This window comes from Diadema antillarum, unplaced genomic scaffold (assembly GCF_040938485.1).
Source record: "Diadema antillarum isolate AM-2024a unplaced genomic scaffold, OU_Dant_1.0 seq00000766_RagTag, whole genome shotgun sequence".
NCBI classification, from domain to species: Eukaryota; Metazoa; Echinodermata; class Echinoidea; order Diadematoida; family Diadematidae; genus Diadema; species Diadema antillarum.
Window position 1 is genome coordinate 961,676 of NW_027271656.1, and position 72,089 is coordinate 1,033,764.

The 72,089-nt window shown below is 39.2% G+C and overlaps 1 protein-coding gene across 1 annotated transcript; it reads left to right on the top strand.

Moving 5' to 3' along the window:
- Positions 1–611: 611 nt before the first annotated feature.
- Positions 612–40,349, top strand: LOC139738731 (xaa-Pro aminopeptidase 1-like). The gene is made up of 21 exons (XM_071649372.1): positions 612–742; positions 2,555–2,707; positions 3,330–3,393; positions 4,173–4,277; positions 5,500–5,540; positions 6,781–6,832; positions 7,423–7,569; positions 10,959–11,054; positions 13,323–13,404; positions 14,555–14,693; positions 16,834–16,878; positions 17,525–17,611; positions 20,654–20,704; positions 21,365–21,423; positions 26,482–26,631; positions 28,646–28,706; positions 29,828–29,897; positions 33,061–33,240; positions 33,866–33,942; positions 38,483–38,581; positions 39,535–40,349. Exons 2-21 carry the CDS (start codon positions 2,597–2,599, stop codon positions 39,652–39,654), a joined length of 1,836 nt encoding a protein of 611 aa, XP_071505473.1. The 5' UTR covers positions 612–742; positions 2,555–2,596; the 3' UTR covers positions 39,655–40,349.
- The last annotated feature ends 31,740 nt before the right edge of the window (positions 40,350–72,089 follow it).

Consider the following 72,089-nt stretch of genomic DNA (forward strand, 5'->3'; position numbering starts at 1 on the left):
ATAATGTTGTAAATGAACAGAGTGATTTTTGTTTAAAACTGATGTATTTGTTGAGAGGGTGGTATAAAAACAGTATAGATAATCCCTTTTATTGGGAACTTTAGATATGATTAACGGTACATTGGTCTAGATAAAGACTAAGCGCACCGCGTGACAGCTGTGGACATCATAACCCTTTGAATATTCCCTTCGCTGCCTTGCATAAAGACTAAATGGCACCGCGTTTACAACAGAACACCTGTGGACATACAGAAGGCAGTGCTCTTCTTTGTATAGCGGTTTAGTTTCGATTCAGAAGTATAGGGATATAAAAACGAGACCAAATTGGTTAAAAATTCATTTATTATGACTAAACTACTCATTTGGAAATGCTATCATAGCTTGATAAGCATATCTATGTCCGACAAACAAAATGACACCAAAAAGGTTTTGCCACCTCGGGTGGTACCAACAACCCATTTTTCGGCTCTTGGCCCATGGACTATAAGCGTGTGTACACCCAAGGCCACGAATCCACCACCATCGCGCATCACGCAGCACCCCACCCCCTCCTCCCCTCCCAGGGGCCCCACCGTACCACCACCGCGCGTGATGTACACACCGTGTGTGGTGTACGTGTGTGGACTTTTGTTTTGTGGACATTATAGCCGCATCCATCCGTCAAACAGCAGAAAACTGTGTACAAGGGAAGGCCAGTAACTAGATTCCAGGAACAAATGCAGTTCATTTCTTTCAAACCTCAGTAAGTTACGAGCTTTTACCCACGCTCGGAAAGATTTTATTGTTATCTCAAGTTTGATCATAGGCTGAAAGTAGAAGTTAAAGTTAAAGTTTCGTTTGGAGCATTTGAACGGTCCCACATACTTGTTTGTGTGTTACCGTTTGACTCTTCCATCTCACTTTCTAATTAAAGCGAAAATGCGCAAGTCAAGTTAAATTACCCCCAACGAAATCCTAAGTGTGAAGATGTGAAGTGTGCTGGGCCCATGTCTATTTCTTGTCTACATCAATGACATACCAGAACTGCTCACCTCCAGTGTCGGGCTTTTCGCAGATGACACAACGACGTATGATTTAGTTACTAGACTAATTCTACTGACTACTCCATCCAAGCAACCAGGAGGCCATCCAGCAGAACTTGGATAAACTGGTCGAATGGGAAAAGAAATGGGACATGCTATTCCACCCTCAAAAGTGTGTTGCCCCTGTCTGTTACCTGTAAAAGGAAGCCACTGCAGACAGAATATAAGCTCCATGGACACACGCTTGATAACATTATGTCATTAACAACGGGAATAACCATCACATCAGATTTGAATTGGTCAGAACATATCCACACAATCTGTGCTAAAGCTATAAGACTCTTGGCTTTATCCAACGCAACCTCAGGATCTCATCGAGGAGGATTAAAGAAGATGCATTCAAGACCTACGTTCGTCCTATTATTGAATATGGCCACACTACACTATCTGGGACCCATATACCCAACAGTTGATCAGGATGCTTGAGGCCGTGCAGAGACGGGCAGCACGTTTTGTAATGCAGCGCTACCACAATACATCCAGTGCAACAGCAATGCTAGAGGAGCTGCAGTGGCCCTCTCTTGCAGACCGTCGCCGAATTGCACACCTGGCAATGCTGTACATTACAAGATAATGCATGATCTTGCACATGTCGAAATGATCAAAGAACAACTTTCAACCACTCCCTACACGTCCAAGAAGAACTCACAGCCATCAATACCTGGTCCCACCCAGCAGAACTCTCTATCACCAAAACTCCTTCTTACCAAGAACCGTCAAAGACCGGAACAGATTACGCCAGGATGTGGTTGAGGCCAATACTATCGACACATTTGTGTCACGAGCCTCAGCCCAGGAGTAGTTCTTCTTCAGCTATGTAATGCTTACTGATGGCTTACATTTTATTTCTTTATTTTTCTGTTTTGCTCTTCATTTAGATCTAGATTCATTGTAGAGTCGAGAGAGCTCGAGAGGTTGTTGATGGGCAGGATGGGTGGGTATGAAATGTTGAGTTTTAAATTACTCACTTATCACAGTATATTAGTTTGTAAACTTACCAACCAATTTGAATTCATTCATGGTTGAAGATCATTCACATTCACACTGCTAATGCTACTGAGTGGTGTGTGCACATTAGCGAAACTATGAGCACAGATAGTCTCTAGCGATTTGCCATGCCAATCAGTTTTCTTATCATCCAAATTCCAAGTCCTCTCTGCCATCTTCTTCATTTTGTTCTTTCTTTAAGTTTAGCTGTCCTTAATCTTAGATTGTTTTTCATCATCGTTTCTTGTTTTCCTCCTTTCTTTCCTTCATATTATTCTCCTGTTGCTTGTAGATTTTCTCCTCAATGTTTCTGTTCTCGTTGCACTTCTTCTGTACCATCCTTCTTCTTGTTCTTGTGTGTGTGTGTTTTGTTGGTGTCTGTGCAAAATAGATGAGTTTGCCAAAGGGCAGTTTGAATTTATTGTACTGCCATAACAAATGATCATTATCATTTTGTTTTCTTGATTTTTTTATGGCATATGAAGGTGTGTATGCTCATGAATTGAAGCGGAGAGAAAAGTGTGACGATGGCGAAGAACACAACGCTAATTTTGGACAAGCTTCGGAGCCTGATGAAGAGCTCTCAGTACGGGGGTCCAATCCAGGCATACATCATACCATCATGTGATGCTCATCAGGTGAGAGTTTTACATCACCAAGTTTTCCCTCTGCATAAATGTACTGTAAATGTGGAAAATTTTCACAGTACATTGATTTTTGTGTATTTTGCGTGACTTTTTGATTGAAATATTGACGTTGATGGAAATAGAAGTGAGTGCTCTCAACCTACCTCCTCAAGAAATCATGCTTTGTATTCCTACATGGTACATTCATTCATGAACAAGAAGCTGCAGCCATAATATCGCTCTTGATTATTGTATGAATTTCACTACCAGGTGTTGATCAGGTGGTCATGATTATTTTAGAGCATCAAGTGAGAATCTGTGGAAAGTGAAATGGAACAAATGTCTTTTATGAGCAAAACTTGCCTCCTCAAGAACTCATAAAATCTTGATTGGAAGGTCTGTTTCTAAAAACACGCTTAAATGCATACAATGTGCTAAACTAGTGGTACTGTTGTATTACATTTTGTAAGCATGTTTGTGTTTAAGTCAATTATGTAGACCTTCATACATGTACGCAGTGTTATATTTCAACCCTTTGCATGCAAAGTCTTATTATGTCCCCTCAAATGTGCAATGTGCCAATCAGTGAGTGATGGATGACGGGAGACTTTATGTGAAATGATTTGACCTGTAGAATGAATACATAGCTGCCTGTGACTGCAGACGACCATATGTTACTGGTTTCACAGGGTCAAGTGGTGAGTATTCTGCCATTTCTTTCTGGTAATGTTACAGTTTGTAAACTTGTTTTCACTCTCTGCACATTCAGCGCAAAGCTACCAATCATATGTGAAGGACTTTAATCCCTTAGTTTGCTGAACAAACCAATTGATATTAAAAAGGAAAACAATAGAATTAGAGGGCCTTCTTGAATCTCAGCTCCATATGAGAATCAAACTTGTTATGACAAAGCATGATCAAAATCAGGTGAAATTTCCACACCAAAATACTAAAGTTCAAACAAGAATTGACTTAGAAAGTTTTGGCAACCATGTACAAAAGTGGCAAAGTTTAAGGAGAGTAGAGATCGTGTTCGAGTTGCGCAGAATCAGACATTATCAAGAGTGATAGAGTGTTTCAAATATATGTTTTCAAAGGACTATTTTTTTTTTGGCTGTACTATCATATAGATGAAAACTTGTTATGGTGCCAAGACAAGTTAACAGTGTAACACTGCATTCAAATTTATAAAGCAGTAAAATTTTAGATAAGAATATGAGAATGAAAAAAAAAAGAGGAAAATTCAATTAGAGGGGAGTGTTTCGCACTTGCAGCATACAACACCTATTCTTCTTCATACATGGTATCAACTCAAGTTGACAAATAAAAGTTATATTTTCTATGTAAAACCTCATTCAGACCAGGTAGATATTACTGGCATTCCTGCTACATACCTATTTAAAACAGACATGCATACAAACTTGTTTGGTGTAAAGTGGAAACTCAAATTCTCAAATTTTTGTCTTGGTGTGTTCAGGAACTGCTATCGTGACAGAAAATGAGGCTGCCATGTGGACAGACGGTCGCTACTTCCTTCAAGCCGCTAAACAGTTGGATCATAACTGGAAGCTGATGAAGATGGGTAAAATGCATGATAGTAAAATTGTGTAATATTAAACTAAATACCTCCCATTTCATACTATGTAGATATACAAATGAAGTACTTCATATTATCTGAATGCCTTGTCATCCATCATTAAATGTCTACTCTTAAATCATATCTTTGTAGTTGAGTCATATGGCAAAAAAAGAAAAAAAAGAAAAAGAAATACGAGGGAAAACAAAAAAGCACATTCCGTGAGGATATAGAAGTGATTATGAATACTGATTGTAAAATGAATGTTATTGTAATGCGATATGTAGGATATTGTTAATATTGCTTGATCATTCATGGTGGAATCGCAAATTTCATATATTTGTTAATATGGGTAATTTTTTATATTATTCTTATGTGATAAGTAACTGTCATTTATCTGTTGCTATTGATTTAATGCAATGAAAGCTGGAGCAAGAATCTTGTCATGCTTGATAGATGACATTTCACTATTCAGATGTGTTTGAAATCAAGTCTGATGCTAAGACTATAGAGCCCATCTACATTCATGAGTTTAGCTGTTTTTACATAGATCTATAAAGGTCATATCCCACAATTTACACACTGAGTCCAAAGTACACATGTGGAGAATAGATTGTCAACACAGGTGTCTGTTGATGACATACTGACAGAGCTCTTGAATAATCATATTTTGTACAAATTCTGTAAGTTGAAGGTCTCAGTAGCGTTTATGGCTAACTCATTAAACAAGATGAAAAGCAAACAAACAGACAGAAAAAAATAAACTTTACTTGCAGAGCCATATCTCTCAGCATTGTGATCTTCAAAAGTCATACTTTTTGTACTTGTGCTCTTTATTTGTCTAGCCAATTGTTTCAGTGCAGAGCAGACATGTCTTATCAGTTCAATCAGCCTATAGCTCATCATGTAGTGGCACTACCAGATGGATTTTTGTGAACGATTATCATAAATGACATGCCAAAGCAAAAAAAGTATAATTTCCAAAAGCTATATCTGTATTTTTTTGTTAATTCTTAATATTCCCTTACTACAGAAAAGTTGGAAATGCGTGATCTCACTTTTCAGCTGCTGTCCATTTGCGAGATACCCTTGTTACAAATCTGTTGTGCTTAGATTTGAGCCATTAGTTTCAAAGTAACCAAAAAAAAAAAAAGTTAGTAGTACTTGCCTTGCTTTTTACTCTGTTTTTGGATTCTTTTCTTGTATCCTCTTTTTTGTACCCCTTTAGGACTGCCAGATACTCCATCACAAGAGACTTGGCTTGGAGAGGTAGGTGCATCTTTGTGTGGTGGTTTTAAATGCTTTAACCTGTTGAGGACGGGCTGATTTTGCTCAAGACTCATTTCCCATGGACACCTGCCTGAGTATACTCGCGATTAGTTTTCAACAGGTTAAAGGGATGGTACAGTTTCGGTTGAGATGGGGCTTCAGGTTTCCAACGAGTTTTGATGGGGATGAAAGAGAAATCTCTTATGAAATATGAAAGAGCGAATAATTCTTAGAGGAATTCAAAGTTTATTTGCTGAAAATCGCTTTTGAAGTAGTTGAGATATTCAAATTAATGTGATCGTGATAAAAGGTGGGACCCACCGTCTATTAGGATCGCTTTGTTTTACTTTTTTTTTCGCAGCCATTTCAAAACCGATTTTTATCATACGAACTTAGAATTCCTCTTAGAAGTATATTGTCACTGGGGCCACAAGACCTCGTATCTACAAAATGTCAAATGTTCAGGAGAGCCAAAAAACATGGCGGTCAAAGCACTATATCGAATGGGATAGTCTTTCCTTTGGCATGCCGTGGTGGCTTCATTTTTGGAGTAAGATAGTTGGGATTTGGACAGGACATCACTTAACCCATTACTTGACTATTAATCAAAAAAAGCCATTTTTACCAAAATTGCAGATACAAGGTCTTGTCACCCCAGCGACGATATGCTCTTTAAAATTTCATAAAGTGGTTTCTAAGTATTTCACAGATAGTTAAAAACTGAATCCTCACCTCAACCGTTACTATACTATCCCTTTAAGATACAAACTTTTGTCAGTGATAGAACACTGAAGGAGATGAAGAGGACGAAAAGACAAAAACGAAGCAGAGGAAGAAGGAAATTCAAGGGTACTCAAAAATTGGATTTAAAATATTGAGTTGTGGGATTTTGAAATTTCACACAATTTTAGAAATCAGAAATGTTTGTCAAAGCCTTGTATGCAAATTATGTGAGGTGATGATGTCCTCACTTTGCAAACCTCTAATTGACCTGAACACAATTCTTAAACTAAAAATCGCTTTAAAAAAAATGAAATTGACAAGAATATTCTGTGTTCTTCTGATCTTCTGACTTCTTATTGCAGTGTTGTAATGATATAGCAATGATGATTTATTATGGGGGCAGAGGTTGTCATTGCTGAATTTTGTATAACAAATTTTGTTTAGAAGATTTAAGCAACATATCTGTAGGAAGTGTTGTTAGTGTCATCAGTGTTTATTTTCAATGTCATACCACTAGGTGCTTCCATCAGGGTCAAAGGTCGGTGTTGATCCCTTCCTGTTTAGATGGGGTGAGTATCAACCTAACATTTTTCTTTCTCCCTCCCTCTCAACCTCACAGTACTTATTCTATTGATTTTGAACAATATCACTTCATTATTTTTTTTTTTTTACATATCGAGTTCTATTTGTTACACCCAACATACTATACAGTGAGTGGATTAAAAGAAGCGTGCATTGCAAATGTACTGAACCTCAATGATCAAAGAAAGAAAGAAAAAAAAAAAAAAGAAAAGAAAAAAAAAAGAACTTGAGAGAACAATCAGAGGCTACATCCACTTATAGTACTCCTTGACATGGTGTTACAGGAGGTCACAATGTTTGACCTATACTATTCAAGTACCGGGTACCGAATTCCTGTTGTGGACAAATCATGAAGAAAAAAAAAAATATGATGAATTTAAGGAATTTGTGGTTCCCTGCTACAAATAAGTGTTATCTTTAAAGGCGATGAAGAATTACAAAGTTAGACAACAAAAACAATCAATCAGTCACATAGAACAAAAACTGTAGCCAAACACCTCAAAATTGATAGGTGTTGTTATATTGCCAATGTAATATACCATGTTATACCCCCATGCAATATATCATTCTCCTGTAGAGTCCTGGAAGAGCTTTGTGTCTCATCTCAATGATGCCGGTCACTCTCTGGTGCCAATACAACCAAACCTGGTGGACCTGGTGTGGGGCGACGAGAGGCCACACCCCCCAAAGAACGAGGTCAAAGTTCATGAACTCTCATATGCAGGTAGGATACCAAAAAACGTAGGACAAAATTTGTTGTGATATGAAATATAGCAAGTTTTAAAAACATTTTTTACAAAAATTTTCAAAAGGAAATTGCTGTCAGGTAGCTGCAATAATACTGTATAAGCTTTTATTTTTGCGAATGAGGAGATCATGGAAATTTTTGCGAGATGTTGTTTTCGCGAATAGACACCAATGTTAACATAAGTTCACTATTACCTTAGCGCGTCATGATATTTTCGTGTGTTGTTAAATTCGCGGTCCAAAAGTGATTCGTGAAATCTGTGAAAATTAAACCTTCGCGAAAATAACGGCTTATACAGTAGTAGATTTCATGATAAAGGGGCCCCTTTCCTCTCAGAATAAGGTCAAAGTTTATGAAGTCAGATGAGCACGTACTGTGGGATGCAGGTAGACTTGCATGAACAAAATAAGATGCAACAAAAATCAGTACTTGACAGATGTATGCACGACAGCTAAAATAATGATACCACCATTTCTGATACCACATAATACTTCTGTGTCATCAGGGATAATGATAACTCAATATACAGAGCAAAAAGAGCTTATACCGTAATAAGCTTTCATGAACTAAAAACTGTATGTTGTCTGTTTTATCATCTGTGTGCTGCTGGTAATATTTATATAAATTTGTGCTTCATATTGTTGCCTCATAAAGCCACAGTGGCCTGAATTCACGAAGGTGGTACAATTGAAACCATGGTTTAAACCACGGACAATTTGTATGGAGTGCCAAGTGTCGCATGGCCTATTTCGTTACGAAATCAGTCATTTCGTCGACCAAATGACAACATTGCGTTGACAAAATGATCATTTGTTAATGAAGTGAACATTTCGTCAACGAAATGACTGATTTCGTAATGAAATTAGGCCATGCGACACTTGGCACTCCATACAAATTGTCCATGGTTTAAACCATGGTTTCAAGCGTACCACTTTCGTGAATTCAGGCCTTTGTATCATGATAATGAGTATAACACTGAAAGAACATATTGCCAATGGTGATTGTTGACAAGTTCACCCGCTTGTCTCATGGAAAGTGAAGAGATAAGTTTACTGCATGTGCAAGTTAACTATTGAAAGTAGTAAAGTCAAAACATACATTGTACAGAACCCTACACTTAATGTCCGTTGGACAGTAGGACAAGAATGTTACATTATCAAGGCATATTGTAAGAGTGGATATTTTCGCATGACTAATTTTCGTGCTTGGCCAGGTGTTTTTAATTCCGTGGAATCAAGACGCCAAGTACAGGAACATATGGCAAGCAAAAATATTCGCACTAGTTTCTGGTTGCGTGAAATGCGCGAAAATTTCAACACCGCAAAATTCCACTTTTACAGTAGTGTTTCCTGTGTGTTTCATGAAGTTACAACTTTGGTCTGCATGTAATGGCATATCTGAATGTGTCAAGGATATGAAATCACAGCCTTTCAACAGCCCTTCCTCTCATAAAGCATAAATTCAAATGACCATGTAAAATTGTGTGGTGATTTTTTTTTTTTCAATATAGCCTCGGTCTTTTGTTTGTGTATTCCACATTCAAGCAGTGCCAAAGAACAATAATTACTGGCATGCAATTAATCAGTCGAAAAACAAGTACGTTCACTGGTTCATGTTAAATTGTTGAGAGTAGCAGCATGGTTTCTTGATTATTAATGTCATAATCACAGTATCTCTATACCAGCAGAGCTAGTGGTACCTCACAGATGTTGCCAGCACACACAGGAAATTTAACCTCATTACACTATATTAAAATACACCTACCCTACGCATTTAAAGATTGCTAGTTGTAGTGGTTCTCAGTGACATAATTTCCATTATATCTTGAAAAAGAGTGCTTGGGCAGTGAATGGAACCATGCTGATTGTCAACTAGTTTTCTTGTGCTACCCAATATGCCAGTAAAATGTGATCTATTCTCAGAAAATAATTTAACAGACTGTGCCTGTAGGTTTTCTTTAAAAGTAAAACTTTTAAAACTTTTAATGTTACCCAATATGTGACCCTGCACCTCAAAACAAACAAAAAGTCGCCAGACATGAATTTTTAGTTAAGACCATATTCTGAAAGAGCAGACTTTAAGCTTTAAAATGATGTATAACTCAAATCAAATGGACTCTCCTAACCTATCTAAATATTGGAAAGAAAGCACAAACTCAGGAAAAGTGTGAACTGAGAAAAGAGGCTCTGAAGTACAGTGTCTATTCAAGCGCTTAATCTTTACCAAACCGTGCTGGCTGCGCGATGAATGGGACAAAAAACAGGCAGTAAACCACCAGAGTAACAACAATGAAGGGATTATCAAATTAAACTGAAATTAAGCATGCCTCATTAACACATTCTGTCCATAATAAATGCCAACTTTCAAAGCAGTAGCACTATCCTTTCGAAAGTTATTAGAGTTGAAAGTGAAGAGTGTGGACAAGGTTTTTCAGAAGTGAAAAAGGGATTCTAAAGACACACCTAATCACACTATTCTACAAAAAATGTTCGAGATAAACTGCTAAAAAAACACACTTTCCTGCCCGTTTTATGACAACCAAATTTTAGCATAATGTAAAAGAAGACCCGCTCTTTCAGAAAATATGAAAAAGTCAAGTTCGGCTAGGTTGACCCATTTCACTTATTTTCAGTCCTCACGCAAAATCAGTGTGTGCGACTTTATGTTCGTTTTGAGGTGCACGGTCACATATAATATGCCAATAAAATGTGATCTATTCTTAGGAAGTTATTTAACAGACTGTACCTGTGGGGTTTTTTTTAAAGGTAAAACTTTTAAAACTTTTAGTCTTACCCAATATGCCAGTAAAATGTGATCTATTCTTAGGAAATTATTTAACAGACTGTACCTGTAGGTTTTTTTTTAAAGCAAAACTTTTAAAACTTTTTACTGAAAAAAAATCTTTAAAAGTTCTCCATTCTGTTGGTTTACCTACGTTCTGTTTGTCAAAGTTGCACGAATGTGCGGTGCAGTATCACTAAAGCTTATGACTGTACACTACAACTTTCTTATTGCTTCTGAAAATGAGTATCTCATATAACATGTACGGAGATGGAAGTGCAGTCAACCAACCTTGCCCAAATGGAATCTATTTGAACTGAAGAAATAGCTTTAACGTAGAGAAAATTCAACTTATGACAGATTAAAATCAATAGAACTTAAAGAGAAGAGATTTTGAAAAAAAACCTTCGACTTAGGCCATTATTTGACTTACGCAAGATCGACTTAAGCAAGGTTGACTGTATAATACATCACAAAGTCAGAAACAGAAGCAAACGTGAATTTATAGAAAAAAAAAAAGAACCCAACAATGTCAACTACAATAACAACCCAATGGTAGCAATGATATGACCTTTAACCTCCAGGTGAGAGTTCAGCTGCAAAGGTTAGCCATATGAGGCTCAAGATGGCGGAGGCCCGTGTGGGAAATCTGATCATCACTGCACTAGATGAGATTGCCTGTAAGTAGCCTCTGTTCTGCCTCTTTGTTGTGGGATCAGTGTTACATGGAATACAAATTCTGTCAGGTGTACTGTATACACCATATCTTTCTGTTCATTTTTTGTAAATTCTGCAAATTGAGTGCTATTTGCAAATATAACACCACATGAATGAATCCGCTCCTGAAATGGTGGGCAACGGTGTGTATACAGTATCTTATTCTGTAATGGATGCAAAATCTTAAATGATTCCTGTGGAATGGAGAGCATTGCTAAAAGTGGATATCAGTTGTCAGTGGATTGTTAACGCTCTCCATAGCTCAACATGTGTGTCATGGAAAGAAACCCAACGCCAGTCAGATGAAAGTAGTACATGTATCTTCTGAAATCTCATCATAATCATTTACAAATTTCAAATCAATTTGACATTTTCATTTATGTTTGGTCCGTGGCAAAAAGGTCAGTGCATATACAAGTGTTGCATTCTTCCATTGGTAGTGAACATCTATATGATGTTGTAATGAGAAGCATTGTGCAGTCATGTTATTCCAGATTACTTCCTTGTTAGTGCCTTTTTTTTCTTTCAAACTCTTTCCATCTCTTTCAAATGTTCAAAAACGTTGGATCAGAATAAAGAAATAGTGGCTACAAGGTGTTTCATAGCATACACAGTGGAAGTGAATTGTCTATAAAATGCTTGTTTGTCAATTTTGATTGTAGGATTAATGATTTTGTTCCTTTTTCTTTGCAAAAAACTACCATCAAAATAAAGTAAAACAAAACAAAACAAAACAAAAAGCCAAGTCATATTTCTTCAAAACATTTTGAAAACTCTTCATGGGATATACTGATCACCACCAAAAGTATAATGTGATGATATGTGCTGTGAAGCACATAGTATTTTATTGTCTGCTGCCATCACAGTCAAGTTTCAGAGAGTTCCACCCTCTAGCGCTCACAATAGTATTTGATGTAAAGGTTTAACCAGGGTGAGGTCATCTTATGATGACTTGATTACGATAATTAGGAAGATGTATAAGATTATGATACCACTACAGTACTCTTGGTATTGCTACTACTACTACTACTACTACTGCTGCTGCTACTACTACTACTGCTGCTGCTACTACTACTACTACTACTGCTACAACTTCTACTACTACTGCTACAACTACTTCTACTACTGCTACTACTACTACTACTTCTACTACTACTTCTACTACTACGGCTACAACTACTACAATGGCTACTACTACTTCTACTGCTGCTACATTGTAACTATTACAACCTATACTACTACTGCTGCTGCAACTACTACTTTACCTCTTCCAACTACTTTTGTACTACTGTTACTACCATTACTGATAATGATAGTGATTCCACCAATACTTCTACTACTGCTACTTCTACTACTAGTACTGCTTCTTCTAGTAATTCCACCATTACTTGTACTACTATGGCTACTACTACTGCTACTACTAACTCTACTACTACTACTACTACTACTACTACTACTACTACTACTACTACATGTTACTACTACTACATAACTACTATGGCTGCTGCTACCTCACTAATCCTGCTACTATTTGTACCACTTCTAGTACTGCTACTGCTACTATAATTTCGTATGTAAGATGCATTCAAGACCGACTGCACAATGCCAAGTCATGTATCTTGTATGTTTGTCCAGCAGCAATGTATGGATGTCTGTTACATTACATTCAGAATGTAGGTACAGCTGTTTAATAGTGGTCTTCTTTCTTTGGTCGGGTGAGGGCAGTTTTCAGAAAATCATTTCAGAGATAATCTGCTTTTTAGCATGTAAAACAGCCACCCGCAAAGCATGCTCAATGATGAGCCACAGTGTGCCAAAAGATGAGAAAATGGGAGCCAGAGAGAGGCAATTCTGACAGCAACAAAAATGACTGAATATGGGATAAATCAATATACAAGCAAGTAATTTGACCTAGAATGAGTGAAACTCTGCAACAGTTGGGATAATGTTTTCCTAGTTTTAGTGGGAAGTGTTCTAAGAAGTTTGTAAAAAGTTTTGTGGTCACACTATTAAACAAAACTGTGGAAAGTTTTGCCAGTGTGACCATGGCCATGGAAAGAGGGAGAGAGACAGAAGAGCTATTTGATGCTGATTGTAAAAAGATATAGAGATCTAAAAAAGAATTCTATGATTTTCATAACACTTTTAGCACCAACATGCTCCAGTACATACATGACATTTGCAGCGCCTGAGAATGTAAGGAGCTGACTGTAAAAATTCACTCATTTCAGGGCTGTTCAATCTGCGTGGCTCAGACATTGAGTACAATCCGGTATTCTTCGCATATGCTGTCATCACCATGGACAGTGTGCAGTAAGTCGAACTTGAATATTTATATTATCTGTACTTATGTATTTATATATTTATATATTTATGTATTTATATATCTATATATTTGTATGTTGATATATTTATACATTGATATATTTATATATTCATATATTTTTATATTCATTTATCTATATATTAATATTTTCATATTTCTGTTATGGTTGATTGTATTTAGATTTTCATTTCTTGAATTGATTTTTAGGTTCTTTTTTACTCTGGGGGGGGGGGGGGGGGCCACCAATTTTCTTTGTCATGCCACCAAAAACTTGATGATTTTGGTAGCCGAATTGGTGGTCCAATTGGCATCCACCAAAGAAAATAGCTATTAAATGTCAAGCCTTTGTATATGAAGTTATACATACATATTATCATATGTTGTATGTTTTTTATTTCATTGCATATCATATACTAGTAGTTGTTAGTGCACCATGTGCAGCATCCATGGTATTAGGTTGAAGGAGATATTTTGTCATGGTGTGCAATAATTGGTGAGATATGTTATTATAAAGCAAAAGTTAAGATGAAATTTTTTGGAGAGTGCAAGTACATTATAAATATTCCAGTGGGGAACATTTAGTGGTGGAATGAATTACTATTAGATTCTGTTTCCTAATATCTCAAAGCATAAATTAGAATGTGTGAATGTTGTTTGTCAACAGACCTGGCTTGTTTCATAGTCAATCCGTATTCATTTCTTTCACGAGTATCCTGCATCAAAGACATACCAACAATGTGACGATATTCATATTCGTGAAATTCTTCCGTTGAGATGCTTTCATTGCAACTGACTGACAAATTGCCCTGCATCGACGTAAATAAGCACTGAATTGATCAGTGTTTTAGTAGTAGCCATGATAAAATATGTGATCAGGAGGTCTTGGGTTCGAGTCCTGCTTGAGTATGTACGCCCATGATTTTTTATCATGGCTACTACTAAAACTGATCAATTCAGTGCTTATTTATGTCGATGCAGGGCAATTTGTCAATCAGTTGCATTGTGACGTTAGTTGTGAGCTGTTTTCCCCTCGACATTCAGAAAGTATGATGGTTTAGGGGCATCAACACGTAAATATTGTCAATTTTTTGTTTTGATGCTGCTCACTTGACTAATGACTTTGCGAATGTGAACCAGTTTATTCGTAGAAGACAACAAACTGACGGGAGCAGTGAGAGAACATCTAAACACCGGACACGAAGTCACCTTGCATTCGTACAGCGCCATCCAGCGCTTCGTCACTGACTTGTTTGTGGGTGGCGGAAAGAAAACCTGGGTGAGACCGTACTTGCCCGATCACTGTGGATTGAAAACACTGACTTGTATGTTTTCTAAACAGGACAGCTGATGTGTTTGTGGAAGTAGAGAAAGCTGTTAATGAGGCCACCCTCCACATGAGTGGCTGCTGTTTGTCACGAGCGAGTGTTGAATTGTGGTTTCCCTTCAACATCCTTGTGATTTTTTTTTTTTTTAAATGCTGAATTTTGAATTTTTAGTTTTTAAATTCTAGAACAAGACAGCGCTTTGAGAAAGCAAAAAACTACATGCGCAGAAGATAATAGCTCTGACTTTTAAATCAAGAAAAATGCATGCTCTCTTGTAATTTCATTGGAAAATCATCGCTCAAGCAAGTTTAGTCACAAAATGCAAGTACTTTAACAAGAAAAAGCAAATATTTTTAGCAGGTTGAATATGATTTGTAATCTAATTTTCCCCATCTTCGCCCGTTGTTACAGAGTAGATAAGGATATTAACAGTAGATGACATGTGTATCATACCATTAAGCACCATTACACATGTGTCCACAAGTGTTCACTTCAGTAATGACCAATTTTGTGACACAAAATTTGTCATGTTTAGAGGTTTGCTGCGCCCTATCATCGGTGTTTATTTGACGGCAGTCTGAATGTAAGGCACCTCTGCCAAATAAAACCGAAATAGGAGAAAAAGTTCTTTGGTCAGTGACGGTGCTTGCTTACACAATTGTCGTTGTCCAAACATATGAATGTACTCAATGAGATGCACAGTCAGGTGGTGATGGTGATGAAAGGATCAAAGAAGGACATTTGTTCATAGGCCATGTGTAGTAGGTCCATACTGTAAAAGTGGATATTTTCGCGCGACTAATTTTTCGCGCTTGGCCAGGTAAAAAGAGTATCGCATGTTTTTAAATCCGCGGAATCAAGACATCACCCACAGGAACATTATGGCAAGCAAAAATTTTCGCGTGCTTTTATTTTCGTGCTAGTTTCTGGTTGCGCGAAATGCTCGAAAATTTCAACACCGCGAAAATTTCCACTTTTACAGTACTTGAACAAAAATGCTGTCCTTTGTCAAAGCAATCAACACCTGTGATTGAGTGCATAACTTCTCCATTGGATCGAGTAAGGATGCAAAGGAGAGATTGTTGTTTCTTCTCCTCTAACATCAAGGAGGTTCGAGAGATGGAGTTACAACTGACTATAGTTATTCACTCAGCTGTCAGTTTCCTATGGATGGACAAAAGAATTCCACAGGTGCATTTGTGCCTTTGATCTTCGATGCTTGAAGCCGCCATCTTTCTGAGCAATCTGAAGATTCATTTTTAACGCTAACATAATATCGGGTATATGCTGCTCGTGTACATATCAAATGCAATGAAATTTTACCTAATGATAAAACATGTAAAACAAAAGTCAATTCCGTTCGAAAATATGTGCAAAAGTGTAAATCTGAGCTGTATTTTGTGAAAGTGTTTGAAATTTTACCCTCCTGGAAAGCTGTTTTTATCACTTTTCTCCTTATTTTCGCCAAATGAAACTAATATGACATCATCTTGAAGTATAGTTCTTTATAAATTAATATGTCAGATTAGCGTACAGACACGTACATTACAGTCGAGTAATTTTGATATCTATTTCAGCAATATTTGAGCAATTTCTATTTGCGCACCCCCGTGCCTTTACCATTGTCTACCGCCCATTGTTTGTAAGTAGGGATAGCGAAAAGTAATTACCATCACAAAGACATATCTTCCTTGGAAAGTGGCTGGTGATTATGCGATGAGACACGAGTCAATTGTCTTCGCATCTAAGCGGCAGATCCTGTTTGACACATACTTCAAGGATTTTTGAGTGGCGGCTTCGAGCATGGGATCAAAGCGAATAAGACTGTTGTGACTCCATTTCTCGAATCTCCTTGCTAACATCTCCCTTGTGAGCTTCCTGCTTGCTTCTCCAGACATACCAGTTGCTGCCCGCCTGAGGGCCTTGATGAATATTCATGACTCATTGTAATATATGCTCACGAATAGCTGTAGTCCTGTAGGCAATATGCTCAGTATACGTGGTATAAAGTTGATGGGATATTACGCTGGTTTTTCATTTGAGGGTTAATCTTTTTCTTTGATTTTTTTTTTGTTCTTGCATGTCTTCCAGATCAGTGCTCATTCCAGCTTTGCATTGGTCAACCTCATTCCAAAGGTTGGTACAGACTGAATCAGAGAGACTTGGGGGGGGGGGGGGCATTTTATGGAGATTAGTGGTTTGTCAGATATTTTGCCCAACAAATCTGCGCTCGGTCAGTCAGATGCAGGGATTGTAGTGGCTTATAACAGTTTGTCAGAAAAGATATCTGAAAAACGCTTGATGGACTTTTAGCTCTACTTTTTGCCTGCTTTGCTTACAGTAACTTTTCAGCCAGTATAGGAGTGCAATGCATACATGTAATCATACAAATGGATATGAAATAGAAACATCACTAACGATTCCGATGTGAACTTCCTTGCGTGTCTTTTATTGTTTGTGGTAGTGTAGACGAGGTTCCGTGGTGTCAAATGACGCGTTGTCCACAATCATGCTTAATTGTCAAAAGTTGTTTTTGTCACCATAGTTTTGATTTACTCCACCCATGTGTTTAGTATATTCTTTGAATTTTTTGAATCAAACTATTTCCCTATCTCACAGTACACTTAAAGCATTTTTTTTTAATGACTTCTTGTGACCATTCCAATATTGAAAGCTGCAATGTAGTGTTTCAAAAAGCAATTTATATTTAAATAGACAGAACACTCTTAGTGATTCTTTAATTTGTCATTTTTTTTTGGTCCTTTTCCTCCATTGATTGCAGCAACATCGTTACATTCACAACAGCCCTATCTGGCAGAGCAAAGCTGTGAAGAATGAGGTGGAGATTCAAGGAATGAAACAAGCTCACGTGAGTAGAATGTGCCTCAGCTATTGATGTGGATATTCTTGGACAATTGAGCCAATGCTTTTCGAGCGCATAATGAACCATCTTGTATTAACCAGTTGAGGACAAGTCTCAAGTATACTTGGGCAGGGGTCTATGGGAAATGCGTGTTGTAGCAAAATCAGTCCGTCCTGAACAGGTTACAACTAGTGGACAAACTTTACATATGGCGAAAAAGTTGGTCAAATAGAGTTGAAAGCATGGACAAGTTTTAATCTATCTGTCAGCCTCGTGGTGCTGAGGTTGTCCTTCAAGTTTTCAGCATCTTTCAGAGTAGTGCATGTCATTGAAGGCTGATTGTACAGATGTAAGTCTGCTGAATCACATGGACATTGGCGTTATATGGAATAGAGATGGCCATCACTTTCAGTGTTGCCATGGTACTGCAAAGTCAAGCAAGAACCAAGGGAAGCCTTAGTGGAATGTTACAGACGCAGCAATCCTTTGAGGTCGTATTAGTCGACGGATGAGGCTGTCTGTGAATGAATAATCACCTATTGACCTCGGTATTTTGCAACGACTTACAGTGATCATTTGCGTCAGTAGCTGATTTAGATCTGATCAGGACTGATTGCTGATTCAGATCTGATCGCGACTGATTGCTGATTCAGATCTGATCGCAACTGATTGCTGATTCAGATCTGATCACAACTGATTGCTGATTCAGATCTGATCACAACTGATTGCTGATTCAGATCTGATCGTGACTGATTGCTGATTCAGATCTGATCACAACTGATTGCTGATTCAGATCTGATCGCAACTGATTGCTGATTCAGATCTGATCACAACTGATTGCTGATTCAGATCTGATCGTGACTGATTGCTGATTCAGATCTGATCACGACTGATTGCAGATACACAGCCGGATTTTTCCAGCAGGCCTGAAAATATGCATTGTGGATTAAATTAGTTAATTTCTGGTTGTGTGTGTGTTCTGATTGAAATGTTAATTCCTCATGTGTTCCAAGTATGAAAGCATAGAATTACCCATATGTGGAGTGTTTTGAAGATCCATTTTTATTAGAACTCTATGAGATTGGTGCTGCTGTTTTTTTTTTTTCTTGTTCCATTCATGAGCTATATGAAAGAGTGCACAAAATCCATATAGAGACTTTCCACACAACCAGCAGTAGATACAATTGTACTTTGATACTGTAAAACAATGACAAAAAGCAGTGTACCAAATTAAACATAATAATGGTACTCACATTACAGTGTTTGCAATGGAGTTTGAATCTAGCTTTTGTTCCACACACAATGAGTAATGACTCAATAATCTTGAAAAAGAAATAATGTATGATGATGTACACTGTATATGTGATTTTATCGGGCACGGACCAGCTGAAGAACAGCCATTGGCTGAAGCAAGTTCCATGCTAAAATAAAATAAACTGAACTGAACTGAATCTTGAAAAAGGCCTTAACCTCAACTTCTAAGGCCCCTTTCCACAAAACTAGCTTCCCAGATGTTCACCTTTTCCTTGTTCATCATGATAGATTAGGAACGCCTAATTTTAATGAGCTGCAAATCATTTGCAAGCTGGAAATTTTTTCCGTTATAATGTGACTTAATACTAAAAAGGGGAGAAAAATCTTAACCACCATATTTTTGTGTATTTGGTGATGTCAGTCAGATAAGGCGCTTCCTTACTTGGGTCATGAAACATGCAAATACTGTAACGTTCTGCTTTTTTATGCCTCCGCCAACGAAGTGGCCGGAGGCATTATGTTTTCGTGTCGTCCGTCCGACCGTCCGTACGTCCGTACGTCCGTCCGTCCCGTTTTGTTTTTGTCGATATCTCAAGAACCGTGTGGTGGTTTTACATCAAACTTGGTATGAGGGTATATCCTGGGGGGATAATACTTTGTTTAGATTTTAGGGTCACGGGGTCAAAGGTCAAAGGTCACAGGTTATGTTGTGAAAAAAAAGGTTGAAAATTCATGTTTTTCTCCATATCTCGCAAATGGTTCAAGGTATCTTCAAGGAACTTAGTATATATGCTTGTTCCAATGGGCAGTGATTATCTAGGGAAGTTGGGGGTCATGGTTCAAAGGTTAGGGATCAAAGGTCAAGGTCAACTCCTCAAAATATCACTACTTTCCTTATATTTATGCAATGCCTGAAGGTTTTTTTTTTTAAACTTGATGTATACATGTATTACCCAATATCTCTTCTGTAGGAAGTTTCTTGCCAAAAGGTCAAAGGTCAAAAGGTCAAAGGTCAAGTGAAAGTGCTGAATTGCACTTTTTCCTCCATATCTCAAAAGTAACTCAAGGTATCATCATGAAACTTACATATTTATGCATGTTCAACCTAACAGTGATTCTCCTTGGAACTGTGAGGTCAAAGGTCAAAGGCCAAGTTTAGATAATGCTATTTTCCCATTTGATACTGAAATTATACTTTTTCTCAATACCTTGAAAATTACTCAATGCATAAACTTATAAAAGGGTCAAAAGTCAAGTAAAAATCATCAGTTCCCCAAATACCTGCACTCTGACATTTTAATCATTCATCCAATTGAACCTAGTTCTAGGAAAGTGAACATTCAGCACATTTGTGTCAAACCTGTCATTTCAGTATTTTGCCAATTGTGTGAAACTGTCATCACACATTGTCAAGACATTGTACTATAGACCTATTAGGAGAACCATGCATTATGGCGGAGACATACACCAGTCGCCGTAGCGACATTTCTAGTTATTTTATTTATTTATTTATTTATTTATTTATTTGTTTGTTTGTTTATTTTCTATTTTGTATTTATTTATTTATTAATTAATTAATTAATTTATTTATTTATTCATTTATTTATTTTCTATTTCTTTTATTTATTTATTTATTTATCTTTATTATTATTCTTTTTTTTGGGGGGGGGGACTGTGATATGGGGTCAGATAAGGCCCTTCCTTTGTTGGGTTAGGGAATCACATGTGCAAATAATATGATGCTTTTTTTCAGATATCATATCTTTCACTTTGTCTCTATCATTCTATTCCCAGATAAGAGATGCTGTTGCTCTCTGTGAGTACTTTGCCTGGCTGGAGCAAGAGGTATGGTCAAGATTCTGATGCAGGGGGGCATTTCATCCAGTGTTTTCTCAGTGATTTTCACTGTCAAATTAGCTTTCAGCCAATCAAATGCAAGGATTTCAGTAGCTTAAAACAGTTGTCAGTGACTGACAAATTTCATGATACACTGCCCAGGTCTCTGCATGAAAAACATTAAGAAACAATTCTGAAAAAAAAAGAAGAAGAAGAGAATCAAGCTTAGATAAGAAGATTTTCTCCCACCCCCATCAAAACCACCTTAGGCTGTTAGTCTAGCCGAATAGGCTAGGATAAAAGAGACAAATGACATTCTTAATTGACTTTATAGCTAATACACTATATCTAAGACAATGGTTTTCTAACAGTTACAAAACTGTATTAACAACCAGAAAGTTTGTAAATACGTGACTGATGTACATATAACAGCTGATGTACATAAACTCAATTTCAATCATTAAACTCTCTTTAGGTGAAACAGGTAAATTTAATAGCCATGAGCCAAGACAATATTGTTGTACTGACACATCAAAACTTTGTTGCATTTCTCCTGACCAAAAAGAAAGTTTTGCCAGAGACTTGCCTGACATAGTATCAACCACTGCATGCAAACTGATTCCGAATAATGCTCTTTTTTTTATTGCATTTTCCTCTCACCAACTACAGATTCCCAAGGGTTATCTGAATGAAGTGACTGCTGCTGATATGTTGGAGAAACTGAGAAGGTAGCATGAAGGTGGCGTCAGCGTAATCGTTTCTTTTTGGATTTTGTGTAAAACCTGTACTGATTCCCTCATATGTGAGTTTGCTTTGCTTTTTTTTTTGGGTGGGGGGGGGGGGGAGGGGAGGGGGAATCAGCCAGTACGTATGTGTGTATAGATGTGTCTGTGTCTGTGTCTGTGAGTATATCTGCGTGTATGAGTGTCATTTTATTGCATTTGTCAGGAAATGTTTCTGCACACGCATGCCCTTTCAAATACATGTATTCAAACCCGCTTTTGTTCTTGTGTTTGCACAGACGTGATGTCCCTTTTGTTAAAATTGCAAGCAATTGCTTGTGCAAAGCAAAGCAAAATGTTGAAGCACATGCAAAAGATTATACGCATAAGTATTTAAGCAATTGCTTTAGCTAGATCTTTTTGCTTGACAAATGTGATTGTAATTGTGATTGAAGCAATTGCTTGCAAGCAACTGCTACTTTTTATGCATACAGCCGAATGTCTCTGAGCTTTGTGACATTTCTTGTATGTTGGCCCTTTGGGACAGAGATTCCACAGGGTTCTCAATGCTGCCACTGTCCAATTTCAGCAGCCTCAGCATGGACATTGTCCTGGGCCTGTACATTTTTATTTAGAGGCTGTATCGGGAGTGTTTTGTCCTGGTGAGTCGCCAGCCGTCCTCCACAAACTGGGTCTAGGGCAATTACACACTGGGGAATTACCCCTTGCGCAATTACCCTGAACTCTTCCCCTAACCCTAGTCCTAGCCCTAATCCTGAACCTAATCCTAACCCCTAACCCTAAATGTAACCCTAACCCTAATCTTTACCCTAACCTTATCATTAAGCAGTATTTAGAATGGGGGTAATTGCCCTTGGGGAGTAATTGTCCTGATACAAAACAAACTTCCTTCACTGCTGTCTTTGGCAGCAACATGACTCCTTTGTTTCATTATATGTGACCGTGCACCTCAAAAAGAACATTAAGTCGCACACACTGATTTTGCGTGAGGACTGAAAATAAGTAAAATGGGTCAACCTAGCCGAACTTGACTTTTTCATATTTTCTGAAAGAGCGGGTCTGCTTTTACATTATGCTAAAATTTGGTATCATAAAACGGGCAGGAAAGTGTGTTTTTTTAGCAGTTTATCTCGAACATTTTTGGTAGAATAGTGTGATTAGGTGTGTCTTTAGAATCCCTTTTTCATTTCTGAAAAACCTTGTCCACACTCTTCACTTTCAACTCTAATAACTTTTGAAAGGATAGTGCTACTGCTTTGAAAGTTGGCATTAATTATGGACAGAATGTGTTAATAAGGCATGCTCAATTTCACTTTAATCTGATAATCCCTTCATTGTTGTTACTCTGGTGGTTTACTTCCTGTTTTTTGTCCCATTCATCGCACAGCCAGCACGATTTGGTAAAGAATAAGCGCTTGAATAAACACTGTACTTTAGAGCCTCTTTTCTCAGTTTACACATTTCCTGAGTTTGTGCTTTCTTTCCAATATTTAGATAGGTTAGGAGAGTCCATTTGATTTGAGTTATACATCATTTTAAAGCTTAAAGTCTGCTCTTTGAGAATATGGTCTCAACTAAAAAGTCATGTCTGGCAACTTTTTGTTTGTTTTGAGGTGCAGGGTCACATATGGTTTGACAAACACTATCAACATGAAAATTCTATGAAAGTTTATTGTATACTAAAATGTCAAATGGGCGTGTATTTCTAAGACTGTGCCATCTAAGGTAATATGCATGGGCAGACTATGTAATGAATTGCTAAAAATTGGACGGTTTGTTTTTTTGAAGTTCGTGCTCTGATCCTAGAAAGTAGACTTGTCAAATTCCGAGACTAAAGGGTATAGCCAGGCTGACACTTGCACGATTCTGTGGCACGCATTAGCATGACTGGAGTCGTGCTAGTGCGCAAACTAGTCGTAAACTGGCGTGAAGTGTGCATAAACCCGTTGTGACTGCATGCCATGTCGGGACGAGAATTTGAAATGTTCAAAATTTTGGTCACGACAAAATTTCGCGACCGGGTCATGAACTATGCGCAAACTGTTCGTGAACTCGTCAGGACGATGCGGGAGGGTGCGTGGCAGTGCTTGCTATGCCACGACTGTCACAAACTGCCGCGATTAGTTCACGAACAGTTCACGTTGAGTTCACGAGTAGTTCACGACATGCGCGTCGCAGCGTGGCCCCCTTTTTATATGGCGTGCCCAAGTCGGCATGACACCGTCCGAATTGTGCAAACTCGTCGTGCCAATGCGGGAAGTGCATTAACTTTGTGCAAACTATGCGTGAACTCGTTGTACCAGCTTGGTCAATGTGGACACTGAACACTGAACACTGACACTATTCGTGAACTCTTCGTGAACTCGTCGTGAACTATGCGTGTACTAGTCGTGAACAGTGCGAGAGCCTCCCAGTTCGTGCCCCAAAATGGCACGACTTGCCACGACAAAATCGTGGCCAAAAGTCGTGCAAGTGTCAGCCTTGCATATGAGCCATATGTAAAAATGTAAATGTAAGGGCTTGAGTGTGAGGTAGACGTTTGAGTCGTCCACAAGTAGTATTAAGGAGAGATATATTATATGGCTTCACATCTTATGAAAGCTAGACATTTTCCTTGAAGTGCCTGTCTTGTAATGAGAAGGTCTCAATCTTCCGTGTGGGGGAGTTTTTAAAAAAAATCGCATTAGAAGAGAGAACCTACATTGGTTGGGAATCATGTAGCTGACCCTGTCTGAAATCTACGTAAGAATTAGAAGACTCATGGATCTAAGAGAAATCATAGTTTCTCAATGGGTTGAAGCTGTATATGTAGGTATTAATCTATAATTTGAGTGTGGACAGGGTTTCTGTGTCCACCAATTTAGGAACACATTTGCTGTCCTATGAAGGACATCCTTCAGAGAGTGGGGCAAGTACTGTAAGATGAATAAATCATTCGCCATCTGGCCATTCATCTTCTGTTGCGATGTCGCATACGTGGTTTGTAAGCTTTATCTCGTTGTCTCGCCCACGTGGTGAAAGTGAGGCATCACTTTTCTATCGTCATCATCGGTGGCGGCAGCGGCGTTGTCATCATCGGCTTCATCAACGATTTGGTGTACGCTCTCTAACATTCCACATCTTTGAGCTATAGCCACCAAATTCACACCACAGGGACATAACTCAAGGTTAACTCAAAGGACAAGGCTCTTGTCCTTTTTTTTGTGTCTGTATCCTTTTATGTCGCCCTCTTGTGTTCACTATCTGCATAAGCGAACAAAAAAAGGACAAGGCAACTTTGGCATTGCTTCTGGTTTTAGTGAGGTTCATTGTCCCCACCCACTGGCCTGTCTGTCATGCCATCGTTCCAAAATATGGCTTGCATGTAAATACGCTCTTCATGCTTTTACATGCAGTAGGTCACACTTGGTACTGTTGACAGGCACTTCAGAAAGCCAATGGAAAATGTTCCCTTTGAAATTGTAACTGCCCATGCACATTATCCGCATCAAGATCTTCATGCAAATTGTCCAAAATAAACCGAGAAGTATGTATGAAGCTGTCTTTGTTATTGAGCTACAGAGGGCGTTATTGAGCTACTCTCTACAGAGGGCGTTATTGCTAATTTGGGATAGAAAATACTGCCCGGGCAGCAGGCTAGTACATAACCTGAAAATGCTGATCAGGTTTGAATGTGGCTGAAGTCTGGCAAGGTCAAAGGTCAAAAGGTGAATGAGCTCTGCCTGATACGCACTATACTCACGCTATTGTGTTGTACTCAGTAACTTTCCATAGATTTGAGCTATGACCACCAAACTCACACTACAGCTACATAAGCTAAAGATGTCCGTCAGGTTTGAATATAGGTAAAGTCCAACAAGGTCAAAGGTCAAATTGTCAATGAACTTTCTCTGATAAGCACTGTACTCGCAGTATTGTGGTGTGCTTTCTATAACTTTCCACAGATTTCAGCTATGACCACTACAAGTACATAACCTAAAGATGTCAGTCAGCTTTAAATATGGGTGAAATTTGGCAAGTTCATGCTGGTCAACTGGTCAATGAACTTTACCTCATAAGCACTGTGCACAAAAAAGTGTGGTGTACTCTCAATAACTTTCCACGGCTTTGAGCTGTGATTACCAAACTCACACCTGAGATAAAGCACGTAAAGATGCCAGTCAGGTTCGAATATTGATGAATTCCGACAAGGTCAGAGTTCAAATGGTCAATTAACTTTCCCTGATCAGAACCATATCATGCATGCTCTGAATAACTCTCCACAGATTTGAGCTGTGGTCATAAATCTCACACCACAGGTTTACATTAACTTAAGATGCAAGTCAAGTTTTAATACTGTAAAACCAGAAATGTTTATGTGCATTTTAATTTTGCTAATTTTTTAAGAGCTGAGACGCACAAAGTTGGCGTAAATCATCAAGGAAGGGGGGGGGGGGGGGGGTGGGATAGGAGCATGTGTTGGTGCCCCACAGTGGTCCCTAAGTGGGCCAAAACACGCAAACTCACAGTGAAGCTAAGTATTAGCACCTGAGAGCCAGATTACTTAGGTTTATTCTGTCTTAGGAAAGACAGAAACATGTGACTGCCATTTGATTTCATTTCATGCCTCCGCCACAAAGTGTTGCCAATGGCATTATGTTTTCTGGGTGTAGGTCCGTCCATCTTTCCGTCCATGATTGATATTACCGATATTTTAACAAATGAGAAAGTCACCGACATTTTTGCGAGATGTTGTTTTTGCAACTTGAAACAGAAGCTATCTTACGTGCATTAATGCCTGTTCACTCCACCAGTGCTTCAGCTGGCAATCAGGTGTTGTTAGATTGGCAGCCCAACAGTGATTCACAAAATTTGTGCAGATTAAACCCTCATGAAAATAACAGCTTCCAGGGCTCTGTGAATAGGGGCTGAAAGAATCATGATGCGTGATTGCTGTGTAGACGCAATCCCCTTCTTGATATCATTGCACAATGTCCACAATAAATTCATTCTAGATTTGTCTCTCCGTCTTTTTCATTTTGCTACCTCAAACTGATGCTACAGTGAGCAGGAGGACTTTGTGTCTCTCAGTTTTGCCACCATATCGTCGATGGGGCCGAACGGGGCGGTGATTCACTACAAGCCTGAGCTGGAAACGGCGCTGACGCTCAACACCCAGGAAATCTACCTGTGTGACTCGGGCGGACAGTACAGGTACTGTCGCTGTGTGTCGCTTGCAGATTTCACAGAGAAACACCACTCTGTGTTCAAGCTGACTTTCACCCGATGCATGCTTTGAGTACTGATTGGCACAGAAAACCCCTTAGCACCATTTTTACTGTCCAAAGTCACTGGCACAAAACGGGTTAAGCAAGAAACAGGTCATGTGGTTCAAGTGTAATAACATTCAGACTCCCCTCTACCCCCCCCCACCAAAAAAAAAAAAAGAAGAAAGATATTGAAATATTAAGAAAGCATGTTATTGTAAACCTAGAAAAGCACTGAGAGCGCAGACCTCCACCAATTTAAAGCAGCTACTTTCCACCGATGGTTTTGCTCTTCCCAAAGAGATTTAAAAGCTCTTTGTGCTCTTCCATAGAGATCAGTGATTTCCACCCATGCATAGGTATACATGCTGAAAAATTGCCTGATCTCCCAATATAGAAGCCTTTGTTACATCATAAACCCTCAGCTGCACGGCGCGCCTCTCCCTAGCAGAAACTAGAGCATGCACTTTAGTGCGCGCATGCAAACCTCAAATGCGCGCATCCTGAACTCCCAAGTTCATTGACCCTACCTGCCAAAATATCAAAAATCCTTCATAAATTCGCCCAAAGTTCTCGGATCAGTACCAAATTTAATAATCTGTTACTTGTATCATTCTAAAGATTTCCTGCAAGATTCATCCAAATCCGTTAACTACTTTTTGAGTTATTTTTCACACGGACAAACAAACGAACAAACGAACGAACGAATGAACAAACCAACTGTAACGAAAACATAACTTCCTCCCTTGGCGGAGGTAATAATGACATTACTCACAATCGCATATGCACATTAGGTGAGCCTATGACATCATTACTTCACAATTCTCACATTTCATCTTCATGTATTGCTATTGAATTATTATCATTGTTATTATTATTATTATTACTTTTTTTTTTTGCAATTTAGCAGTTGTAACTTCCATTCCTTTCAGAGTTATCACAGATTAATTCTTGCAGCTATTTGAGATGAAGGCCATGCAAGTATTGTGAGAGAGAGCAAATGAAAGACTAGGAGGACTGTGATATATACCTTAAGCCATTTGCCTGTATTCTTGTTGTGGGGAAACATGAAATTATAAAGAACAAGTTTATCTTAATATGAATGTGGATTGAGAAAATGCAGCAATATTAGTAGAAAACATCTGTGAAGGTTTAGGTGAAATCGGGCAATTTGTTCAAAAGTGATGAAGTATCACAGTTTCTGTGCAGTCACTGTTGCATGAGGAGACTAGTGCAGTTTTTGATGTTGCATGCGTTGAACAATATAAGGAAAATGTAAAGAGAATTCCTCAAAATGTCATTTTTGCAAAAAAAAAATATGCATGCCTTTGACTTGTTACTGATGTATATTAAGGGTAATATTATTCCCCCTTCCTTTTGAAAGAGGCAAGTCAAGTCCTCTTTTATTATGCAAGATGAGTGAATTATGTTGAATTTTCTCTGTATTTTCTGTATATAATTGAATGCATGTGACATCACAAACTGTGGTAGTCTTCTCATCCAGCAATGGCGACACCAAAACTTTAAAAACTTCACCACTTTTGAATCTATTGTCCGACTTTAACTGATGTGTTCTGCAAATATTGTTGCATTCTCTCAATCCACATGCATATACACGTAACAGTGAACTTGCCCTTAAAAACCTGAACATTACATTCTTCATTATTGTTTGTGACGTTGTCTACTTTATGATAGAGTGAAGTCATCAGGGACGCTATAAATCTGTAGGGGGGAGTCGTTTCCTTTTAAACATCAACATGATTAGCAGGAAGGCAAAAGCATGTACGGTGCCACGTTTTAAAAGGGGGGGGTGGGAGGGGCCACTTTATCCTTTTGGTGTCACTTCCAGGTTTCATCACCTAACAATCAAAAAAGAGGAAAGAAAAAAAATAAGAGCTATCTCTGGATTGGATTGGATTGCCCAGCAAACTTGACTTGATTGTTCCTCTTGTTTTGTAAAGGGATGGGACAACCGATGTGACAAGAACTCTCCACTTTGGAACACCAACTCAACATCAGAAGGTATAAAAGTCAATGCAATGTTTGCCTGCCATATGGCTTCTGCTGTCCGGAACTCCAAAGTTCTGTGAGACGACAGGCCACTTAACTCTTTATGTGTCACGTTTGCACTCCTGACTTGGTTTACAGTGTGCCAAGTTCGCGTATTCTGCTCAAACGCACAAACCCACCAAAACCGATCGACAAGTAGCCAAATGCCACAGTGCAATAAAAGTGTTTCTGGCGATTTTATCCTGGACCCATGTAGCTTCCATTTTATGTAGTGATTGACTATGAAGCACTGCTTCCTACCAGATTTGCGAGTAAATTCTAAGTTTCTGTCACTGTTATGTGTACAACAGTCATGCCTCTACAATGAATAGTGTAGCTATAGGTCATCTGAAAGAAAAATTAATCACGGATATGTCATACAATTTACATCAAAGCACAGCTCGACATTTTCTCTACAACTTTGCTCATTACATGTCCAGGGTATCACAAATCTGTAAGAGTTACATAAATGTGAAAAACGGAATGTTTCCCAAAGCATGACTACGTTGCTGTCTCAGAATAATGTGGCACACAGAGGGTTTACACCATGGCACATAAAGAGTCAAAGTAACCATACTTTTTGTAGGTAGCTACTGGTCAGCTGATTGACCTGTGACCTTTGCACTGGGGTAGATTCTTGACCATTAGTAAAGGCAGAAAAGTATGCACCATATTTTGACAGATAAATTGTACTTTGCAGATGCAATTGTTCTGAATGGAAAAGCGAGATTAAAGTTAGAAATATCTGCTGATGATACAGTGAAAGTCATGACCATTTCAACGCAAGTGCAACATTTAGAATTGACTTGAAATCATGCATGCTGTAATGTTATGTATTTTAATTTTATTACTGATTAGAAATAGCTGTCAGTTTGATTGTAGACATGTACTTTGAGACTGCAGTTTTGATTTGGGCACTTTGACTGTCATTTCATAACATTTGCAAAAAGCTGAAGTAGTTTTTCCCTGAAGTGCAAATTTAATCAGAGAAATATTTGATGATTCTATTTTTTTTAATTCTTTTAAGAAGTGCATATGTACAAACTGAATGCTTCCATAATTGCTTTTGGGCTTGTACAATGTTTCTTATCTAGGAGTGTTTCACAAGGGTCTTGAAAGGTGTGATCGCGCTGGCTTCCATTATATTCCCTGAAGGAACAAGAGGTAAGATTTGAAACAAACTTTTCTAAGATTACACGGTACCAGCCAAAGCAGCTCCTTGCACAAAGGCAAGATCATGCTCTAGAGCTGCGCTTCTCAACCTTTTTACAACCCGAGGGCCATTGTGGCTCAGAGATACAAACTTTTTTAAGCTCCAGAAGATTGAATACACATCATTTTTATTTTATTATTGGCCGACATGGCCGCCCAACTGCAGAAGCTTTGTGGACGGCTGGTTGAGAAGTGGGGCTCTAGACGTTATGCCAGTAAGATATTACCTTTTTTAGTACTCTTCACAAAACCTGAAAGTGCTTTGGCGGGAAAAGAACAGTGTGCATTCACAGTTTCAGCATACTGGTAAGAGCTATGGTTTGTTTCTTTAAACTGGACATTTTTTTCCCTCTTGTGATGGGGATTCAGACTGTAAATATCATTTATAGGTGGGAACATATAGTATTATTTTTTAGAGAAGGTTTTCAACATGATATACTTTATTGTTATCAGATCACAGGAAGTAAAGCATGAAAACTTATATCGCAGTGAATCATTCATTTTTACCTCTTGTATTTCTGATTTTAACATGGGGCACATGTAGAAATTATTGAAAGAAAACATACATTTCTGTTGCTGTTTACTGTGAAGTTTAAAAACACATTCTTCAGGGACATCTCGTGATAGCCTTGGTATATTTTGAATCAAATAATTGCCATGGCAACAGTCAAGAGCTTGCAGACTTAAAGTGAATATACTGTTATCTGGTTTCTGTTCTAGTTTAAGAAATGCTACAATCATAAATGCTACGCATACAATTAAAGATAAAACCCAAACATACAGACAAGCCTTTTTTATGACATTTATATAAAAAGAATTCTCCATATCGCATATAGCCGATATCAAGGCGATGTCATGTGATATCGTTCGATACCTCTGATATCGAACCTCTCAGGCTGGGACAGTAACTTCCGGTTATTGATTTGCGTGTGTGCTTTTCTATAGGCGAACTTACAAGCTTTGTTTTGGATCCAAAGAAATATATTTGTTTTGACTTTAGTTTGTTTATTTCCCGAATATAACTATCCATTACACCATGGGGTTTTTCTGTGAGGCAGCAGAGCGTACTTCTGCTGATGCTAAAAGGAAAAAACTGGACAGATATCCGTGCTCCGAGCAGTAGAGGTGCACCACATGCACAGGCCGCAAATATTTTTTCCGTACATGGAAACGCTATGGGCCTACTCTTTGCGTGTGTACCTTCTCTCCACAGTCGACTGCATTTTCTTCGAACCATGCTCGCCATGCCGCGGCGCCGGCTGCCTTGGCTGACAATCACAATGCACGATGAATAATGTCCCATAGCGTTTCCATGTATGGAAAAAAATATTCGCCAGTAGCTCATCGAGCTAGCTCACACGCATGAAACCGGAAGTTACTGTCCCAAGAATTAAAGGTAAAAAATTAGAGCGCCACACGCGTTCAGATTCGGAGAGCTATATGCGATAGGGAGAATTGGTGGAGGCCATGTAGGGGAAGTGCAGTATAGCTTTAAGCAGTAACATTAAAGGACAGTATACAGTGCATGCAGTAATTCTCGCAATTGACGCTGTGGAAAAGTATGTTCTGGGCATGAAATGCACAACATTTCTATGGGATGCCTGGTGCTCCTGGAAAATGTGTTTTCGAGGTAACTATTTGTGACCACGTACCACAGCAGTTTCATACTATACTTATCTCATGTCTCTGGTTCAATATTTTTGGTCTTATGATTTTTTGGCCATCAGTCTAAAATATTTTCTTCATTTTTCCCAGTAAGAACTACGTTTTAAATACCTTCCTTGCCTTCGTGTTTGTGATCTCTGCAACATGGAAATCAGCAAACAGGAGTTTAGTTAAAATATGACTGCCAAATTACAAGGTAATACTTGGTAATGAACAAACACTGATTGGCAAAAATAGAGTGTGCGAGGATTTCACACTTATAGGCTTCATTAGTGAGGAGGCTGCAGATCATAAACAAGTCATCAGCCAATCAAATGACCTACAGGACTTGATTGACGGGATTGACAGCACCAGTCACGTTGAACTTCCTTCTAATCACATCCATGGGTCATATCAGCCAAGGAGTGTTTGACTCAAACGCAGGAACAGAAAGCAGACATGCGGTAGAATGCATAATATGCCATCATCATGGCCACAGGACTGCCAGGAGAATGAAGAGACGAAAATGGAAACAAGAAGACATTTGTGACCTGCTACAACAAAAAGATCTGAAACTCGAGGAAGGTCGATATTCTGAAAATAACATGACAGTATTCCCGTACTCTCCTGATTTAATTTCATACTGTATAAGCTGTTATTTTCACGAGGGTTTAATTTTTGCGAATTTCGCGAATCACAGTTGGATTGCGAATTTAACAACACGCGAAATTGTCTCCATGTGCTTTGTTAATAGAACATTAACGTAAACATCGGTGTCGATTTGCGATAACAACATCACGCGAGAATGTCTTTGACCTCGTCATTTGCGAAAATATCTGTATGCGAAAATAACACCGTATGCAGTATATAACACGGCTTATAAAAGAACGCAGTTATGGAGATATTGGTGATTTTATGAAACCATGTTGGGTGGTCTAGGAAATCAGCGTTTTGGGAAAACCGTCTTCAGAGTTTTCTTTCTGATGCAATCGTGATCAAGGGGAGGTAAGACAGTTTTCACCTCTTGACAATAGAATGTCTGCTCATAGCAACCTCCGTGATGTTCATTCAAGCTTAGCGCCAGCGGTCTATGCACGACCAATCAGAAACCAGGTTGCCATGCAGTGGCCTCATTGCTAGGGGTGGAGTTTTTATGCGGCGCTAAATCCAAATTTTCGGACATGTTTCTGTTCTTTTGAAAGTCGGAAAATCATGGCCAAGAAGAATGCTATTTTCTTGCCTTTCCTTCGATCATTTAGCCTCGAAATTTTGACAGATGATCGAAAGACGAAACATTAGACTACAGCATAATGCCAAAAACAGAAATTTGATTGTTTTGACAGATTTTGATGATCTGACTTCAAATTCGATTTTCTTGACTCAGCCGCCATCGACTTTTGGATCCTTTTGTTGTGGCGGGTCGCATTTAAAGACACCTTCTCTCTTTCTGCTTCTCTGTCTCTGCGTCAAGGGGCCCTCCTCGACTCCTTTGCCCGGCAATTCTTGTGGGAGGTGGGCTTGGATTACATGCACGGCACGGGGCATGGCATCGGCTCCTTCCTCAACGTCCACGAAGCGCCACACCTCATCAGCTTCCGGGTCGGCGCAGGCTCCGAGGCACCCCTGGAGGCTGGCATTTTCATGTCTGATGGTGAGCTTAATAACCTCAAATAGTTGTGATTGGACTATAATCCCAAATCCATACTAATCTTCAAAGCTTAGATTAAAGAAACTCTATGACATATCTGTCTCATTAATGTTCCTGCAGCAGTATTTAGGAGTGTTCCACATCCAGGTCCGTAACAACTGGAAGACTTGCATGCTGGGTTCTGCTTGATATGATCCCATTTCAAATTCAATTTTGTTTGTTATGGTTTTCAAGTAAAAATGTAAACAAGAGAATGAAGAATTCTCAGCAACTTTAAACAATGAAACAAATACACATTTGTGACACTCACAATTAGAAAAAAAAAGTAATATGTGAAATTGAAGCAAGCAAAAGCCAGAGAAGCATGATAAAATCATAAATCAAACCTGTAGGATCAAAGAAGTGTTTTTTAATACTGAGTAAAAAAAAAGAAAAAAGAATTGAAGAATTGAGTCAGAAATGAATCATGAAGCAACTGTAATCCCATAGGTTTAAAGTTTTATCGACTATATATCACAAGGATTATAATGTAACAAATTGATGGGTGACAGTTAAGAGACAAATCCTTCGATTGATGTTGGATGAGAAAGCATCCATCCAATTGTTGTCCCCATTTATATCTCTTTAGAGCCTGGCTACTATGAAGATGGTGCCTTTGGTATCAGGATAGAGAATATTGTCCAAGCTGTGCCTGTCCAGACAAAGGTAAGACATGAATTGGTGTTTAACCCATTGAAGACGAGTCCCGAGAATGCTCGGGCAGGTGTCTATGGCAAATGCGTGTTATGGCAAACACAAGTTAACTATGGCTGTTTGAAGGGTGTCACAGCTATGAGGAAAGTAGGAGGGGGAGATTGAGTATACAATTTTATGCAAAAGTGTTTATTTAGATAGCATACTGTCCAGGTTTTTTTTTTCTGTTTTTTTTGATCTTGTGAAGTTGGTTTTGTCTGTGCTTCAATTGATGTTGGCACTGTTAAGCAAGTGAGTTTCAGTCTGACTGCAGCATTTACAGTAATATTTGCATAATCGGGTGGGTGCCGCTTAATCGGATACTACTCTTTAAAGTTGATGTACAAAGTGAACAAGCAGTTCTGGAGTGTTATATCTACTGCATAATCAAGTAGGTGTTTTGGTTAAATGGGTAGAAATTCTCCAGACAAGCTTCATCTATTCTTATTGTTTCCTGATGAAAGTCTTTAACATTCGTGTAAATATAACTTCTAAAGAAATTGTCAGGTGCTGTGGGGCGGTGTATGTTTTTTTTCCTTGAAACCATTACGAGAGGAGAAATTGGGGTTTTTTGCAAAGGGTATTATGAAACTTTAAACAAGCTGTGGCTGTAGTGACATACTGTGCATGCTGTGATGTGGTGCAAATAGCTGCATAATTAGTGTGTTGTGCAAAGGTAGCTGTGACATGAATAAAACCGCTCTCCGGCTAATCGGGTACTCCTCTTTATCATCGGGTGAGAAAAATGCTCTGCTCTACACTACCTGATTGGATGGAGAGTACTGTACCGGTACTATCAAAGCTTCAAGCTTGAAGGGACTAGGCACTGATGGCTGCCTCTGGGAAAATACAATGTATAAGATTCTGTTTTGATACAATTGTATGTTGGATCCAAGGATAAGCTTGGGAGAATGCTTGTGAGCAAATAAGAGATGGGCTTCATCTAAGAGTGACATTGACTCAGCCAGCATCATTTTTATTTGTTTGTTTCTTTGGTTGGGGGGGAGGGGGGGGGGGGGGGGGGAGGAAGGGGTGGGTGGCCATGCGGAATGTGGTAAATATTAAATCATTGTTTTAATGCTTGAATGTGACCATTATAGTATGTCCATGATGTAGATGTGTATGTTACATTTTTTGTCTTTGTTGAACAATGCATTTCCATGGCAATGGCATTTTAAAAATATTGTATCATATCCGTTGATATTTCTACTTTTGTCAGAGAGTTCCAATTTAGAGAGGACAGCATATGAAATGAACAGAAACTTTATAAATTCATACTATGGAACAGATTGCCAGATAATATTCAAACTTTTACCAAGTACTAGTGTTGATATTAATCTTCCCGCATTCACTAAATGCGCGTACGATGTTTCACGAATCCTCCATTTTTAAGCCGCGACAAACATGATTCGTTTACAAAACGCCTGACTCTATTTGAAAAAGGACAGCTCCCTCTAAAATACAGGTGTCATTCAAGCACATGCAAGGTAGTCACAGACTTCCAGAAAATCAGTGCCCCCACTCCAGACGTAGTTTGCAAGACGTCGTAGAGAACGATGTATCAGTGCTAATGAACTGCGGTGATTCTTAATCTGACCCAGTGAAAGTACACCGTGCACGTCATGTAGTCTATTTCAAGGTAGCCAAGGAAACCCTACAATATATAATTAACAAACTTTTAGGGGAGAACCGAAGTCCAACGGTATTAAGCTTATTCTCAATGATACAGGCATCCACTTGAAAATGCCTTTTCTTTTTTTCCATATTTTATTTTTCTTGTAATAATTGGAAATCATTTAGAGGGCAGGGAGGAATGGGAGAGGAGAGGGATGCCTTCTTAAAGATTGATTTACCATTTGCAGATGAAACAAAAAGCCAGCATTAGTGCTTTAAAATAGTTCTAAAATGTGACTTGGGGAGAGAAACAACCACTGTAAATATTTGAATCCGTATAATCGATGTTAGTTTTGTTAGATACACAAAATGTGAATAATAGTTGTAATAAAAATGTTTCCAGCCTAAACCGTTTACAATTAGGTTTATTGAGAAAAACACTGATATCTCCTATATTTTAGGATTTTAGGCTTTATTGCAAAGAATTTATATGGCCGGATGTTTTTTGATACAACAAACCTACACATATGCATCAAATGTGATATCTAGAACATTTTTGAAATCACTGCTCCCAAAGGTAAACAGGACCTTTAATTGCAGTTTCACTCCCTTGTTACTGTAAAAGTTGAAATTTTTGCGCATTTCACGCAACAAAAAACTAGTGCAAAAATAAAAGCACATGAATATTTTTGCGTGCCACATGTTCCAGTAGTTGACGGCTTGATTCCACAGAATTAAAACCACGCAAAACTCTTCTTGTCTGACTGAGAGCGAAAAATTAGTCATGCGAAAATTTCCTCTTTTACAGTAGTTGGCGTTGTAAGTGAAGTGAAGTCAGGTGGAATTAATGGCAGAAATGTCTTCAATTGAGATGTGAAAGCCCTGGAATTTGAAACTTTAAACTGTTTCTAAGAAACAGTGATAATTTCAAAGCAAGAAATGTTCGTGGCATGAAATTTTGAAGAATTCCAGCCAACGTCCTTTTTTAGCAGCTTGAAATTTTTGCGAATTGCCCCGGGCATCCAATGCATTATAGTGTAGACATGAAATTTTGCATGCATTGTAATTGTGCACATTTTGGCTCACGCGAAATTTGAGAAATGAAAATGCATGCAAATATTTCTGGTTGTACAATACATTGAATTAGTCGTAACCACAAATTCAAAACGGCAGTACTGAGGATGCCATCCACTCACTTGTCTACCATCGAACTGTACACAAGAATCTTCACAATGCTCACTTGGTTTTTCCATGAAATAGACATAAGATGTATCCTTTGCATCAGATTATTGTCCCCGCCGAACGAGTTCGAGCAGGGGACTATGAAACGGGCTCCGTACATGTGTGTGTCTGTGTGTCTGTGTGTCTGTCTGTGTGTCTGTCTGTGCGTCCGTGTCTGATCATACATTTTCCTTCAAAATGCTACTTCCGGCGGGGACATATATTACGCACTGCATAACTTCTACTTTTCCTTGTTGTAGTTTTGCTAATGTAATGATCACTCAGCAATTTCTTTCAGAGGGAAAGAGGCTGTATTTGCTCTGTTAGTGACCAATAATATTCTGAAATGTTTGTTAGGGCGCCATCTCACTGGGAAGACAGCCATGACGACCATGGCGATCTGTGAAAAATTCACAAATCGTGGCACAATCGCCCTACATCTTCACTTTTGGCCTGCCAGGCGATTACACAATGGTTTCTCTATGCTCGACCTGCGCTGAAGGCGATAGTGCCACGATGATAATATGACTCTGCCATGTTGTCGCCGCTTTTCCAGGCCGACGAGACGCGCTGCTTCTGCGATCGAACCAATCATATTGCGATATATGGACACTTATCAAGACCTCACCACAACGGTGATACGATCGGAGTGACTGTGATTTGTTAAAACAGGGCTCATGCTACGATCTCAAGCGATCTAGGTATGAAATGGGTTTCATGATTGAATTTCTTCAGTCAGATAACTATGTCAAACCAATGTGGATGTACAAAATATGGTTTCAGCCCTACATTGTAGCATTCTAGAACAACACCAGTTAGAACTTGATGCGAAATCATACACTTACATGTAGTTAAGTCATATATTCAATAACATATGTAAAATGTATGTATATTGAAGGACCGACAATTACAAAACCCACTTTCCCATTCATTTTATGATCCCAAACTCAAGAATAAAGTAGAGGAAGAAAAATTCTTTCAGAAAATATGGAAAACTAAAAATTGACTTCGTTTCACCTTTCTTGAGTCCTCATGTAAAATCAAGGGGTGCGACTTTTTGTTGGTTTTGTGATGCACATTCACATATTATACAGCGTACATGTATGTACATTGTATATAATACACACACGAATGCAAACACACACACACACATACAGTATATATATATAATAATTGAGACAAAGTAATGACTGAAGATGTTGCAGGATGCCGGCTGGTGGAAGCTTTTGACCGTCGGTCTTCTTCACCTTAATTGTCTGCTGAGCAGACGTGTGTGTGTTTCTTGGGGTGTCTTGTGGCTGTCTGTCATATTATATATATATATATATATATATATATATATATATATATATATATATATATACTGTTGCTGGGGTGACAAGACATTGTATCTCAAATTTTGGTGAAAATGACTTTTTTGCATTAATGGTCAGAGAAGCAGTTATATGTAAGTGATGTCCTGTCCAAATCCTAACTGTCTTACCCAAAAAAATGAAGCCACCATGGCATGCCAAAGATAGGGCTCTCCCATTTGATATAGTGCTTTGGCTGCTATGTTTTTTGGCTCTCCTGAACATTTGACATTTTGTAGATATGAGGTCATGTCGCCCCAGCGACGATATATATATTCACAATTCACGTGTATGCTACGTTGTATTTCTTGTCTCTTCCACTATAGCACTCTTTCAATGGGAAGAAGGTTGTAACCTTTGACACCGTGACCCTTGTGCCAATCCAGGTGAAGATGATAGACCCCTCGCTGTTGACAGAGAAGGAGGTAAGAACACTCGACGATAAAGATCCTGTGAGGGGTACCTCGTGGTCCTCTGAAGGGTACCTCATGGTACCCCTTGAACCTTGCCAGGCAGGGGCATGAAATGCTCCACTTTTTATTACTAAGCACCATGTCAGTGCTTACAAAAAAAAAGACAATTACACAACCAAAAGAAGGCATCATTAATACCTGTGATTCTTAACATAAACTGTGGCAATGACTGCCTTGCCCTTTGGATCTTGAGCAGGAAAATACATGCTGGTTGAGTATCAAGAACCAAAGCAAACCTGTTGTAGTGACCACCTGCCGATAGAGGCCACTTGCTCTATGTAGCCACTGCAGACTCCCAAATCAATAGCATTTTCAATTAGGTATGTTTGTGTATAACATGTAAAGTCCAAAAGTTTTGTATTAAAGGGCATTGTTTCAGGAGGCTCCGAAATGTAGTCTATTCCAGTGCTCAATCTTATCAAGTTGTGCTAGCTATGCAATGAATAGAATAAAAAACAGGATGTAAGACGCCATATTAACAACAACGAAGGGATTATCAGATTAAGCTGAATGGGAACTTTCAAAACAGTAGCGTCATCCTTCCAAAACTGATTAGAGTTGAAAGTGAAGAGTGTGTAAAGGATATTTAAGAAATGAAACAGGGCCTGTAAGACATACCTTATCCGACTATTCTCCAAAATGAGTGTACTAGAAAAACTGCTAAAGCACAATTTGCCATTTGTTTTTATGATCCCAAACTTTAGCATAATGGAGAAGAATTGATCTTTCAGAAAATATGAAAAACTCAAGATTGACTAGGTTGACTCGTTTTACCTGTTGCGAGTCCTCGCGTAAAATCAGGGCGTGCAACTTTTTGTTGGTTTTGTGATGCAAGGTCACATAATCTATGTAATGTTGGAAGAGTCCATCAATTGCTCTCAATTTTTCTAACCCTCCCGGCACAGGTCTCTTGGCTGAACACGTACCACAGCAAGTGTCGAGAGGTTGTGGGGGCAGAGCTGGAAAGGCAGGGACGCGAGAAGGGGCTGAAGTGGTTGCTACGGGAAACGCAGCCAATCGGCTGATGGTGTTCTCCTCCTCTCCATCCTTCATCTTTTGACTCCAGACTAGCCTTTTTTTCCCCCTTTTTTTATTCTCATTCTTCTTCCTTTTTCTTTGTTTTTGGAGGGGGCACAAGATGAGTTCTATGATTGAAGTCCTTCTCTTCTATATCATGAAATCAAGGATTACACATTGATTTGTGAGCGTGTGTGTATGTTGAGAGTATATTTTATCTGAATGTGTTTTGTGTTGTTTTCTGTTAGAGTCTTGATGCAGATGTAATCATGAAGTGTATCTGCAAGAGAAGGTGTGTGTGTTCGTGTGTGTGCGTGTGCGTATAGTACTCATATTGAAATGTTTGTGTGGTGAAGTGTTCAATAATGGACCTACTTGGTATGATATCATTGTTTGGATAGGGATGTATATGTGCTTGATGGTGTTTGTGTGTGCTGCCAAGGGAGGAGGGATGGCAATGATAATGTAGATGCGGGTGAGTGTGGGGTAGGAACACAGTGAACTGACTGTGACCATAATAGTGGAGAAATGAACTCCGCTATTACTCAGGTGATAGTCACCTGGTGATAGTCACCTGAAATTATATGCTTTCATATTGAAAGGGAGATTTTGGAGCCACAATTTCATATGTGAATGATCATTTCTCATGATTAAATTCTTGTGGGAAGTGTATAACACATGTGTACATACCTCACCCAAAGGAAACTGCTCTTAAGAAGAACATGGGCTGTACAGTATGTAATGTTTTATGTTATGTAATGCTGGCTATAGATAACGGCCATTATTTTTTTCAGCGTAAGATAGAGTGAGTATTAATGAGTATTAGAATGTGGTTTTTACTGTCGTAGTATAGGCTCCTGTTTGTAAAGGTCCCTAGAGTAACGTACCATGGCCATGCAGTGTTGGTCATAATGTGTTGATCTAGTTTGATGATGACTCTGTATATATATGCCTGTAACAATGCAATCCTCAGTGCATTATCGGCCAAAGGGAGAAGTGGACGCCTGGGCACAGATAGGCTACAGTAAGGGCATGGTGTCATTGGTCATAGTACTTCTTTGATAAGCATAGGATTGTGTTAACTTTATTGCTGCCTGTTTATTGTTATTGACCTTTGCCAGGACCCCATTTCATTCAACAACAACAACAACAAAAGTTGCTATGGTAGCAACTCTTGTTTCAATGGCAGTTGTCATGGTGATAGACAAGAATCCAGCTTCCTGATTGGCTGTTGCTACAGGAAGTTACTATTCTAGCCAGAGTTGCTATCTGAACATCTGTTGTGAAATGGGGCCAGGTCCCTATGTCTAATTGCAGGAAGTGGTCTTAAAGTTGTGGAGTAGTGCTCCCAAAAGGCGACTTAATCGTGGGCACATGAGATCAGGTGTATGTGAAATCATACTCATACCTAGCCTGTTCTGCAGAATCTACTGTATACTGTAGCTGCAAATACATGTCACAACTGATGGGATATCTATTTGTTTATCTTTTTTTCTACCATGCAAATATAGTTTTAACAATGAAATGGAACAAAAGTTCACTGCATCACTTTCTCTATCTTGTTTTTCTTATCAAGATATGATTGGAGTATTATTCATTTTCTTTTAGCTTGTGATTTTAATAGCTACTCACTTCTGTTTGATAGTCAGTTATCATCAATCATTGCTCTTCACGAGCTTGTCAAGCTAAACACCCAGTGTCAAGAAACATCTGATCTAGTTTAGTGTCACTATCGCCCGAGTCACACTGGAATACTTACTGCTACAGTTGTTGCTCCATTCAGTTGACAGCATCTGACGTGTAGATCTGTGTGACTCGGAGAGCAGCGTATGTTGATACAAATGAGAACATGTAAACATGTTTTTTTCTTATACTCATAATAGTATGTTCACTCTTGCACTATTTACATTGATAACAAAACTGATTACCCTTACCTTTGTTGATGTCATTTCTCTTTGTTGAGTTGTCCTGGTATGTAGGGATTCATTGAATGATTATGCATATCATATAGGTGATTCGTCTTGTTATTGGAAAACTGCTGAGATTACCTGTGCTTCCAATTGAAGGTAGTGGCACTTTTGTAATTAACATAGTCATTAGTTCAAGCCATACAATTTTTAGAGCACGTTAAAGTCATTGATGTTTGGCTTGGCTCTGTTGGAAGTGCATAGACATGTTTGACATATCTGTGCACAATGCTATAAATGATGAAGAAACAACCAATACAATGATGTGTATGTTTGTGTGCAGCTTTTCAAACTTTCCTTGGAGTTGCCATTTAATTGAGTGTCTTTCCTAAAAACTTCTCACAAAACTAGTATGACCAAAGGTAATTTTGCTAGTAAACTGTTTTTAGGTATATAGATATTTCCACTGAGGATGTGGTAAGAAACAATCAAGTTAACATGGCCTCTAGTGGAAAAAAAAATACATTGCAGAAGCGGATCTAGAGGGGGGGTTGGGGGGGGTTGTAACCCCCCCCCCCCCCCCCCCCCCCCCCCCCCCCAAAAAAAAAAAAAAAAAAAAAGTCCGGGGACCATTTAAAAAAAAATTTTATCTTTTTTTTAAAAACTAGTAATTTTTAATTTGGCAATGACCTCTACACCAAAAATAGTGGTGTTTTAGATGCAAGAGAACGCCATTTTCACACACAGATTTTCAAAAATTCTGCCAACTGTAGGAGGGGGGACACCCCCCTCCCACACCCTCCCCCCCCCCCCCTCGCTCGCTCCGCTCGCTCGGGCTCGGTCGCTACACTCCCTCGCATACCGCCCCCAACCCCCACCTTTATAAAAAGCTAGATCCGCCCCTGCATTGCAATATGCATTGCATGCATAAGCTGTTGCTATTTCAGGCAGTGCTAGGTAGATTTAGTGGTTTGTAAAGTGAAACTTTTTTTTTTTAAATTATCAGATGTGCATAAAGTGTGAATATGTGAGTCACCGGCCTGTTATCACTTTGGCAAAGGAGTATTTGGATTCAAGAGATGTTGACTTCAATTGCTGCAAACATGCAGTATCATTGTAATGGTCAATGTGTGATCTAAGTTAGTGAATACAGGGACAAATATTTTGTCAGAAGTGAGCATGTTCGTTCGATGACAAGAAATTTCTTGAAATGTAGAGAAGCGTTTGTGACTGAAATATAACTGCAAAGATTTTTCATATGTACATGTATAAAACAACACAAACGTGACATTATTGTGAATAGCAAGATTGCATGGTAATCTGATTGTTATTATTATTATTACTTTTGTCTAAGCAGAAGCCAGGTCCATGGCACATTCAAATTTAGACTGAGCTGGTGCGATGTCAACTTAGGCGGACAAATACTCATTTAATTTGATTTTAGTGGAAGGGAAGTAACAAAGCATAGAGACAACTTGGACGTTGGCTGGCATTTGCTTGTAATGGCACTAAATACATTGTGCATGTACTATTGTATTTGTTTCTTGTTTAATCTATTTTTTTTTCAAAGTAAATGCACTGTAGTAGACAAAGTGCTTTGAATAACAACAAAAGAGAAAGAAAAAAAAAAAGAGAAAGAGAGGGAGAGAGAGATGTTCTGCATTTTAGAAAAGTGATAACACTAGGTCTAACCTTCGTGTTTGAATGCAGGCCCACAAAAATTGTGGGTTCGGTAAAGATAATATTCTTCCATGCATTACACCTTTTATGTATTTAGGGCCTACCGTGTCTAATACTGCGTGTTGCGACCAGTCTTAATATGACAGACTAATTGAATTCATATAAGGCTGACCGTACCTGCATGACGGCTATTATTAATTTGCTTGAGCTATACGTCAATGTTGAATCAAGTGCAGACGTGAAGCGATCATTATTGAGGTGGATATCGTGGCGTCTCCTGTACGTGGCGATGTCTGATCATTAAATGAAATCACATTACATAAAAGATGATGTCTCTTCCAACATCTGTTCTTCTGTGTAGTCCATTACCAACTGTGATGTCGTTTTCCAGTAAGTTACCATGATGGTCTCTAGCGAGTTCATTCATTGCCATACCATGCTGATTTGATGCAGCATTGTACATTTAAAAATGATTGGCAATATCATGTCTTTTATCATCACTTGCATGAAAAACAAAACAGCAAAATGCCCAGACGGTAACAGTCATCGGACAATTTGCTAATTTGATTCCCGGTTCTAGGGCCCTTTTGGCATTGGTATTCGTGCCTTGGGGCTTATTTCTGGAGCTTACTTGTTGGCGCAGATTCTATCGGAACACGTAATAAGGAACGCTGAAATTTTAGCATTTTGGGGATGATGATCGATGAGACGCCGATGGGCATAACGAAAACCCGAAACACCCACCACAAACTCTCTTTGTGATTCTGTAAACTGCTTATTCAAAGACATTAAACATAAATAATATTTCATGAAATCGCAAACATATACTTTAAGCCAGCCCCATTCATTACAATTCGCGACCTCACGGAAAAGATTTGTGCAACATAAAAACGAGTAGAATACCATTCTCCTTTCTATTTCGAAAGCCTACCGAAACTCGCCGAAAACACCTGATATTTGTGACGTCACTGAATGGAAGCAGCAGGCAAAAGCAGACTACGTCCTATATAGACAATGCACAGGTTAAAAGATGTTAACTGTTTTCCTTGGTGAGCGTTTCATTGATCTGTATTCAAAATAAATGCCAAAGCAATTTTTCTCTTTGCCCTTGTTGCATTCCCTGCTGTGGAGTAAATGAGTAAAAGTCTTACATTCTGTCCTTTCCAAGATTCTAGCAAAGACAAAGCCTATAAATTTGTGCCAAATAGAAATTTTCCTTTAATGTTCACTTTAACAGTTGATAGGCAAAAGTTGGTAAGTCCAAGTATGGACAAGATACAATTGATTTGTGAATGCTGGATTTTTCAGATTTATTGCGTTTAAACTCTTTCTTAACCTTTCAAACCTGGAAGTAAAAAAACAAGGTGATGAAGTTAGGCATACAGTTGTATTGATGTGACCAAAAAAAAAAGAATGATGTCAGACAGATCTGACACAATATGAAACGCTGTTTTGTAATATAATAATAATAATAATAATAATAATAATAATAATAATTAGACAAATTTGTATAGCGCAGCTACTATGTAGATATACTCTACTGCGCTGTGATGTAACAGAGCTCCTGTCACTGATTAGACACACGAAAATAAATTAATCAAAGGCTTCTGAAAAAAGATAAGTCTTCAATAAAGATTTGAAGACAACAAGTGATGATGCCTTCCTCAGTTTCTCAGGTAATTTATTCCAAAGTTTTGGAGCAGCACAGCTGAAGGCACAGTCCCCTAAAGTTACTTTCGTTTTTAAGTGAGATTGCTTTAGAAGCAACTTATCCTGTGTACTTCGTAAATTATGAGAATATGAGTGTGATTTCATTGATATCAATTCTGATAAATAATCTGTACAGTGTGTGTTACCGACTGATCAATGTGCGTGTACAGTTGAACACAAACCTCGACAACTCCATCCCAGGATAAATAACTAGATGGCCTTCGTCGCTCCTGACGGACAAAAAAACAAACAGAATTATACAAGTATAGGACAGCGATGTTAAATAAAAATGCGATCATATATTGGGGAAAGGTCAATGTTATGCCAGTTTAGATAATATTTGGTCCGCTGATTGTAGTAAACATTTTGAATGCCGTGCATGTTTGTCCGAGGATGTCTGTTCCTCCGAATCACATTGGAATCACTTAATTACATGTATATAAATACAGACCCGTAACTAAGGAGGGAAAGGGGGGGGGGGGGGGTGGGGGGGTCAGGGAGTTCCGTGGAACCAACCCCCTCCCCCGTTTGCCAGCAGCAGCAGCAAAATACCAAAAAAAAAACCCACCAAAACAAAACTAAACAAAAGAAAACAATGAGTCGCGGATCCCCGTTTGAAAAAAAAAAAATGAAAGGAGGCTTGTAGTGGCACAAAAAATTGCGCTGACGCCTTTTCTGTTTGTTTATTTGTTTTTTTGCATGTCAGCCGAAACTCGCAAGTGGCACGAGAAACGAATAAAAAATCGCACGCTCCCTTTTTTTCGCTTGTCAGCTGATTAAACCACTTTAATAATTCTGTACCCTCCCATAAAAATCGTAGTTACGAGACTGAAATATGAGCGTTACAGTCGAGGGTCCGCCCAGTTAAATCCATTTTATTTGGATATTTGTTGCTGCATACATCAAGCAATATCACAACATACCGGTGAAATTTGTTTGTTTGGTTTTTTGTTTGTTTGTTTTTGAAAGCGGCTTAGTCTATGGATTGTCTACGGGAGATTTCGGGTGTGAAGCCTATTTCTTTGCAAACAGGATGTTTGTTACCCACCCTGTCCGTCCTGAAACGGATGTACTAGTCCATGATTAATGTAAGTGGTTCTGAATTGGGCATGAATTTTTTTCCCCCTCTTCCTGTTGCCGTATTCAATGTTGTTCTCTTCTGATGTAGAAAATAAATGTAGTGTAAAAAAACACACACCAGAAAACAGGGAGAGAGAGAGCAGGAGAGAGAGAAGGGGGAGAAGACTAAGGTCATTCAGTCGAAGAGTATTTGAATATAACATAGTCCAAACTGTACAAATGATATGCTATGTAATGCATGCATGCATTGCATGAATTGAAGGAAACTGTAAGTATTCGTATTTCCATCTTGATTTCCCTCTAACTGCCCACACACAATAAGACATACTTCCGGTCATCACACCATAGCAGGCAACGTTGAGAGACGGAGAGAGAAAGACAGATGGAGTAGAAGAGGGAAAGTCAGTTTCGTTTCTGTTCGTACGCGTTTCACGACCGTTCTGCGTTCGCACAATGCGTCGCTCGTCAGGCGAGAACCGTTTCCTTTTCGCCGCTGTACAGTGCCGATGGAATGTTCCTTGTGCGGTGGACTTTCTCGGCAGTTCGGGACAAACAGAAAGCAGGGAACAGGTGGTTATACAGTATAGCAAGGAGGTAGGCCTACCAATAGGCTATTACTTACTTGGTTCAATATGAAGAGTCTGAAGCTGACAGGACCATGTTCATGCTTCGAGAAGATCGGCCTGCGCACATGGCTTCCCTCAGTAGTCTCTTATGTTACCCTTTTTAAAATCATGTAATGGATGATAATAATAATAGTAATAATAATAATAACAAAAACAAGCAAATGCGAGGATACCCTTAGAAAACCTTATGCATAATTTGCTTTGTATCATGACAGGGAGGGGTCTTTTTCAGATCGTTTCACAATAGTATTCGTCAATTTCACAACTGGTTGCGACATTTTTTTTTTTCGGGGGGGGGGGGGGGGGGTGTTGCACGACCGACCGCTTGGTGTCTCTCGAGCACTTGCAGTTTTTGCAGGTGGTCGTGACTAGTCGCATTTAAACTTTGAGAACACGCTCAAAATCCAGACGTGACCAGATGCGATCGATGCACTTGCGTGAGGTTGTATGACCAGTTTGCGATTGTCGTGCGAGTGCTTCACAAAGTGGCACGACTAAATAAAATGAGAGAGTTTCGCACGACTCAGCAGTCGCATTGGGTTCGCAGGAGATTGTGCGACACTCGCACTTGCGCTGGCGACCCGGAGAGACCAGTCTTGCTAGTAGATGCGATTGTGCTGAGAAAATGAGACTGTATGTTGCACGACAGGTCGCAGCATGTATCTTTCAACGATGTACTACCAATTCATGTATGGAACTGTATGCGGCTATTCCTCGGGGTAATAGGGAGTTTTCGCTACACGACGTAGCCGGCAGTTGAGCGTGCCGTGTGCAACATTGTGCTTCTGCGCATGATCAAATCCGAGAAACGTCCCGTCCTGGTCAAAACGAGTACGGTACTCGGCCAAAATAGTGTTCGGTCCCGATGCTGGGCAGGAGTGAGCCAGCTAGCCAGCCAGCCAATCATTGATCTTGTCCTCACGCCTCCGTCCTAACAGGAAAGCGAAAATGCTTTGATATGGGGACGGAAGCTCGAGTACGGGGACTGTCACAGCTGATTGCTTCCGCGTATTCTCGGTCTTCCCGTCGTGTAGCGAAAACTCCCTATTATACAACATACAGGGTGACTATGGAAATCAACTTCAAGACTTTTTTTTTCAGCCTCTAAAGAAGAAGGTTGAATGTTGCTGCTGAGAGGACGCGGAAGCAATCAGCTGTGACAGTCCCCGCACTCAGATTCCCGTCCTTATTTCTAAGCAGTTTTGCTTTTCTGTCTGGACTCTACGGAACCGTAGCGACAAAATCGCTGATTGGCTGGCTGCTCAACTCCGGGACCGGACGCTATATAGCCGAGAGCCGTTCTCGTTCTCCCCAGGACGGGAGTTGTTTGTTTTTGTTTTGTTTGTTGTTTTTTTGTTTTGTTTTTATTGGTTGGTTGGTTGTTTTTTGTTTGTTTGTTTGTTTTTCAGGTTTGAGCAAATTTTGCACATTGCACGCTCCACTAGCGGCCGCGTCGTGCTTGCAAAAGCTCCCCTGTGTTAGGATCAGGAGGGAGCTCGCTGGCACATTTATGTTCTCCTCTGTCATCAGCGTCCTCCTCCTCGCTTTCCACCCCCTATGTGTGGTCTCTTGAAAGCTCCGCCTGCTCCCCTGGCTGCTTCACCGGCTGCTTAGCTTGTTCTTCGATGGTCATCACTAATTAATCCTTTGCAACAGCGCCCTCCCATAACAATTTCCTCTTTGCTGTAACGTTTAGTCTTTGTCATCTTGACTACGAGGTGAAATCCAACTTGAAAGTGACTACCGGTCAATAATTGTTGAGGGGATTTTCGTACTCCACATCACTCGCAAGAACACTCGCACGAACACTCGCACCTGTCTAATCACATCGCACGAGCGATCGCATGGTCCCACGTCCACTCGCACGACTATGCGATCGGTCGTGCGACTATTGTGATTAGCGTCAAGCCACTCGCAATTACTCGTGCAACACCCACATGTGAACGAACGTCGACCACTCGCTCGAGCACATATATGCGACTTACTCGTGCAACGACCTCTCCCGGTCGCTGTAGTTGTGCCACAGCTGTTGCGTTTGTGAATGTCTTTCTGTGACCCGATAATACCGATGGCGCTTGAGGTCTGTTGCAGCCTGTCGTGCGACCAAAATCAAAGGTGACGTCGCAAACGGTCGCTGAGCAATACTGTGAAAAGGGTTTTTTTATTATGCAGGCTCCACGAGATGAACCACGATCAGGAACATTATAGCAGGTGCGGATCGGGTTTTCGTGTTTGCAATGACTTTGTTCCAAGTGCTGATTACTGTGTGTAAGAGCAGTCTCGCACAACCAAACCACTCCACTCTCTCCCAGTTAAGCGCGACGACGACAACAACAACAACAATAAAAAGATAGGATGAGGGATGTACAGTCAATCGAGCTATCTATAGGTAGATGGTACCAACACACTGCCCGCGCACACACTTATAGTGTATAATATGCGTGTGTGTATGTGGGTGTGTGTGTGTGTGTGTGTGTGTGTGTGTGTGTGTGTGGAGGTGGGGGGAGGGGAGAGGGGGAGAGATGTGGATTAAGAGAAAAAACTTGTAGGAGTTCTGATTGGGGACCTCTCGAAACCGGCTCCACGTGCTGGTAATTGCGGGCTGGGTGATCGAGAATCCTCATAATTATCATATGGCTTCCAAGGATAGCCGCAGTAATCGTCGTCTGTTGTAATAGGGACAAAAAAGAAAGAATAAATGAAAGAAAAAACGAGAAGACAATGTACATATTTCGAGCAAATGCAATGCGTTGACTATACTGTCACCTTCAACAGCTGCATAGATGAAAAAATATGTACACGCACACACACACACACACACACACACACACAAAATCAGCCAAAGATCTTTGCTAAAAAGAACATTACCCCCTTTCTTAAGAGCTTGATCTTTTATTCGTTGAGTAGTTTGAAACAATTTTGACAGTTGGCAATCATATTTACAAATGTTACTTTTCATCATGTTTCCAACAATATGATGGATTTTTTTTTTCTAGAGCTTGCTTTTCACGTCGGCTATATTATACCGTAGTACAGTGATACTGAGTAGAGAAGATTATCATCCACGCTCTACAAACTGCTCTATTTTCTAAATTAAGCGCGTCTGTTTACGTATCTGAAAACTATAAGACAGTATAATAGAACAATGCAGATAAACAAACCAACGTGAAAAATGTTTTCTAAAACATTTCCCTTGCTCACTCCTGACACCCCCAAAAAGAATTACCCCAAAGATTTTACCCTTAAACGCGCGCACTAAAAACAACGCAAACACTCCCCAACGCCAAGACACTTGCACGCAATCGAGTTAAAGGAATGATAGTTTTGGTTGAGATGGGGCTTCAGGTTTCCAACATTTTTTTTGTAAGATAATGAAAAACCTCTTATGAAATATTAAAGAGCATGCAGTTCTAAGAGGAATTTAAAGTTTATTAGATGAAAATTGGTTTTGAAATGGCTAAAATATAAAAATCAAACAAAGAGGTCCAAATAAAAGCTGGGGCCCATCTTTTATTAGAACCACCTTATTTTAGTTTATATTTGGATATCTCAGCCATTCCTAAAGCAATAATCATTTTCATCAAATAAGTTTTGAATTCCTCTCAGAATTCTATTCTCTTTAATATTTCAGAACAGGTTTCTAAAATCTGAATTCCCGTCTCATCCAAAACTATACCATCCCTTTAAACATTTACTATGATGAATTTTATAGAGAGTTTGCCACGCGAGTGGTTATTCAAAACTCCACGTGCCATCTTTGCACTTCTTTATCATCGTCTTGTTCTTCTTTGCTTTGCAAGAAGTTGCCTTTATTCACTTGAGTACTTGGATGACATGAGAACTGTCTCTGCGGGTGGCCACTTCAGTCATCCCATCAGCAGTGCAACTAAAGGTCTCAACATCTACATTATTTGTCATACCTCGTCCGAGCTCCTTGTTAAACAACAAATAACATAACACTGCATCCCTCCCCTCCCGTCTTTCTTGTCTCTGATAGTCGAGACTGCTCAGTCTAAGTATTGTTACTGTCTATTTTACGTTCATTTGTCTGCGTCCCCTTGGTTACTTTCCCCTTACCCCTTGACATGCTTAAACACTTACAAAGTTTAATGAATTTGTTGAGACGCACCCACTTGAGTGCTAAATTCGTTACCTTCTTAGTCGGTCTAAGGGAGCTGCTAGAATACAATGCCGCCATCCTGTGCGGTACGTAATCCACTCACGGCACGCCACGCGACGGCCATTGTCGGTCGCTCGTCCATGTCGCGCGACCAGGCGGGGAGGTGAGAGCGCACTTGGGTCGGGGCCGCCCCCTGAGTGGAACGCACAATGAGCGAAGATTGACTGTCAAAACAAATTCGCGCGACGTCATTCATCTGTTTGCTTGCAACAACAACAATGTTTTTATTTTTTTTTTCAATATCCGGCTTAATCATGGCTTATCCCAAGTGATTATCAGGCCTTATCGGATCCATTGTCGTTCACTCTATTTGACGTCTTAAAACTTAAAAAGAGGACTGTCTTCATCTTCACCATACGCGTTCACTCTAGAATGCCACCTCTATACTCAGCTGTCGGAATTCTGTTAGACCATAAATATGAAGCATTTCTTGTATTTGTTTCTATTCGTTTATCCCCCTCCCCCCCGAAAAAATAAAGACTTCATATATTTCTACCCTTCGCACATCTCTGAGGTATATGCTATGTTAATCCCTGTTTACGGGTAGATTATACCTTTTCTCTTACCATAATGCCACCCTCTCCACTCTCGTACTCTCCCAGTCTGTCTTTACATCTACAACTTTCTAACACTACAGCTTGCAGGAACAGACAGACACAGACACAGACACACACACACACACACACACACACACACACACACACACACACACACACACACACACATATATATATATATATATATATATATATATATTTATATGCATATATATTCCATATATTCCATATATATATTCCATATATTCCATATACATATTCCATATAAGTCGGCGACCAATGTTGTACAGAGGCGGGTAAATATTGGATTGGTCTGTTAGCTTCTCTCTGCACTCGTCGGGGATAGGTAATCACATAGACACCAATCGTCATCAAATTTCTATAAGTAGAGAGAGAGACTATGTTCCACAACAGCAAATATAAAATGTGGGAGAATAATAGAATTTACTATGCTGCTAACTGAATATCTATTCAACGACCTGCCTTCCCGTATAGGTCTGAGACAGAGACTTCATCACAAACAAGTTTCTTTCCTTAGCACACAAATTTAACATTTCATGTCATGCAACTCTTTTACAGGTTTGAAGACCATTTCGACATGTCATTTTGACTAATTCGATGGGAATGGGAGGGGTTTAATAGGGAGAAATGATGTTTGTGGGTGTGGCCACTTATCTCGACGTATTTTGTGCCATTCTGACAGGGCGCTTCGACATCTCTTAAGATGTGATGCTAGTCGACTATTCGGAGTTTGTTGCGCTCCAAATTGGCGTAAACCAAAGTTCCGTCATCTCGTTACGGTGATACACAGTTTCGCAACATGTGTCGTCGCTCACCGGTCAACTATTGGGCAGTCCAACCAAGATCCTTGATATCGGTGGTGCATTCAGCGTCGATAAAGATTAGTTGATTAATTTGGAGGGACATAATGTATCAAAGACAGGGAGTTCCTGACTTTATCTCGGTGATCTCTTAACTATTCTCAAAGTTCCTCAAGTTCCCAAAATCCTCTGCAGACTTAGCTTCACTACATAGTGTGAAGCCGCTCACATTGAGCTTGCAACTCGAAATGATTTTCTCGGCTCAAATGTGGTCTTTTATAACTAATTCACTATATACTGGTATCCTTTTCCTGAAAACATCTCATTTGCTCAATCTTACTTTTAGGTGTGGTGTTCACTAGAAATCAATTCTTTATTGGTAAAATGTTCCATTTGCTCCTCCCATTTGTTTCTGTGAAACCCCATTTTCTATGATTCATTCCAATTTCTGATTAACTCTTCCGCTGCCTTTTAGATCCCTTATCTACTTCTTCTCTGAAACCACTGGTTAATTGTGATTGTTTCTTGGATAACAAAATGATCAACCAAATGAATACTGGTGTCCTTATGACAGTCAACTTCATCGTTTTCCGGGTCACTGAATTTGTATTTGGAATTCCTGTCTGACCCACTCCACTAAACATCATTTAAATAAGAGGGAAAAATTCTTGCAGGAAAACAACCTTCCAGCTCAGAGGGTCATCAATGTTTAAGGATCAGAGAGCAAAAAACACGTCATTCCTATAATTTGGTGTAGTGCTTTTGGGATGGAGTGTGCATGAAACCAAGAAGGTGTCTCTTTTCCATCTCCCTGATGGAACTGACCACTATCAGGAAACAGTAACCAGTGTCAAACTCATAAATTCCTAAGACCAAAGGTTTTTCTTGGGAGATGAGGATTAAAAAAAAGGAAGTCCAGCTGAAAGCAAAATAAAGGGTTTCATTACTCAAAGAATTGGAAAAGACTGAACATATCAACGTCACAGGGCAACTAGGAAAACAGTGTTTTGTTTTGTTTTGTTTTGTTTTCTTTTATCATTATGTGCTAGTAGCAACCTGGGCTACACACACACACACACACACACGCACACGCACACACACACGCACCCGCACACGCACACACGCACACACACATGTGTGTGTACAGTGTATATATGGTATGATATATTCACTTCGTTTTTCCCATTGTTGATAGCATTTTCATTTATGTCGTGTTTGAAAAAAAAGAAAGAAACGATTTCTTTTCGTCGAAAGTTTCAAATTATCACATTTTGTTTTTAGAATGTGCAGAATACGTGTCTATTTTTATACACTTTAATGAACTTTACAATATCAACGTAATTACAAAACACATATGGATTCGGGAATAATCCCCCGCCGAACTTGCCCCACACCAATTAGGGCAGGGCGGAAACATTACAACAAACAACGGCAACAATATCCACGACATCAGTGACCAGGGGTATGATTACCGGCTTTAAACAATCACACACACACACACACACACACACACACACACACACACACACACACACACACACACACACACACACACACACACACACACACACACACACACACACACCTTTTTAATGATAGTCTTTATTTGAATTCATTCAATATCAGGCTCATTTTCACAATGAAATTAGTTTGAACAGGAATAAGCAGTCGTTCTTCTCATTATTGTGTGCTGAATCACATTCTTCTTTCTCTTTTTTTTTTTACATTCAATACGATGTATACAAAGTTGATATAAAAACTGCATAAATCTCAGAAAATCTATCTCACAGATACACACACTCCCTCTCTTAAAACTTTATCTTGTATGGATTTTTTTTTTCTGATTAGTGACGAAAGAAGGAATATTAATGTACAACTGACGCACACTCACACACAAATAATGTTCACATCCATTACATCAAACACAACACATTTTTGGAACTTCCTTTAATAATTCAAATCAGTGTTCTGCCTGTCCCTCCATAAAAAAACAACAACAAAAAACAAAACAAAAACACACACATACACACACACACACACACAAAATGAAAAATAATTTTCGTGCTATATATTATGCCAGCATGCAACCTCGTCCTGATGGAGAATTTTCTGAATGAGGCATCCAGGATTAGAGTCCCCCAAATCAGGTAGAACTTCAAATGGGTTGATATCATGCGAAAGTATTCTATGTAGCATAAATATAGCGTAAGACTGAGACTTCAGGACAATACGTGTGCTTGCAACGTGTGATCTCGACAGCAAAATGTCCGTCAGGATCAATTGACTTGTCATCGCGTGTCTCTTGGTCATTTCCTAGCTTGAAGTGACCAGCTGCTGTAGGAAGTGAAACTGCGCTTCAAACTTTCCCCCTCTATACCTTTTGGTTTATTGTTTGCATTTAAATAATCCGATTGCCACACGGGATTAGATGGAGGGTCGACCCCCACCCGTTGACTTTGCCCCTAATCTCCCCTCCATTTCGCGGTGGATCAGTGAAGGAACATGGTCTCGAGTTTTAACAACCGTCTCTTTGACTTCTCTTTCATTTTTTGAAAGACGGAGGCAAAACATTGCGGACTGATCAGGCATTTAAGAAAAGGAACGGCTTTATTCGCGCTAAGTGGGTCGTCTGAGCGTCGTGTCATTTGCGCCATTCAGAAGAGTGACATTCTTCAATTCTTGTCAGGAGATTTTAGACAACAGTGGCAAAACACTCAGTAGGATATCTGACAAAACCGCATGGACGTTTATACACCTGTCATTTGTGCCTGAAAAGTTCTGCAAGAGCAAGCTCGCTTAAGAACCCACTTGACAACAATATCTCCTGTCTGATTTTGACATCTTTACTTCTTCAACCCGAGCGGTCTTAGAGACCCATTGACTGTGTATGAGATCAAGTAAAACCAACAGAAGTCTATAATATTTCCTTTAGTTTTATCAGAATAGCCCAGTAATAATCATTTCTAGTCTTTCATTTTCCATATGGAAGAAAATGGAAGACCACATGCGCAGATTATATGTGAGACAGATTCAAGAGCGACTCATTGAAAATGGGGAATATGAGTAAATCTTCCTCTTCATGTGATAAGAAATGGCTCCTGTCACATTAGAACACATCTTTTACTGTTACGAAAACTAGAGGTAAACAGTTGCCTATGCTGCAACTCATTTCTTTCTCTTGTAAGTATTATGTATGTCTACATGGAAGTTGCAGATTAATAATCAGATACCACTGGTAATGGGATGACAGCGTCTTACATGATGTTATTGTGTGTCAATTATTGGCCAAAATGTTCTTGACAGGATACACCACCAATAGTCCCTAATCTCTACCCTACTTCTCTCTTTTCTGTCCAATTTTGCTCTCTCTACCTCTCTGCACACCCCTCGCCCTCATTTCCTATATATTTATCTCTCTTTCTCTTTCTATCTATCGCCATTTCTTCTCACCGTCAATTATCACTTAGTTCTGTTGCTCATTACGAGATCATTAACCATCAAATAAGAAGAGAAGGCGGCACAATTCAACTTCTTTTTCCTTTAGTCAAGTTCTATAACTACTCATACTGATGAGCGAAGGAGATCAGCCACGTACTATCTGGTGAAACACGCAAATTTCTTCGTTCGCGTGCCAGTTGTGACGTCACGGTCACTCCTCAGCCAATGAAACGACGACCTGTTCTTTTCATTGTTGTTTTATTAGAATTCATGATGTTTTGAAGAATAAAAGACAGGGAAGAGCACTAGGAAAAGAAAGATATAGAGAGAGTGCGTGCGAGAGAACATGGGCACGAAATAGAAGTTTCGCCGTGTCTTATAAAGACTGTCGTGTGTGGATAGAGTTGACCGTGTGGATTCGGAGAGACTCAACTCGGGCAACTTAAACTCTGGACTTACGAGTGGACTGTCACTGTTGACGAAGTGAAATTTAAGCGCATCTTTTGAAAAAAAAAGGTCTCTTCTCTTTGTGCGTCTTATTCGACATAGACGAAGGTAAGATTAATCTCCATGTTATTTGATATACACTATGTACACATGTTTATCAATTATCACACTCGTTTTCTTTGTATCAATAGCGTACATGTTAACTATTGTTGCACGACGATTTAAGCAAACAAAAGAATACAAAAGTGCAACGGACAAAGGAAACAGAATAATTGAAATAAGTCAAAGAGAAAAGAAATACTCGATTCTTTTTATCATCACGAGTTCTGGAGCAGGATAAAAGAAAAACGACAGTAGCAGAGCAGACAGCAGTGATATTAGAAGAAATAACAGTGTGGATAATACCAATATTTCAATTTCAAATTTCAATATCAATTTATTCTTACAACTTTCTCAGTGAAAAATACATCAAATAATGCAAAATCAGGGGCGGGTCCAGGAATTCCTAAGAGGGTGGGGGCGCAAAAACAAAAACATTTCTGGTGCTACTTCCGGGTTTAATCAGCTGACAAGCAAAAAAGAACAACAACAACAAAGCGCCCGTGTAATTTTTTCTCACACTTCTGGGTTTCATCGGTCAACAAGAAAACAAAAAGGCTTACAGCACAATTTTCTGGCGCCACTACAATCGAAAATAAAGAAATTAAAGGGGAGGCGCGCACGCTCCCGTTCATCTTTTTTTTTCTCTGTATTTCCTTTATTTTAGCGCCCCCGCCCCTGGATCCTCCACTAAAAATTAAATTACACGTGTGATTAAATGGATATCTTTACCATAGAAGCAGTTGAATCAGTTGTTGTCGAAAAGTGTGGTAGAAACCATGTATGTTGGCATCCATATACATATATATATATATATATATATATATACATATATATATATATACATATATATACATATATATATATATTTGAACAGATATTTTGCTATATCATCCACGTCCTTAATCATCTTCATCAGCTTGATGTTAGTTTCATAATTTCATTTTGGGTAGCAAAAAGTTCAAGATTCAAGCTTAATCAATACATTTTGTATAGTTTTTTCTTCTTTTTCTTCTTTTTTATTTGCTAGCCGCATTAAAAAAAGATAACCTGTACTAAATGTGTCATCGGTATCAAGTTCTTGATGATATCATATGCCGTATTATCCTGTCTTGTTATCTAGTAAATTGATAGTAAAAAAAATAGATGAATTAAACCTCGGCTCAGCTATCACGAATAACAGGAAAAACAATCCCTCCGACACAAAATCATTTAAATCTTTGCTGGACTTAATGAGCAGTTATAATAGTAAAACATTTCGTATGTTTACAATGTTGCATTGATATCGTCTATTTCTGACAACCATTTACGTAACTCTGCCACTTTGGGGGCCTAATTTCTAGGATGGGCGAGAGCGAAACAGCCGTTGTTCACCCACTTCCGAGCGTTGCCTTCAACGAACACTACCAGCCGCCACCCATGGGCAATGGCTACCTATACCATTTCAGCGACTTTGGTCCCATGCCGCCGACCTACTGCGATGTCACCAACTCATCGAACGACAAGCACGCGTCATCGCCGTCCCATTCGACATCGCCTCCAAGCTCCTCGTCCTACCAGCAGTTGTCGTCCTCCGAGTTCCCCGAGCTCCGCACAGTGCCGAACCAGTGGGAAAGTTCCCCGAGCCCTAGCAGGCCCGGCGCGTTCCAACAACAGAAGACATGCCCGCTGGAGCCGTGGGGGTCCGCTGTATCGACGCCAGATCTTTGCCGGTCGTTAACCCTGAGCATGCCAAGCACTGGTCTCAGTCTCTACGGTAGCTGTGACCGCTTCAGTTCATATTTGAACATGTCATCTGACTCCCTGGGGTCCATAAAGCTTGGAAGTAGTGGAGAAATGCCGTCAGATTTCGACTCCGTTCGGTCCAGTACCGGTACCCTGGACAGGGGATACGGGTAAGTGTCTGCAAAAGACCCGGGGCAAAAGATTACCTTATGATGTGCTTAAAGGGATAGTACAGTATTGGTGGAGATGAGAATTGGGTTTTTAACTTTTTGCGAGATACCAAGAAAACACTTGTGATATAGTACAGAACATACCATTTTAAGAGGAATTCAAAGTTTATTTGATGAAAATCGGGTTTGCAATGACTGAGACATCAAAAAACAAAGTAAAACAAAGCGATCCTAATAAAGTGTGGGTCCCACACTTTAATAGAATCGTTCTTTTTTGATATCTCAGCCATTTCAAAACCAATTTTCATCAAATAAACGTTGAATTCCTCATAGAATTACATGCTCTTTCACATTTTATAAGAGGTTTCTCATTATATCACCAAAAATGTTAGAAACCTGAAATTAAGTCTCAACCATAACTGTACAATCCCTTTAACGGCTTGCATTGATGCTTGCATTATCTGCACGAGTTTGACACCGGGAAAGCTGTTAACTGGCTTTCAACGTTGTTACACAATTATGCATTAAAGAAAGTTGATAAAAGCAATAATTCTACTTTGTGAATGAAGGCGGAGGACTTGATCATGATTTCAGATTTAGAAAACCCGTTATAAAAACGAAGAAAAATATGATTAAAACGATGCTTCTGGTATTTATTTACAAGCATAATTTCCCCGGCAGGAGTCATTCATACTTTAATAGGAGAAGACTTGTACACGCACAGACACACAAAAAATGATGCGTCGTTGTCAGGACTCAGGAACACACCCTAAGGGATATACAAAAGCTTATCATCTTCCAACAAGGCACCGACAACTGCTAGAAAGTTGAATGTTTGTTTTTATAATCAGAGATCTTGCCCATCTATAGTCAGTTGTTGGTCAGAGAAACCGAAGTGTCGATTAACTCAATTTTCACAGAAACAATACGAACAGATTATTTAAAGCAGTAAGGTGACCGTCAGTTTCTGCGATGTCAACCAGAAATTATATGCAGAGTCATGTTAAAATACAAATAAACATATTACACTCAAATGTATGTCCAATTTCTATCATCTGCGGAATTAGTATGTTTTATGATAACCAACCTTCGAAATAACAAACCACATTTGATTTTCGGAGGAAAGAACCTTCGGAACAACGAACATCATTTATGACGTGAATATGACCGTTTCTTAAAAAGTGATGTACGTCATGTTGACTACTAAAAGCATTTCCTCATCTGTTCTATGTGTTTGTGAATTGGAAACCTTTGTCTATAGTTGTAATTGTTTGATTTGGTTTGGTTTGTATGTTTGTTTGTTTGTTCGTTTGTTTTGATTTGTGTGTGTGTGTTTTCAAACTAGGCTTTTACGTAGGCCCCATCATATTTCTCGCATTATGACCACAGCTCAACTCTTATGTCTACAGACATTTGTGTTTATACCGACACAAACTGTTATACATTCCGGTAAAGTTTTATCAAATTTTTGTCTTGTATACATTTTTTGTTTGTATTGTATAATTACATCTTTTTTTCTGTGCGATTTGCGAGAAATATGAAAATGAATTGAAATTGAAATTGAAAAAAAAAAACATGCGCTTTCACTTTTCCTGTGTTTGTTTCTCCGTTATCTCATGAGGACTACACGTATAAAGTTTTGTCAACAAGATACTCAATGAATGTTTTAAATGATTGACATTAATTTGAATATAATTATATACAGTACTCGATGTCATAGGGGATCAGAGCCATCACTGGCTATTGAGCGGAAGCTCGGAAGTCTATTTCTGGCCCCATTTCACAAAGATGTATAAACTCGGTTGTCTATAAATCTGGGCACCATTTCATAAAAGATGGTAGGATGGCAACTCTTGCTGGAATAGCAACTTCCAATAGCAACAGCCAATCAGGAAGCTGGATTCTTGGCATTACTATGACAATTGTCATTCCAGCAAGAGTTCCTATCATATCAACCTTTTTTTTTAATGAAACGGTCCCAGGATATGGTGCCTGTCTGGCAATCAGGAGGACATGGGTTTGAATCCCATCGAGTATGCATGGCTCGACACTAACTTTTTTGTTTGGTGGCCCGATGGGGCCACCAAAATCCTGAATTTCAAATTTTTGGTGGCCCGAGAGAAAAATTTGGTGTCCCGAAAAAAACAATAAAAAACATTAAAAGTCCTTTTTTTTTAATGAATCAAATATTTAAGTTTTATGATAGTAAGAATTAGAAGTTGGACATATCTACTCATAAATAAACTTCAACAAACTTGCAACACTCACTCTCGGGCACTCATTCAGTCCTTTTCATCCATCCTTTAAACAAATTTAACTGCTAATTTCCGGCGCAAAAAGTTACGAATTTATTGACATACTTTTCAAAAAATTTTGGTGGCCCGAGGCGGGCCACCAAATTTGCCCTTTTTTGAAATTTGGTGGCCCGACTTTCATTTTTGGTGGCCCCGGGCCACCGGGCCACCGTTAGTGTCGAGCCCTGGAGTATGTATGGACCATTGTGAGTTGGCTCAGTCGGTAGCGCGTCTGCCTCCGACCCAAGCGACCCGGGTTCGAACCCGAGTCTGGACTGAGCAATGTTGTGTGTAATCATACCGTCCCCTCTATAGCAAGAGACAAAACACTCTGTCCCTCGGATAGGACATAAAATGGAGGTCCCGTGGGGGAGAGAGTCACAACTCATGCACATATAAAAAGATCCCGCTTCATTCATTCATCGCAAAGAGCAGGGTGTTTAACCCGGTAAAGTGGTCCCGCCTCAAATCCTACTGGATCCCATGGAAGACCAGCTTAGCATAGCTGAATATGGGCTATCCAGCCATCTTCTCAGATGGAAAATAAACAAACAAGCAACCATTAAACATTCAATAATCAGAGTTCCTTTTCGTCGATGAAAGGTAATATGTCAATTAGTTACAATGAAGAATTTGAAGTTGAATGCAGTTCATTCTCGTATAGTATCATTATGTATTTAATTTTCATCGGCATTTTACAACTAAATCAATCACTATCTGCATGCCTTCTTCGCTGTAGATCCATGGGATTGAATAGTCTTGTTTGCGAACAACGCACAATTGGATCGCTGAAGGAGCTAAGTTATTCCGAGGTAGCCAGCACGCTGTTTTCACTCGAGCAGACTTCGGTACCCGTCCACCGGCACCACACGTCGTCAGCACCGAGCCTCGTTGCAGCCGTGGCGCCCACGAAGTCCAACCACGCCCTTCAGCCCGGCAGAATGAGGGAGATTTTACCCATGCCTGGCGCGGACGAAATGTATGGAAAGGCGCAAATCGCCTCGGATCTACACCACGACTCAGCGCATGTAGGCTCATAGATTTTTCTACTAATATCTGTTTCTATTCTTCCTTTCCACCACCATTAAGGGGGAAGAACTAGCTATATTCTCTTTACTGAATTGCCAATTCTAAACCACTAGCGTTTGAAATAATGATGCTGCTAATAGTTACGTTATAATTGCCAAGCTTTAATTTTCAGAGTGCAATCTTACTTTTACGTATTGATGCATCACGAATGTGCAAGGAAAGAGTTCAGAACATTCTCTTTTTCTTGCTTTTCCAGCTTTCCTACACTTCTACTTTATCCTCTTCGTAATTCTCTTCTTCCGAGCTTTACTTCCTTCTGTGAACGTGTGAATATCTCATCTGGTGTACATCACTGATGGTTCTACATGTGTTGGACCAAGAGATTTGTTACTATGGTCCTCAGGAAAATGTAATCTATCTAAAAAAAAAAGTTAAACTGTGATGGTGATCCGTGTGTGGTGCATGGCAGCGATCATTGGCAATAATTGGTATCGATTTTTTTTTTAGTAGGCCTAGATTGGGACAGCTGCAGAGAAGTTTACAAGGTTTTAGAATTTTAAAAGAAGGTTCAAGCTCCGTATGCCGCTCGATTCATTTCTTCTTAGCCAAGCAGTTTTATCGATAGTGTCTCTCTTGACCCAGGTCTGTGAGTGGATACTTGAGAGATGATGGATAGTAACAATTCCTGTCTTCTTACAGCACCATTATTAAACAAAACAAAAAAAAGGCAAAAGTACACACAACATCCAATACACAAACACATACATTCTTATTATCATGACGAAATAAAGAGATTGCAATGCGTTGTAAGAGTCCAACAACTTTCAATGGTTTCACGGATTTTCTTCATGATTTGGGACAATCATTACGTATACTATCGGACAATTGCATAAAAACATAATATATCTATATATTTTGTGAAGATGTACATACAGACAAGAAGTAAAATAGCTAATAAATGTTTAATTGCCATCTTTAACTTTTTTTTCCCAACAGCGCCTATTTTGCGGATACGAAAGTGTGCCCGGGCGCTCTCAGTTCCACGTTTTAGGAGCAGGCTACACCGGTGGGGCTATTCATGGAGCCAGACACTCGTCCTCGCTGGAGCGGTTGGTGCCCGCAGGGTCCAGTTGGCTGACTCAGTGGTTAGTTTCGTCTTTCCAACGACAATGATAATGATAATGATAAAGGACGCAGAAGCAAAAGTAGCCAATGACACAATAGCAACAACAAGGAGGAGACTTGTTGAAACATTCCAAGGCACCTTGTTCAGGCACTATAATTAGGCGACCTAAATAAACACGCCTTCGGCATGTTAGGTACATACCTTCTTTAAGAAAGAAAGCGAGAGAGCAACTATCGGAAACTCGCCTTCTAACACCTGCTTAAGCTGCCTATATACAAGCACCTTGTTCAGGACGGGAAGGCGAAAAAGAGGAACTTGCGATAAATGTTTGAGTTTGAGTTTGATTCAAAGAGGGATCTTACTGCTTAGGCGAATTTCAACATATTGCCTCCTCGTCTTGGAACTACAGGGTTTTTTTTTGTGTGGACTTGATCAAAAAAAAAAGTTCAGGAGAAATGGGGTCATTGAACGTGCGACCAGTTCTGCCCTATTTATAACACTATTTGGCAGAACGTTGTAAAACAGTCTCTTACCGACAAGCAGATTTCTATCTTTGATTATTGAAGAAAATTATTATACCGTGGACACATATGATTATATCACACATAATTCATTTGATCGAATAATATAAATTCATCTTTAAACATATGTATAGCGTTCAAACACTCCCGACGGACGGGGTTTCTATCATTACAGTAAATGAAATTTGTACAGTCGTGCCGTATCTTAGGATAGATGGGAGTTTGATAATCTATCACTTTCGCTTAAACTTAGAAAGCATCAACTTCTAGTCGAGTGATTCCAAATTCAAATAATAATGTCTGAAATTCATATAAAAATTCCTTTATTGTTCAACTGTTAGCATAAACACGCTATTTCTGGTCAAATGTTACTCCATCCATAGTGTACCAGATGCCTACGAGCAGATGCATCTGGCTGGCTCCGCGCCGGCTTCGTCTACCACATCTCTGCCAGAAATGACCAGCAGAGCGTCTTCGAGGAGCGAAGACTGCTGCAGGGTGCCGTTGCCGCCGTCGCCGCGAGGCGTCGGGTACCAGGGCAACGACATAACGAATAAACCGTCCCAGCGGGTTGACGCTAAGGGAGCCACGCATCACTGCAACTTCTGCGAGAAGACGTTCTCGCGGCCGAGCTCGCTGAAGACGCACATCAAAACGCACGTCGGGAAAAAGTCCTACCTGTGCGACCTGTGCGGGAAAACATTCTTCCAGGCGGCGAATCTCACTACACACGTCAGGGTGCACAGCGGTGAGAAGCCGTTCAGCTGCAAATTGTGTGGGAAGCACTTTTCACAGGTTAGTATCTTTTTTATAGCAACAATTTTAACATGAAGATCCTGACACACACGACACCGTACATGGCTGCCATGAACTACGAGTATATTTTGGCAAGAAAATGATATTGTGAGAAATTTTATCATCAAACCAGAATCTAAAAAGGCTATTATGTTGTTATCTTCATGATTATGATGATTATGATTTACCATAAACTTTATAACTACGCAATCATCAGTAGTGATGCACCTGGGCGTCCCTACTGTGAGAGTCTTGGTCATTCATGCCCTTGTAAACCCCTTTCCCTCACTTCCGCTTGTCTTGCCCCACCTACAGAGCTCATCGTTGAAGACGCACATGCGCACTCACTCCGGGGAGCGGCCTTACAAATGTCCCACCTGCTCGATTTCATTCTCCGACAACTCGACCCTGACGAAACACCGACGCATCCACACCGGCCAGAAACCCTACCGCTGTTCCGTGTGCCAGCAGAGTTTCTCGCAGTCCGGTAACCTCAGCCGCCACATGAAGATCCACACTCGTATGCCGTCCCGTAACTAGGGCGCCAACGGGGGGAAGATACCTCTGAGAAGGGGGAACGAGGAGGAGGAGGAGGAGGAGGAGGAGGAGGAGGAGGAGGAGGAGGAGGAGGAGGAGCTGGAGGAGAAGGAAAGGGAGAGGGGGAGCTGCATGCGAGGGGGATTGATACGAATGGGGGAGCTACAGACATGCAGGAGAGGAGAAGGGAGGGTGAATGCCGGGGGTCGCTAAGGGTGTAGCGGTTCCTATAGTTGCCATCACGTGATGAAAAACAACGAAAACAACAGCCCTTTGAATCCCAATCTCATGTGTTACCCGCATGATAAAGTCCACTTTATAAGTGGGGGAAAACACATTTAACTTGTACAGGTAGGTGAGAGGAACGCCACCCCCCCCCCCAAAAAAAAAAAAAAAAAAAAAAAAAGAAGAAGAAGGATAAAGCATTAAAGCCAGTGAAGTACATATGCAAGAGTGGTGAAGTTTGAGATGACAACTTCACTTACCCATCCATGAAGCTTTGGATCCATTCGAATAAAGCAGAAAACACTCTTGCGAAAGTTCTTTATTATAGTGTCACTGCGTGATGCTCCTTGTACATACAGATAATTTAATTGTATTCATCGCACATCATTACAAGCAGTTTGCTCATTCCGTAAAGTATAAGTATGGACTCGCTGACCAGTACAATCACGACTAGTTGCAATGACGGCCACAAAAGCATTTTATTTCCGGATTCACCTACAGTGATTCAAATCACAGTTCCACACTTTGCTTAATGTGAAAGTTGGCATTGGCAAAGAGAGCAGACTCAGATGCGCAGACAGACTGGCCGGAGCTGGTTAAAATTGAAAGTAAGATGAAAATATTGCAGGATTTTAGAATTTCCAATAATTTTCTCCAAATAGTATGCCATTATTTGTCGCAACCACACGCGCGGATCTTAGGAGGTGACTATCTGTCACCCCTTCACAACTTTTCATTTGGTCTTTGCACCAAAATAGCATAAGATATAAAGCTTTTGGTCGATGATTTAGCCAGTACAATTCCTTTCAGTGTCGCTGGGTAAAAATCCGATACGAAGGATAACGTTTATTTTCACGCATATCAATTGAAAAGTATGGAACTATTATTCAAGAGTTGTGATTTTAAAGGCAATGAAAAGTTTGAATGGTGATAAATTCATCATCTTTTTAAATTTGCAGGTTATGTAGTTCTGGCTGATAATGATCGCTGTTTCTAGAAAACGCTTGGAACTATGCAATTCCGGAAGATTCGTATTCTAGGCAATTTTCTTTCAATCATTACCTTACAGACTGTCGTACTTAAAACTGTTGCTTGCCACCATACATTATAGTATGTTGTATCTGCTGGGTTTATGTGGAATATCGACATAATTATTGCCAAAGAGTAATGAACACCTTGCACTGTGAAGAATGTTATGTTGGCTATTTTCCTGGTTTTGTTTTATATATTTTAAATGTTATTCCCCGTGATGGCTTCAAAATGTTGGTGGGAACACCTTTTTTTTTCAAAGGGTCGTGCATTTGTGCTAAGTTATATTTCACCTTATATCACATTATTGCCATTTTGTATGATTATGGTCAGTCTGTATCCTAGCTCTCACAGGAAATGTTATGCATGTATATGACGAGGCACACACATTGTTCACGTCATAATTATTCTGGAAGCGGTGAGTTCAATCACTGTGCGTGGCACTTTCACTACCGATATAATGAGATGAGTGTAGATTATATTTAATCTGTTTGAGAACGCCATCGCTTCGATTATAGAACGGGCACACGTACACACACAAACACACTCACACATGTCATCATTTTTGTAAACAACAGCATATAAATGAAAAAGTTACTCAATGAGTTTTATAAATTCTCAAAGGCGTCGTTGAAAAGATATGGAACGATTTAAGAGAATGCTAGCAGAATGCTTCCTGCTTATACGAATATTGTGGATGCATTTGTCGTATCTGAGAATTGGAATTCGAAATCTGTATCATGGTAATGCTGTAATACAAGAAAACAAGGGGGAAAACAACTTTACGAGCCCCATAAACTTCCCTAATATTTCACGGGTTATACAAGAAAAGGTTGATATCATAATTCATGCGATACTTGTAAGGGTTTTCACGCTTTCGTTGAAAGGTTTATCTGCACCACAAGTTTTCCGATAGTCCCTTTTGAGTATGTACGGTCGATAGCAATGGTTGATAGATAGCCATGACTCTGTTGTCTGAGACATGATTAATCGGAGCTTTATACGATATTTCTGATGTTAGAGCTTTTGTTTTTCATTTTCTTAATTTTTTTTTCAGTTTTCGCTCATATCAACGATTGTTATCAGAAATTTCTTCTTTTCTTCTTCTCATCATCATTTTCAATCGTTACTGTTATTATCATCATAATCAGTATTGCCATAATCATTATTATTATTATTATTATTACTTTTATTGTAACTGTATTATTGTAATGACTTTTATTGTTGCTTTCATCAATATGGTCATTATCATTGTTATACAGTTATAAGTAACAGATATAGAGTAGCTGTATTATTAGTATAATTACTACTATTAATACTTCCTGAGTCTCTAACTTTCCACACACGAACGACAAAACAGTTCTAAACTTTTGTTTATTGGTGATTCATCCTTTTGCTACAAACCTGTATTATTAGATATGCTATGTATGATGTACTACAGAATGCGAAGTACTCTTTCCTTGTGAAAATATTAAGTCGCCAAATATACTAGAACATGATTTCGCCGTGTGAGATAAAATGAGCGATACTACTGTCTCTGTCGCAGAAGGAATCGAGCAATGTTTTGGCCCCCGATATTCTACAGCGTTTTCGTAGAGATTTCATCATGTAAGACTCGTAATCCTGCATGACAAATTGTATTTCTTGCCATTAGGTCGGGTTTGTTTTTTACTTTATGTAGTGAAAATGTGCAATATACTTTATGCTACAGGCTTGATTCAAACGGGGGAAAGGTAGCTATAAGATCCCTGTCGCCGACAATGTAAAAAAAAAAAAAAAAAAAAAAAAACACACACACCCAAAAAACAGCAGAATTATGTCACTGTCATTTGCATAAGTTGCCTTTATCAGGTGACGTCGAAATAATCTTCATTTTATTTAATTTCCGACAAATATATAGAGTACAATATGGCGCTCGCATATACAAGCGAATTTAATGCAACTCATTTTTTTAATACAATAAAACAAAACTTGCTCAGCGCATATCCTTCATTTTGTGTCTATGCATACCAGCCCTGATTAGCAGATCAAACGTAGAGAAGAAATATTCTATAGAATTAATATGTGTATTTATAGGGGAGAATCTAAATATCTTTCTAAATGCATCAAACTGGAAGGTGTTTATTCATCTTGGGGTTTTCATTGTAAAAGTCTTAAAAAAACAGCAAGGAAAATAACAGGAAATTAGTCCCATTCATTTCATGTTCACAACAAAAACTAATGATTAAGAAGAATCCGAGTAGTTCTCAATTTTCTTATGTTCATCAGAACATTGTTGGTTTTTTTAGCTCTGCAAGATATATTTCAGGCCCATAAAATCCTCAATTAGTTGAAATTCATTTCCTCTTTTGAAATGCATCTCGCCCACTACAACTGGCTTTGCGACACTTTAGTTAGGCAACAAATTATTGATGTTGTTGCTGCTGTTTATTGCACAATGCAGATATCTTTGGGGGGTCCTGTATGTCGGGTTGCTGCCCACCCTCATGCTCTTATCCAAGGCTTTTTGAAGTGACGGGAATAATTATCCTGAGATATGTTAGTACTAAACTCCCTTTGTTAATTTCAATCAATGCAAAGATAAGAATGAAATAAGAGATAAAAGTAAAAAAAAAAAATGAAGTTGATTATGTCATTTGTTATGATGTGGATAATCAAATTAACTGGGAAGATCTGACTGTTGCGTTTCTCGCTCTGCATGTGTGATTGTGCGATTGTGTGACATTGTGTGTGTGAGTGTGTGTGTGTGTGTGTGTATGTGCGTGTGTGTGTGTGTGTGTGTGTGTATGTGCGTGTGTGTGTGTGTGTGTGTGTGTATGTCGTGGTGGTGGTGGTGGTGGTGGTGGTGTGTGTGTGTGTGTGTGTGTGTGTATGTGTGTAGCTTCGATTGACTTTTCGCAGAAGCTTTCTTGCTAATCGTTTTGAATCATATTCCGAATACGATTTATGTGCTAATTATAACTTGACATTTCACAGTCCTTCATAATTATGTACTCACTGATTCCTCTGAGGGGGAAGACATCAAAAGAATTACAGCAAGTTTGGCAATGAGCCGATCGTTTAACCGATTGTATGCATGCTATCCGAGAACAGGGACCGGTATAAACAAGCATAGGAGAATGTTAGAATATTGGAGGCCATGGATTAAATATAAAGCACTCAAAGATGTAGCAAACCTCAAGCCAAAGCAGCCATGATTAAAATATCGCCATTCCGTGGGCAATATTTTCATCACAAACAAACGTGCATATGTGGACATTTACACAACACATTTGGTTTAAAAAAATCTGATTATCAATTGTTGGGTTTTTGGGAGATTAAGCATATCTTATGTCCTTTATAACCCTATGAACTTTGACCTTTGATCTTGTTACCCCAAATTTGATAATTTTTGTGTAACCTCAATATGAACCAACGTTCTCGAGTATCTTGTACACAAACAGACAGACAAACAAACAAACATGGGTTACAGAACCGAAAACATAACCTCCGCCGGCCGTAGGTTTAACTTACTGGCCCACGAAATGCTTAAATCAAGTCACAACAATAATTCACGCTGTCATCTTCTTTGAAAAATGTGACCAACTTGAAAGCCGAAATGTTTTATCAAATAATAAAATGTCATGTCTAATCCGAAATGGGAAACAGATAGTAAGTATACTTAGGAGAAAACGCCTAGTTGTTACAAACTATTCTTTCACCGGAAAAAGTAGAATTACTCGTCAGCAGTTGCACGTGACTAGTATATACAAAAATGCTGAAATATCTCTGAAGTTTGAAATTGAACCCTTATTACGCAGATATTTTTTCCCCTTGGGTTGTTGTTATCATAACACTTGTCATCCCCGTAGGAGTGAGGCCCTATTACCAGGAATATGATCAAAATAATAATTGTCTCCATGGAAAATAAAACCCCTGAGGGATTGTCAAGTGCAATTACAACGATAGTCAAGGCACTGTTACATAGAGACAATCATTTCATTCAAGCACCGTCAGCAGCTAGTCAAATTCTGGAATTATTTTACATGACATGACGTCACTATTCGTGATCAGAGATTATAATCCTTGCTCCATTAGTCATGTGCTTGCATTATGACCAATCACCGGCCAGTAGGCCTATCTACACTGTAAAAACGTCGGTGTTAGATTTAACACCACGGGTGTTAAATCTAACACCGATCAAACTTCAATAAAGGACCACACCCACAGATGTTAAAAATGCACTGTGATGGTGTTGAAAAGTGTTCACCTGACACTTCGTGGTGTTAATTTGACACTGTACTGGTGTTAATTCAAAAATGACACCACATGGTGTTGATTTGATATTCGCTGGTGTTAATATCAATGGTTTAACACCCGTCCAGCTTCAATAAGGGACCACACCAGCTAGTGTTACTTTGGTGTAAATTTATTTTCACATTTTTTCAAAAATCTAGTATTTTAATGTAAAATTCTTGATCGTCTTGTTTAAATGAAAAATCAACAAGAAGTGCAGTTACTATAAGAAACTCTTCAAAAAACAGTTAAAATTTGGAAATGACACCCGTAGGTGTTAATTTAACACCATAAATGAGCATCGAAAATTTAACACCAGCTCGGTGTTCACTATTTAACACCGGACTTTTTGCAGTGTATTATCTAGACCATTTAAAGCTAAAAGTAGTTCTCAGAAAGGCCTCAAATGGATTTGGATTTTTTTTTTTTGCTACAATATCGAAAGGCTCCACGAGGAAACTTGTCTGGTTGAGGCGATTTACCAAGGTAATGAGCTGTTTTGGAGAATTTTTTAGATCAAAAGTGTAGAATGATTTCGATCGAAGTACACGTGCGATTACTGGTGAAGCGCCCTCCCCGTCCAACAGTGGGTTGGCAGAACGTTACTAATAACGATGTGGTCTCCGATTAAAATATGACCCGATAGGATTGTCCCGATTGAGTCTACGATTGGTTTCGATCTAACACGATCATTACGATCGAGATCCCCGATCTGGTGCGTGCAGCTGTGTTCTGATACGTTCCAGTACGAATACCGCGAAGCAATGCGGGCTGTTGAGATAAGATACGATATCTTTCACGATCGGGATCAAAAGCGACTCGATTTAAGGCGCGATTGGACCCGAATGGGAATATTATAGTCCGACTGACAATGTCTTTCATTATTTCTCTAACTTCTTAAGAGTGATTAGGCCTATTTATCCACAACCATTGATGATGGCAAGGGTTGACTGAGGATGACGACAACGTGACCTTTGCAATATTGCGAATGACAATTACGTTATCATCAGAGAGAAAGCAGCGCCTATATAGGCCAGCCACAACGTCAGAAATTCCCTTTTCTAATTCAACCTAAAGATTATTGAATCGACATGCTCGGCCTCAGCACCCCCCTCCCCTAAAAAAAAAACAAAAACAAAAAACAACTGCATACGCAAGATCAAATCATTGCCCCCCCCCCCCCCCACAAAAAAGAAAAAAGATAAAGACAAATGTTTTGCCTTCCTTTGAAACACATGAAGAAAATATGATGAAATGGAAGCTTAAAGAGAGGATTGGATCTTTTTGAATGCTGACATTATTATGTGTTATAGGCTCAGTATAAGAAAGTTGACCGAACTTAGTATTGTTTATGTGTTTGATTTCATATTCGCATAGTACGTATATATGCCTTTCTATTTCAAAATGTCGTTATCTCATGGGGTATTGAAAGTTTGGTGGGTTTAGCTTGATAAATAGTTTTTTTCAACAACGTTTAACAAAACCGATATACACACAACAGGAAAGTAACTCCCCTAATGTCACTTTTTAACACAAAATAAGTTTGAAGCAAAATTATTTCGCAGGGGTATTGTTACACGTCTTATCAACTAACCTCTATGTGAAAAATGACAATAGTGACAATGGTCACTTTTCAAAAGTCACAAAAGTTTTCGTGGGGTATGAGAAACATTCTGCTTTCAATAGTGTTATCTTAGGATTCATTGTGCCAGCCCTCCCCTATTCAATCTCAAAAGTACAGTTTTGCAGTTTTTGCTCCATCTTTAAAGTGTACATGCTTACTCAATGAAGACACAACTACTCTTTCTTATGCTCACTTGACATGGGCTGCTAGATCTTGGCTGCATCATCTGACAACAATCCTTAACTAAATGGATTTTGCAGTTTAATAAGAGTAGACACAGCTATTTTCCTCTAAAAACCAAACCACAAAAAAAAGAAAACATGAAAATTGTTACAATAGATGTGAAGAGGTCAAATGATGGATGATGAAACAACAACAGCGATTGATAATTATATACACAAGAAACAATACTTTACCCCCCTCCCCCCCAAAAAAAACCCAAACAAACAAACAACCCAACAACAACAATTACTGTAGTATAGTTCTAAAAAGTAATCAAATTTGCCTTTGATGTGTGCTCACTCATGCACGATTCAGGAAATCATTCT

Coding starts and splice junctions, on each gene's coding strand:
- LOC139738731 (XM_071649372.1), top strand. CDS start 2,597: ATGGCGAAGAACACAACGCTAATTTTGGACAAGCTTCGGAGCCTGATG. Junction 13,405..14,554: donor ATCACCATGGACAGTGTGCA/GTAAGTCGAACT, acceptor AATGTGAACCAG/TTTATTCGTAGAAGACAACA. Junction 20,705..21,364: donor TTGCCTGGCTGGAGCAAGAG/GTATGGTCAAGA, acceptor CACCAACTACAG/ATTCCCAAGGGTTATCTGAA.